The sequence below is a fragment of the Pempheris klunzingeri genome, chromosome 14 (genome assembly GCF_042242105.1).
Source record: "Pempheris klunzingeri isolate RE-2024b chromosome 14, fPemKlu1.hap1, whole genome shotgun sequence".
NCBI classification, from domain to species: Eukaryota; Metazoa; Chordata; class Actinopteri; order Acropomatiformes; family Pempheridae; genus Pempheris; species Pempheris klunzingeri.
The window spans coordinates 2,956,568-3,017,515 of NC_092025.1; the positions used below are offsets into that span (position 1 = coordinate 2,956,568).

The 60,948-nt window shown below is 41.7% G+C and overlaps 4 protein-coding genes across 6 annotated transcripts; 1 reads left to right on the forward strand and 3 right to left on the reverse strand.

The window, feature by feature from the left end:
- Positions 1-578: 578 nt before the first annotated feature.
- capns1a (calpain, small subunit 1 a) lies at positions 579-6,538 on the reverse strand. 3 transcript variants are annotated; one of them, XR_011585414.1, is made up of 12 exons: positions 6,473-6,538; positions 5,300-5,354; positions 5,175-5,211; positions 4,987-5,079; positions 4,779-4,836; positions 4,622-4,686; positions 4,011-4,079; positions 3,336-3,414; positions 2,729-2,845; positions 2,542-2,600; positions 1,323-2,418; positions 579-1,277 (listed from the first exon to the last, which is right to left on the reverse strand). XR_011585414.1 is itself a non-coding variant. In XM_070843721.1 (11 exons), exons 2-11 carry the CDS (start codon positions 5,344-5,346, stop codon positions 2,392-2,394), a joined length of 651 nt encoding a protein of 216 aa, XP_070699822.1. In that variant the 5' UTR covers positions 5,347-5,354; positions 6,473-6,538; the 3' UTR covers positions 579-2,391. The 3 variants fall into 3 exon arrangements, 2 of the variants coding, with proteins under 2 accessions (XP_070699822.1, XP_070699823.1); XM_070843721.1 differs by having other exon boundaries at positions 579-2,418; XM_070843722.1 differs by having other exon boundaries at positions 579-2,418; positions 3,336-3,410; positions 4,007-4,079.
- A 13,509-nt stretch (positions 6,539-20,047) lies between these two features.
- Positions 20,048-37,174, reverse strand: LOC139213325 (RNA-binding protein Nova-1-like). The gene is made up of 4 exons (XM_070844002.1): positions 37,000-37,174; positions 29,504-29,647; positions 21,521-21,687; positions 20,048-21,150 (listed from the first exon to the last, which is right to left on the reverse strand). The coding sequence occupies exons 1-4, from the start codon at positions 37,172-37,174 to the stop codon at positions 20,131-20,133; spliced, it is 1,506 nt and encodes a 501-aa protein (XP_070700103.1). The 3' UTR covers positions 20,048-20,130.
- A 1,430-nt stretch (positions 37,175-38,604) lies between these two features.
- Positions 38,605-47,625, reverse strand: kptn (kaptin (actin binding protein)). The gene is made up of 12 exons (XM_070843660.1): positions 47,160-47,625; positions 44,862-44,944; positions 44,669-44,753; positions 44,496-44,550; positions 44,009-44,087; positions 42,980-43,053; positions 42,038-42,144; positions 41,158-41,262; positions 40,965-41,028; positions 40,681-40,816; positions 40,044-40,217; positions 38,605-39,278 (listed from the first exon to the last, which is right to left on the reverse strand). Exons 1-12 carry the CDS (start codon positions 47,359-47,361, stop codon positions 39,120-39,122), a joined length of 1,323 nt encoding a protein of 440 aa, XP_070699761.1. The 5' UTR covers positions 47,362-47,625; the 3' UTR covers positions 38,605-39,119.
- Positions 47,626-57,868: 10,243 nt separating this feature from the next.
- crx (cone-rod homeobox) lies at positions 57,869-60,004 on the forward strand. The gene is made up of 3 exons (XM_070843740.1): positions 57,869-57,965; positions 58,972-59,123; positions 59,366-60,004. The coding sequence occupies exons 1-3, from the start codon at positions 57,869-57,871 to the stop codon at positions 60,002-60,004; spliced, it is 888 nt and encodes a 295-aa protein (XP_070699841.1).
- The last annotated feature ends 944 nt before the right edge of the window (positions 60,005-60,948 follow it).

Consider the following 60,948-nt stretch of genomic DNA (forward strand, 5'->3'; position numbering starts at 1 on the left):
ATAACAACAACCACGACTAATCTTGTAATTTCTCTAATTCTGTTGCTTTATTTCTTATATTTACCCCTTGTAAAAATGTGCTTTTATTTTGATAGAACACGCCTACTTTCTGGTACCCTAGGGCTGACTTGACTCAAAACACACACACACACACACAGTCATGGTCCTGTGTGGTCTGAGGTCTGATCCAATGGACTTGTGAAGCTCTCACGTCTTGACGAAGGGGACGTTGATATTTATCACTTCACTGCATTAACAGCTAGTATGCTGGTGGTGTTCAAGTCATTCAAAACAAAACATACTGGTTTTATTTCAATGGTTTCCTGTCAGTTATCTCACAGCCAGGTGACAGAGGCCTGGGGACTCCAGATTCCAGGAGATCTTTCCAGTCAAGCTTTGCTTTACAAGTACTATATACATACATACATATGCCCATTGTTTCCCATTTAAGTTAGGGAGGTTGTGAGTTAGTGGCATTGAAGCATTACTACTATAAAACCACCTTTTAAACACGACCTGGAGATGCATTCATTTGCAAATCTTGGCTGTGATCATCCACTCAAAACGGATAAAACGGATAAAATCACATGGCTTTTATTTGAAGTTGACAACAGCAATCGTTCCATTTCAAATGACTGTTTTGCCACTTTGTGTGGTCCAGAAGCAGTTCCCAGTTCAGCCTAAGTGAGAATCAGGTCACAGACTAACGACAAAGCTGCCTAGCCAGCAGCAACAACTGTTAATAGAGAATAATAGACACATTTAACATACCATTTTTATTTCAAATATGGCACACATTTATTACACCAAGCATAAAGATTGTGGCTTTAACTACTATGGTTTAAAAACCTGAAAATAATGGCATCTTTGCTATTGGCTGCGTGCATTAGTGGCATACACGTTATATATTTTCAAAGTTATATATTTTCAATGTGCTGGCATTACCTGGTTCAGACATATTGAATAAGTACACAGTGATGGGTAAAGTGATCAGTGAGCTGAGACAGAGAATGCTATAGCCAAGTTGCACAACCAATATGAAACATTAAATGGAAAAATATTAGCCTGCCAAAACAAAGGAGAGGAGATACAGAGCTGCATGTACACATTAACAAACTACCATTAATGTTTGGTCAGTTTGGTATTTTAGGTATCAATTATTTGTTTTGACCTTCTGGCTGCAGACCGACACCGACATTCCTGCCTGCTATGGTGACAGTAACAGTGCAACTCTGAGGTAAAATGATGGAGTGTACAAGGTGTTAAACCATGATCTTCTTACAATAGGCTGTGATGCAAGTTTACCATAACCTCTACCTTACTTTTCTTTAAGCTGTAACCAAAATGGTGAGCTGTCTCACATTGTTGTTTTCATAAAGAAGAATCTCCTGTCAGCGAACTTGGAGCTAGTTTCACAATGACTTCAGATAAATGTATAATTTTAAAAGGCTGTTTAGTTCATATCTATCTGCAAGTCTCTCCAAAGACATGGTCCAACCATGTGTTTACCCATTTACCCAAACTGGAGCTCTTCCTCAGGGCTTTGTGGGCATGTACAGACTCACTGAGGGCCATTTCTCCTGCACTCCTGTTAGTTTTGTTGCACCTGTTTGGGTGGGACACCTCACACCTTTATGACTCTTGTGACCTCGCCGCTGTTTTCAGTTAGTGTAAAGCTGGTTGGTCCTCGTCTCAGGCTGACGTAAGGTGGAGCTTTTCCAAATATTTGCAAGGTAAATAAACTCCATGCACTAAATAATATCAAAAAGGTATAAACATAGTCCTTCCCCAGCAGGTGCAACAAGCAGTCTATACACGCCCACTGGTCTGAGGAGGATATAACAAGGCAAAATAGGTGGAAACAACTGTGTGGTTGGCAATTCAAACCATAAAAAAAAAAAAAACATAACCAAGCAAGCTACAGCTTCACATTGCTAACCTCTGTTCACTACAACAGAAAGAAGATTTTTTAAAATGATGAAGGCAGAAGGCTTTCCTTGTCAGCAGGTGACACCAAGTAAGTCCGGGGTTAATATTAAAAGCAAATGACGTGAAAGCTGAACACTTGACACCACCTCAACATACTATACCAACTTTATGCACCTGAATCAGGTTGGCTACATACTTGTCCAGAGCATTCATCTTCTACCTTCAGCTATGGCTACCGTTGTGAGTGCAGGTTTGTGCTTTTCTGGAGTGGTGATACGGCATCGATGAAGGATGGTGGAACAGTGAACATTCTCAACACTTGCATTGCATTAACATTCAAAATAAACCTGCACGCACAAGGTAATTCCTGAATTACAGGACGCAGTAGGGATGGTTGAGAAAATATTTGATACCGTGCAGACAAAGTGGTTCCATGGCAAGAAGGAGAGACATCATCCAGACTCAGGAGTACATGGTCAACTGGAGCCACTGAAAAGACAAAGAATATGACTTTATATAAACAGTGAACTCTTCTTATCTGCTGAAGCAAACACTTCAGCCTGAATTCCAGTCACACCCCACTGATATTTACGATGACTGAGATCACTTTACCTCCTGAACATTGACTTTGATAGTCCCATTGTTGTCCTTGTCCAGGGTTTTGAAGGCACCTGTATCAGAACAGATATTAAGCCTACACCACCATCACTTAATGAGCCAATCATTGTTATCTCACAGATGAAGCTGCTCAACGATTACATTAATCAATTTATTTTTCAGAATGGTCTTTCAAACTTACGGCACATGGCATCCAGCCTCACAAGGCAGCCTATGTAGTTGTCAAAATCCATGTTCCCACTTTCATCGCTGTATCTGCGAATGATCATCTGGAACAGCTGTTCATTGAGGGGGAAGCCTGTGGAAGAGATGAACAGATGAAACCACTGTATACAACTATTAAACAGCATAAACACAAAGGGTACATCAACATAGGTTGAAGGCTGCACCGCTTAACACAAATATATACAACTAACTGGAATGATATTCAAATCATTAACTGTTTACACAGCAGCTTGAAGATGAGGCTTTCTGTAGAGTTCAGAAACAGCACTTAAATTTAACTGGCTGCCCATGACTATCAAGGTTCTGGATCAGTTTAATTCAAAGAGGGTTAACTAGTAGCAATGATGAGATGATAAAATGATGCCAGCAGAAGCTAGGACAAAACTAATCTCACACATTCCACATTTGACAGAATAATGAAAATGTATGTTTACATTACCAACTACCCAAATCAAATGCTCTCTATGTTAAACTATGCACAGCCAACAAAGTTCTTACTGCATCCATGACTACTTTTCAGTAGCTGTGAAACAACAATAGGGGAATTAAGAAAATAAGCTCACCAGCAGCTGTGAAAGCACCGGGCAACTCATCTGCACCAATGACACCAGAGCCATCTTTGTCATAGCTTTTGTACACTCCCTGAACAAGAAAAGTATTTAAAGCATTTCTGACACCTGAAAAGCTTCCTGATAACACAGCTTAGAAAGTAAAACAATAAAACAGTTGTTCTCTAACAACCTACTCAGCTATTAATCCATCTTAACAACCATGAGAAACTCCTTTAAAGACATTTATTTAAAAATAAATACAACTACAACTTATTTTTTTGCTTCATCAGTATTTTTCAATTTTTTGATATATTAGGCTTAATTCAACAAGCACCAAATATTTCTGTCACATTGCAGACACAGTAAGACATCACCAAGATCTATTTGACAGGAAATTAAAGAATCTGCTCCATGTGTGGCCAATCTAATAATGTGTGCTCGTCAGTAAACACAGTGTACAGGTTTATATCTGTGTAAAACATGGCAGCTAACTAAAAACAAAGAGTTTGGTGCAGTGGACATTCAAAGTCCCTCATGACGCCAAACGACAGCTGATAATACTTTAGGCTACAGTTTCATTTGGTGTTCACTTTCACTGGAGGTGATAAACACAGGCCACATGAATCCAACTGTGCAGCACAGATGCACACATGTAGGACAAATGAAACAGGGCCCTGCTGTACTTGCCTGCCATTTCTTTATGTTGTTCCAGAGGTGTTTGAATTCATGAAAGCCGAGTTTTCCTGTGCTGTCGCTCTGAAACGGCATTAAGGACAACAGACAGAATCTTCTTAGCAAACAGCTGTCGGCATCCTGCGTCCTGTGTTTGCCCGTGGCAGATTCTTACATGCCTTCATTCATGTGTAGGGTTCACAGTAGGGAATGAATATCACCTTTCTGTCTGACAAGTTCACACTTCAAATAGCAAAGGTCTCATAACTCCTATTTGGCTACCGTGACACTGTTTTCTAGTAAATTATGCAATTAATATTGATTACTAATAAAAAATAGTTTACTTCAAGCTTACACTACAGAGCTATGAACACTCATTCTTGGCAAAGTCTCAGAGCTCAGTTTGATCTAATTCTTGATAACTTAACTTAACCTCATCGTTCAGTGCTGCAGGACAAAAGGAATGTAGCCGCTTGGATCAATCATGAAAATCAGTTTTTTTGTTGTTGATGTATTTGTGCTGTTTTGTCTTTCTTTTTTTTTTTTTTACTGTGCAGTCACCATCAGCTTCATAATGTCACCTGAATTACACAACACATACAGCCAACCAATGACAGAAAGGATACATCCATGACTGCCACCATGCTCCTGCAAGACTCAATGCTGAAACCATCTGTCTTCAGGTCTCCACCTGAAACGCAGGATCACTCACCATGTTTTAAAGATACATAAGGGATGTGTAAGAGATAGATTCTGAATATGACACACACAAACATGTCTTACGCTTTGAAATGATTCTGTTTAGGATGTTCATCAGCTCCGTCGGGCTCACTTCCATGTCCTACATGACAAATATCCAACATTATAAACATCAAAACCAGCAGAAACCTGTCCAGACACGGTGGAACAAAACAGATGCTGGAGAAACAGTCAAAACACCCAGGAAACAACAGAAATTCAAAAGAGAGGTACAGGTAGACAGAGCACTCACATCTCCAGCGAGCTGCTGGAAGACCCTGCGGAACTGCTTCTCCTCCTCGCTCTCATGCTGCTCTGCATATACAGCTGGCCTTCGTGGGGGAGGCTGCAGCGGGACAGGATCACAGCTAACATTAGAATCCAGAGTTAGCAGAACAGTGACGGTCAGGTAGAGCTGGTAACGTAAAGACGGTTACTCACAGGATCAGAAGGCACAAACTGGGCCGGGTCGATGTTGCTACAAAAGATGGGATCAAAAAAGGAAGAGACGTTACATCACAAACCACCGTATTTGGCTTAGACAGGTACTTTGTGCAGATCCTCACCTGACGACATCAATGAGCCCCGACATAAACTTTTTGGCAAAAAACATCTTGTCAACTGTTAATAGAAAATAAAACATAAATTAGATGAGAGATTCACACCACAAGCACCACTTAAGCACATATTCTCAAAAACGCTCCTTAACTAAAGACCTCAGCCCTGTGGGGTCATGGTTTTCTCCATGTCCATCACCTATAGCAAGAATAATGCAAGTAGGAAATGACCTATGCTGCAAACTGAGTATAACAATTAACAAGTCCTTAATACCAACATGCTGCACCTTTTCCTCTCAAAATGAAATGTGTTTTCAGTTGCCTGATGCTGTGCAGAGATCTACAAACCAAGAATTCAGTTTCTACAGATAATATTGGAATAATAAACAATAAAATTAGACAGGAGTTGTTGGTATATAAACACAGACAATGCAACGTGAGTGTCAGCCATTACAAACATGTGGTTTACATGTCGTTCACTGTGCGGCCCCGTCATGTTTATGTTACGTTAACGAGTTTAGTGTGTCAGTAGCACTGGTTCAGCTCGTTATCTATCGTGCAATGCTATGTCCTGTTTTCTCATGGATTTCTCTGATTAGCTCTGATTAGCGGCACGTCCTCCAGCTCCTCTGGAAATGTTTCCTCGTAGGGGGAAAAATGCCGCACCCAGACTTCGAAACATAGATCAAATTTTAAAAGGTTATGTTAACGCATCATGCGTTTATAAGGACATCCTACTGGCTTTAAAAACGAACCCAGTGAGTAAGATGTGAGGCTTTTTGCACTTAAAGAATGGGTAGTTAATGTAACGTTACTCTAACACAGCATTACAGTATACGTAACATTATGCTCGAAGATTAGCATTGTGTCAGGATACTTTGTTATCGACATATAATCAATTGCGGCTGCATAATACTGTTAAAACCCTGTTTTAACTGCGAAACCTCTTTATTAAACAGTAGTTAAGGATTCAAAGTGGAACTTGCGGACGACAGCTTCAACAGCTAACTAACTTTAGCGTCAGCTAAGCTAACATTAAGCTAACTTACATGAGTAAGGCTAGAAACGTGTTCCGGCAAATTGAGCAAAACTCTAAATTATCGACTACGTACACCTATCTGCTCCTACACTAGTTCTTAAGGTAAAAGATGCTTTGGTCTAAAACTCGACGTTTATATTTACCGTCAGGTTACAGCACCGTGTGGAGTTGACAGCAGGATCTGTGGCTGAGTGGGAGTTACGTTCAGAAACCACAGCTGGCAGGAGGCTCCGTCAACACGCCCAGACTGACACTGCAGAGAGGAGCGGAGACACGAGAGCAGCTCTGTCTGCTGTTTCCGCCTTTGCTTCGGGTTTCAATAAAGACGATTCACGGTTTGATATGGTGCGACCACTGATGTATGCGAACATATACAGTCTTTTGACATGATACACTCAACTGTTCTGTGGGTAAAGAGCCTGCCTGGTGTCTGTTTGGGGCGTGCGCAGTTAACGTGCGCGGTCGACCATTCCAGAAATATTGTGTACATAAAGGGTTTAAATAGTTCATTTATGCATTTCATAATTGTTATAAATATAAACAGTTTGACTGGTCAAATGAAGCTGCAGCTGGAGACGGACGTTTCATGTAGCATCAAGGAATCCACGTAGTGTCTTAACGCGGCATTTCCGGCATCGACGATTTGTCTCTATGAATATATTATCTTTGTTGCATTTCTCCTTCCTTGTTTTAATTCCTGGATTTGTTAAAGTGTTTCAGCTGAGAATGATCAGAGCTGTAATTATTAATAAGACATAGCAATGAACAGATCGACAAAAGAAAACTTAATCGTGAACAGAATATCCAAAATTAAGTTTTTTTTAACAGTTTTGCCTCAAACATTCCAATCTGACTTGTGTTGTTGATTTGTAACAGAGGTCAGTCATCTTTTCACTCTGCCAAGCATTACTGAATGCTACAATAGAAAAGGACACTGATGTTCAATAAGCTGGAGACCCCCATGAGGCTCCCTCATTGATCCAGGTTGGTCCCTGGACCCTGTCTTGAGAACCCCTGGGCTGTAGTGACACCAAAGGCCCCACTGGAGCTTCAGCACTATGTTTTGCCTGCCATAAATGATCCAGCTTGACATTGCTACATCTATACATGAAATAATTTTTTGGAGAAGAATAGTTTCATGGCAGCTAAACAATTTCATAGGGGATGTGGAGCACTGTAAAAAGTCCCAACAGTCCCTCTGAAGATTTGCCAATGGACTTGGGGCATGTTTAAAAATGATAGCACATCACGTTGAATAATTAAACACAGCTTAATGAGAACGGAGAGAAAATTGTGTTTTCATTTATTTTGACAAAATCCTATTCTGTGATAATTGGATCATACAAGCAGTGATTACCCCATGCTTGTAATGGATTGTGCCAAACTGCTGAGGGACCTTTTTTGTTCTGTGATATTTATTCAAGGACAGCTGTTTTGTTTCTGCAGATGGAGAAGAACATGAAGTATGGCACAGATCCACCTGTCAAATGTTGCCTTTCGTCAGTTTAGGTCTATTGAAGTATTTAAGGGGGTTTAATGTGCTGACGGTTAACATAAAATCCCTTGTCTGAGTCTGACTGGGGGCCTTTGTTGCACATCATTTCCCCTCTCTGCGTTGTCAAAACACAATGTGTATGCGGTCGATCAGTTTGTAATCTTTACATTTATGAGATAGCAGAACCCTGGCAAGCTGTATTCTGTTTTTCAGCTTTACACACCATTTGACTAAAATTCCTGGCCAACTGGCATGAAAGTGGTTTAATATGAGTAATTTGAATATTGGCAAAAACATTAGATTAGGCTTTAATCATCTGCCTTTCCTGCTACATCTCTGCACTGGCCAGGGAGGTTAGCCACGCAATAACACCCCCACCCCCACCGCACACAGGATTAACTGGCACAACATGGGACACCAGCTGAAGGACAAGAACTGCTTGTTCACCATGCTGCGTCCAAAGTGGCACTTCAGGCATTAAAATGACTGTTGATGGTCCTTCGACGTGCAGCTTCTAATGGTATGTGTGTGTGCTGAATTACACCAGCAGGTGGAGTCAGAGAGCATCTGACAGAGCTGAGTTATAGCACACTTATATTCTGCACTCTGCACACAAATACTCAATGATCATGTGGTGATGTACAGATATGTTGATCTGGGGACAACAAGCTGAATGTATGAACCACTCGGTCTGCACTGCTACATTCTGATCAGGCCTCTGTCTGTCTACAATTTTTTGATGAGGAAATCTGGAGGTTGGCATATAAAATTGCCATTCTAAGCATGACAGTATTCTTTAGGGATTGTTTCACAAATCAGTTCACAAGAAGATCCGCCGCACATACCAGTCAGCAACAAACTAACCTGATAAATAGACACTGATCCGATACTTGTGCTTGTAACCTTCAGAATCTTCCTAAAATCTAATATTGTTAAAAGAAATGAACCTGGCACAATTCATCACTGTCTATTTCCCCCCCCAAAAAAGACACCAACGGCTTAAAAAATGCAGTTTTTATCCAGCCGAGTGTTGTGACTCTTTGACACTTTGACAGTCGAGTCTCTTGTTTCTTGACTTAAAGAAACTGCCTGGGTTTGTCTCAGTGCTGCTCTGATTTTATCGCAGCTACATCTCCTTTAAATCCCTTGTGGCCAGCGCTATCATGGTTGCCTTGACAGTGCAGACACTTCGCTTGCTCTCTCCTCAACTGATAAGTCTCAGAACCACTGCCCTCCATCTCACCACAGACCCACAGAAATGGGATTCATAAATACAATGACAACATGTCCAAGAACAATGCATTGAGTCATGGCTGCTGCTGCTTATAATCATTTACAATTTCAAAACATCTCTCTTGTCTCTGCCTCTCAAAACCACACGTGGAAGCTTTAACAGTCTATAAGCTTATCTCTTACTGCTCTCTCTAACTGCTCTCCTAAACTCAACTCTGCAACTATCCTCAAATTCAGCATTCTTCACCTGCTATACTGTAGGATTGATTTTCACAGCTGCTGGTTATTACGTTACTAAATTGTTTAAGTTCCACCATTACGTCACTGACACCTGCCTTGATTCTGTGGATGCACTGTATTTCCTGCAAACAAAACATCCCATATGTCAGTGACTCCCTATGCAGTGTACCAAGGGAGGCTTCGAATCGTCATATGGCATACAGCATACTGCACATGAATAATGTGACATGAAGGGTTAGACTTTTTGAATGCACATGTTTGATTGTATCTGGTGTGTAACCTGATATTCAGGATGTGATAATATATGATGTGCTGTGCAGAAACAGTGATATCTATCCTTCAGATCCCACTCCAGTTAAATTACTCCATCCATGAAATAGAGGTATCCATGGTTACATCAGGAACCATGTTAAAGGGTGCCTCAGTGTATCTCTACTCTCTAGCAGTCCCCACCTTTTTCCTCATTCATCATTTGAAAGAAATCACTGTGCCACCCCAAGGTTTCCGACAGCTGTGATTTGGTTTTGCAAATGAGATTTGCAGTGAATAATTTCAATAATATTGATGAAGATGGACTGGCTATTAAATATCTCTAAATTATGAATGCAAACCATATTACATCTGCAGCTACCTGCTTGACTTCAAGGGAGTGAACTGCAGAGCTCATATAGTTCAGTGCTACAGAGGCTGCAGATTGAAATATTGTATAAGAGCATCCCCAATATGACATATTTGCAGTCTTCAGAACAACCTGTTACCTTGACAACGCAATTTTATCATTCAAGCCCATTGCTACCTCCTCTCACAGCAGGAATGAAATGTGCCTTAAATGTATACTGCTGCAGGGGTTTACACCTCGGTTCAGTGTAGAAATGAGACATTGGATGGGTTGAGATGTGCAGAACATTTTGAATTACAGTTTCACTCCTTCGCTGCACAATGGACAATGTAAGATGATTTTTTGCCTTTATAATGTTAGGAAGGTGCTCTTGGTCTGAAGTGCTTAAAAAAAATAGCAGATTGGACGATAATGCATAGTAGAATGCAGGTTGTGTGGACGATGAGGTTGTAAAATAAGACAGATAAACACAAAAAGGCAGAGTTTTTTATAGATGCACTGAACTACCTAACAGATATTTTAAGTGCTGCAAATACGGCAGGAGCTAGAACGGATAATTTGTAGGGGATTAGAGAGAGAGTAGTAAATAAATGAATTCAAATTAGCAACATGCAATTCTCCAAATACCAGTGACCTCAATAATTGTCAGGCCATATTTGCAAGTTGGTTAGTCATTCTGATGATTGTTATGCAAACTACATGCAAGCTTTCCACAAGGCAGATCCATCTGCTGCTGTGTCTCTGTCACTGGATTCCGCAAACATCCAGACAGGAATTCACTGATTTTCCACAGGTACCTAAACCAAATTAGCAATACTCTTTTATCTCTAGAATGGGTTGGATACACAGACACGACTGAACGTTCATGTTTTTATAAATACAGGCTGTTATTCAGAGTCGCAGAATTACTGAGATCATGAGTGCAAGCACTGCTGTAAAATTTCCAAACGTTTTCTTTAGATGAAGCTTTTTCTCCAGCATACAATTTTCACACTATATTAACACCGTAGTAATCTGTTTTTTTGTACGTTAATTTATTCATCTGTTTCATTATAATTTCAGTTTTTTAAATTTCCATTTATTGGCTTTGGTTTCCTACATGTATTGATGGTCTGAGTGCTGTCTTTTCTCAGCCTTCTTCACACTGCAGCACTGCCAGGAAAAACCTTCTTGTGGGGAAATTCTGAATCTCTTAATTTCATCTTTTTGTCTTGTCTAAAGATGTCAGATTTAAACATACTAAGTCATATTAGGACTTGTCTTTAAAATAGAATATTATGTTTCAATTGTAGCATGCAAACTGTATCTAAGCTCAGTAAAACAAAGAGAAAACACTGTGGACATAACCTGAGTGTATCTACAGCTCTGCATATATGTGTGTGGTGTCACCTTCCTCACTGGTGCAGCTGAGCTCAGAAGATTAGGGATGTGTTTGCTGGATAATGAACAAGGCCAAACAGTGTAGGAGGCACGGCTGTGTGCTGGATGGCTCATGAACGTCAATGCATAAAAGTCACGGCAGTCTGACATGTTACAGAACTTTGAATTGTACCCAGTAACTTAACTGTAGTTCTGTGTACAGTAGAAGGGACTGGGACTGAACTCACAGCGTATGATGTGATGCGTATTGCTTTGATTCAGTGTTTTTAAATTGGGTTGTGCAGCAATAAACCAGGTCCACCTAGTACAAGTCTTATTCCAGTATACAGTGATTATATCATTAACATTCAATTGATAATTTATTGTTTGTATAATCCAGCTATGCATGATTTACACTGATATATTGCACCGTTATTGGCTCCCATTGAATACAAAATGTTAGTTGGTCATATTATGCACCTCTGACAACAGCTACAGTGAATTCAGTCTCATTTATTCAACTTAATTAAACAATAACGTCTAATCTAATAAGGTCTAATCAGTCCCAGAGTTGCTTTGCTCTGAACAGTGCAGTGCGTCAGCCTGCCGTAAGGAGCCGTGGCACTGCAAGGCTTTTATTCTGTTTGAAATGTCTTGTGATGGTCTGATGCTCGCTCGGAGGATTTTACACCATAAATGAGAGAAATACTGGAGGAACATGTGCTGCTGATGTCCAGACTGAAATATCTCAGCAGCTATCAGATGGATTGCCAGTCATGATATCCAGAGGATGAATTCTGCTGACACTGGTGACTTTTCTTCTAGCTAGGCACATTTAAAGCCCAAGGCAAGCTTCCCCTGCACAGCTGGATTCTAAAAACCTCTGTGGCTTTTCATCTAACACCATCATCAGCTCAAAAATTCACCGTGTCCGGTATGCTGGTTTGTGGCCAAACACCTGTTGAACTATTTAGCTCAGAGATTTGTGTTTAGCGGTAATATGCAAATGTTAGTATGACGAGACGCTCAACTAAGATGGTGAACATGTTCAACATTATACCTGCATGACATGAGCATGTTGGCATGGTGACATTACAGCCTCACACAGCTGCTAGCATTGCTGAAGACTTTAGTTAGGTTCTTCTCTGTTTTGGCAAAATTCTAAATAATCTAATATCAGCCGTTTACTCGCACAGGTGGTTTGTGTGACCCTGACATCTTCATCACTCTCCTGAGGGAGAACCTACCCTAACTAACCCTAACCTACATATTCACTCTGTCACTCTGTCTGTTTGGACAGTTTTGAGCAGGTATTCCTCGTGTAGCTCCACCTGTTTAATCAGACAGAATAACTGATATCTGTATGGGTCTGCTGGGTGTGAAAATAGTGGATTGTCCTGTAAAATCGTGTTCGCCTGAGTTCAAAGTGTGATCACAGAGAAGAAAAGCATTTGAAGCTATCTCTGTGATGAAACAAAATGCTCATGGGCTCTGACCAAAGTCACTGCCACTCCGAAGCATCAAAACAAGCTGTTCAAGCTCAACAACATAATGAGGTTCTAAATGTAGTATCCATTATCTGCCCTCAGTAAACAATCCCAAATATCAAATAAATTCATGTAAAATTTATGCTGCTTCTCACCACACAATTGTTGCACCTTCATCTGATTCCTCATTATAGGAGCTTTGTGTCCATGTAAACACAGCCATTGTTCACATTTAATATGGACTCAGACACGGCACTCCAGAAATCGATCTATTCATAGAACGTGTTGGGTGCAATTAAATAAACACTCAACCTTTCACTCAGGTAGAGAGACAAGGTGGAGAATAAAAGGAACAGAAGACAAGTGATGTTAAAATGAACATTTATAATGACTCTTTGTAGCCGTCGCAAAAATAATCTTTAAAAAACAATTCAATTATTAACACTGAAATGCTGACTTCACTGGTAGTCCACGAGTCATAAAACACAACTCACTGAATTTCTTTTACAAACACAGTACTACAGTTACATTAAATAGTCATTACCGTTAAATCTATTAATGAATAATGTTCAAATAAACTGAGAATAAAAACAATGACGCTTTTAAAATCCTCTCATTCCCTCACCAAAGTAGCTGTTGTCATTTTATCAACAGTGTATCATTTAGAAAATATACTGCTTCTGAGATGGTTCTCTGACAAAAGCAGAAAACAGACTGGCAGCATAACAATAATGGTACATGAGCTCAAACGTTGCACAATTAGGGTGATGTTTTTCAAGGGGAGTGGAAATGGGACGTAACCATTCCAGTGATCTAACATTTAGTCATGTAGGCAGGCTGCCTTTTGGCTCAGTATGGAATTATTTGGCACTCTGACAATATTTGCCATAAAAAGCTTTCACACTTTTTTTCTAAGATGGCACATGAAGACATTTTCCCCTCATTTCTGAATGTATTCAGAGGACTTTTTCATTTTAAAAGACATATAAATGCTGTCCTAGAAAGCCCTTTGGATAGTTAACACTGTGGACTTTCACAGATTCTCCTCGTCACAAATGAAAGACAGAACTATTGTCATTAATATCAAAGAGAAATGTACCCAATCAACAAAACATCAGTTTTCTTAGGTTGGAATATTTGATCTTATGCTGTCAGTCCATTTTTTCTGAGATGGAAAGAACAGAGGTTAAACCAAGTAAAAACCAAACCCCGGAAAGAAACTTTACAATGGCGTGAAAATGGTTGCAAGGTACTGGCATGCTTTCTTCAGTTTACGCTTAAGCAAGCGTTCAACCCTGCAGAATAGTCCAGATAACCAGAAAACAAAAAGAACAGTCTCACAGAGTTTGACAGTAAAATATCCAACACATACATGAGTTCTTGAGGATGGAGAAGGTCAACTAAGTTCATGGGAGGTTCAGAGGGTCAAAGACAAACATGGCCTCATATCTGGTTGGCAAAGAATCCTGTATTTTCTCAGACGAAAGGGCTCAGAAATACCTTAATCCGTTTAAAGGGCGGACACAGTAGCGGGTGCTCAGTGTGATGAAACAGAAACGGTGATATCGTGTAGGCTGAGAGAGTGAGAATCAAGGAGAAGAGGTTGTGAGAGAGGAGCAAGCAGCCTTAGCCAGCTTGTAGCATTTCAAACCAGTCCTAGCCTTCTCGTGAAAGGGCTCCGTGGGGGTGGATGAACGTCCGAGATACATTTGGAGTGAAAATAAAAACAAACATAACAACTTTTGGAATGATACTGTAATTTGTTTGGCATTCAGATGAGAAGCAGTAAATGCAGCAACAGGGGTTTGTGACACGAAATCATGGGAGAAATATCATTCATGTAACTCCACCACTCAAAGTCTAATAGGTTTCCTCTGTGATTTTCATCGTGTTGAGATGGCACGGGCAATCTTCATTTTGCTGGTGCCGATTATGTCTCTCAGATCTGACTGTTGTATCAGCCAGAGCTCGAGCTTGCATCCCTCAGTACCTTCAGCCCAGTGCTTCAATCCCCTTTCGCTAGAGAAATGAAAACCATTTTCTGATTTGTAATTTAAAGCAAAAACGGATGCAAAAGGTCGAATGTGTCCAGATCCCTCCTGGTTTCACATGGTGGTTAAAAACAAAGCACTCAGTGATTGACACAAACCTCTGCTGAAGGGAATGTGAAGGAGAAGCCTTCAAGTGAGGAAACAGGTGCTACTTTTCAATTTGTCTGAGACTCAGCCCTTTCCATCATTCATGAGACCCAACAGGATCAGGGAATAAATACATAAAAGTAACATCAGAGCAACAGCAAAAGAATGGCAAAAAATAAACCAAACAACCGAAAGCCAACATGGTTTGCTTCATTCCACACTCAGTATGACCCACTGATCAGTAAAGTGCATTTATGCAACACCAAACAAACAAGATAATGTTGACAGCGAATCGGAAGTTGTGTTAAACATATCTGGTTCATGACTGTGGCCGTGTGAGGCCTACCTGACTATAGCTGAAATCTGTTATTGACATAGATATTAACTCTACATGTAGTTGACATTCCTGCCCTGAATTTACATTAAAGACCAATAACATTCGACAGAAAAAAGAAAAAGAAAAAAAAAAAGAATAAATGGGTACATTCATAGATTAGATCTGGGCTTTTAAGCTGTGACGTAAAAAAAATTAAAAACATTATGGGAGAGGTTATATGAGGATCAACCTGTTTGTAAATGAAACACATGCCTGATATCCTGAAAAAAGCAAAACACAAGGAGCCAATGCACTGAATAACATTTTCACGTTTGCTTGTTTCACATTTTTAATACTCCTCACTGTACCTGAAAATCAAAATATCTTCTCTGATGATGTGTAGAGAGATGTAGTTGATTGATGAGAATTTGATCTGAAATGTGTGTGTGTGTGGGTGTGAGTGTGGGTCTGACTTGTGTGTATGTGTGTGTGTGTGTGTGTGTGGCTGTGTATATATGTGGGTGTCTTTTTTTTTTTTTTGGGCCAACATGACAATAATGAGCTCCCTCCCAACTCACGACATAAAAAACAACTTTTTTAACATGAGGCGAGTAAACTTAAGTGCTTTACATTTGACTGCATGCAGCGTTATGTCTTTGAATGTTGCGAGACACCTCGCAAATTTTTGTAATTTTTTTTCCTCCATAATTTACTTTGATACCATGCAATAGAAGACGTGCAAAAAGATAACACCTAACTCCACAAACACATTTTGATTGTTAATGGTATGTTATGAATGCTTATAACATGTTATGCTTAGTCCATGCTGGCCTATAGAGACATTTGTGAGACAGCAGTACTTAAGCCACAGGTCAAACAAACACACAAGGGATGCATGGAGTGTAAAACAACATGGATCCATAAAAATCACAATCTTTAACTCTTACTCTATGTACCTATGGGATAAAACAATGCACAAAAAGTTCTTTGTCCTTTGTTTTCTTAAGTAATGTATTTGATTATCTTTTCTTAACTTAAAAGACAGTGTTTGATTGGCACTTGATCAGCACTTCTAAACAAGTTATTGATATCTAACATTTGATCGCACATCTACAATTTCAGAAGCTGCGGAGGTCTAGTTTGGCACAGGTTGTACTATGGAGTCTATTATTACTTTTACTATCTTACCAATACTGTATAGTATTCTATACACCTCGTTTTATGCTCCAGCCTTTTAGAGCATGTTTCTAATCAACAGACCAGACATCTTTTCAACTAAAATATTTTGTATAGTTTACTTATCAAATAGCAGCATTTTCATAACTTACAAAAAGTACATGTAAACCTATTCATTCAAAATCTTAGTAATTTCAAAGGTTCATACAACAGACATAAAACACAAAACAGGACAACATGCTACTATATTGCTTCCAATATTCTTTACATTTTCTTACTGTCAAACTAAATCATCAATGACAGAAATATGGACACCACCGGTTGATGATGAGTCATCATAATGCACAAACAAATCGCGAAGCTAATCTTAATCAGGCTTAGTTGGCACTCTCATCATCCACACAAATATAACATAGTTCACATTGTATCGACAACGCTGGACTGCATTTGGACTACAAACTAGAATAGCTACAATAAAGTACATATAGATCATATGACATGACATATTGTATTCCACAGAAATGAATTCTAGTCTTTTTCAGATAAGAGGATATGCATAAAGGATGTCATTGTTTCGGCTTGAGGTCACAATCAAGTTCCCACCTTACTCTCACTATCTTATGCATTCTGTCCTTACTATGCTGTGTTTAGAGGCTGAAACTTGAGCTCAGTTTGTTCAGCCGACATATAAATATTTTTCCAACCAATATTTGCCATCTTTTGGAAGAAAAAAACAACACTTTCTCTCCCCTTAAAAGGCCATTGTTCACGGTCTAAACTTAAATCTTACTTGTTCTTCTTATAGAGGGAATTTGATACTTTGAGCTAACGTTGCTGGTTGGTCTTGTGGGTGTCACAGTTTTGGAGGCAGGTGTTTTCTGTGCATTTTAGCCTTGTGAACTCTACGGCCTGGGGAAATATTTTCATACCCTTATGACCTATAGTGCATAACTCCCACCAGCAGCACACCCGACACACCGCCCATGAGAAGACAAGACAGGAGGAAGGAGAAAGAGGGGGAGAGCACAGTGTAGGAAGAAGCACAGACAGGGACTAGGACACAGGAGGAATCTCAGAACGGTGAGAAACAGCAACATGCAGGGGAATAAAATGTTGAGAGAAAGAGGAAAGTTAATGAGGGGCAGAGAGAAATAGTATTTGGCACAATGTATAGATCAGAGAGCTTTGAAGGAGAGCTCTCTGCAGTCAAGCAGTCCAGTTGCATTGATAAAACATCCCCTTGTTTTGTGCTTGTATCTTATTATATGCTAAAATCTTGGGCAGTAAAAGGTCATCATATGCTATGATTTCAGTAGTGGCCAGATTGTAGTTATGGATGACTGTGAAGCCTTCCAGACACGAAGTGAAAGGAAAGATTTCAGCTAGGAAGAAAGGCTCACTGTTGCAATTGCCACGCATAATGTCCAGACACAAAGAGTTGTTTTCAAACACTTTCAAATCCATTTACGTTCAAACATGAGTTATGAAAATGAAAAGAGAAAAGGCTATTTATTAAATTTCCCCAAAAAACGGGAGTGGTTCTGATTCTCTTGGACACTACTCAGCACCAACCCTCACAGCTGTGTATTCAGGAAGCTGATCATAGAGCTTGGGTTGATGGGGACAATTGAAAGATGTCTTTCGAGCGGGGAAGTGGACGCAATAGGACTGGAGAATACAGTGCAGGAAAATGTGGCGGGAATAATTTGTGGGTTCGCTGATCAGAATTGGTACTGGTAAACAAAAACATCACCAGACGCTGGAGTATAAATGCTCTTGTGGAGATATCCCGTCTGTCAGTATTGGTAGGTCTTGTGTATGTGACATAGATGTGCACATTAAAATATACTCACATCCCAGCAGGGACAGACACGCTTTACATTGTGTTCTTAATGTCTCACAGTGCAGTCTTCAGAGACCCAGTGTACTCAGGATGAACACCATGGATAGCAGCACAGAAGGAAGCCAAGGTAATCTTCGAGTGCTTGGAAATGCTCTAGACAATTAGCCTCCCTGCATTAGACAAACAATTGCCCATAAAAGACAACGATGCCAAAACATTTCATGATGTTTATTACGTGCTCCACCCGAAGTTAGTGAGCGTTAACGTGTTTGGGAACGATAACAGGCTGCCTGGATGAACGGCAGAATTGTTTGTGATTTTGTTGTCTTGATGTAAATTGGGAAGGATGGCTCACAAAAAAGTGAGTCCAAAACTTCTTTTCAAGTGTAATTCTACTTCCCTTTCATTAGTGTATGTCTCTTGACTATTTGGTACCCTTAATGTAAAGGCAATAGTTTCTTTGTTCACAGATATTGGTTCATACAGCTTTTCCTATCAAAATGCTTTGTAGTGCTTTGTTCTCTTTGCGAACTGAACTGGTTAGACACTGATTCAAGGTAGTCTGAGCTTTAGGTTTATTCTTGGGAGATACAAATGTGTGACTAAGGCAAACATCTTGTCAGGTAAAATCTAGAGTAAGGCCAATTTTTGGAAGAAAAAAAAAAAAACGGACCTGCTTCGGAGCAAGGATGGACACAAAAAATTAAGACTGGATTGCTTTTCATCATGAAATGCTGAAATCAATCCTTTTTCATTAGGTGAGAGGCTGGGTCAGATCCAATGGGCTACTAATGGCTGGACGACATATCAGCTTTTTTTTTTACATCAAATAAGGAGGATAGTCGCCAGAGAGATTTCATGGTAAAGGAGATATAAACCTAATACTATAGCACCAAGAAAGGGTTAAACAACTTATTTCTGTGTGTTTGTAGCTGTGACTGAATATGCAAATATGTTTCTGTGTTTGTGGGTTTGTGGGAGCATGTAAAAATATATTTATACATTCCTGTGTGTCTCCTCTATCCTCTCACATTGATTATTTAACCCCTGAACTATACTTGCAGGTAGCAACAGTGAAGTTCAGACTGGGTTTGAGTTATACATTTCTTTCACTGCAACACAATATTTGATCCCTGTAAATAAAAAATAGCAATAGGCTAATATTGTTTTTACATTCAGATCAACCTGCATTCACAGGTTTAAATAATCTATTTGTGTTTGAATGAGACCATGTCAATAAATAAAGGATGGAAATATAAAATACCCAAATTTAGAAACTTCAATTATGGTATGAGCCAGAATTCAACATATGTCAACATAGATATGATTTCTTTTAAAGAAATTATAATCAGATTGCTTCCCCATAGACTGAGATGACCTCAGGTGCTTGTCGTAAAACCTCTCCCCTGTTCACAATGCCCTCTGCATTGTATACAAAGAGCAAGGTTTGTTAAACAGCTCTATCAGCTGACTGGAACTTCAACTGACACGCTCAACTCACCGGGAGCTGAGGTTTGCAACTGAAATTAAAACCAACAAAACCCAAACATAAAAAGGAAACAGCTATGAGGTTTTGGAGGAGGGTGAAACCCTGCGGCCTCACCCTTGAATCTGCAGCTTGGCAGTGGACCAGTTCAGCTTACTCTGATCACCATCGTCAAAAGGACTCGACACAAACTTTTAAAAAACATCAGGACTTCAGTCCTAAAAACACATTCACATATCACACACACTTATCTTGGTTGTCTCCCCCACCTCCTCCTTTGTGACTCTCTCATTTGATACTGAAATATTGAACAGATATTTGGACGTTTCTTTTTTCTATTCATCGTGACCGTTTCAATTCCCTTCTGTCTCTGTCTTCATCCTTTCCTTCTTTCCTCTTCTTTTTCCGTTTAGCCCACCTTTTGTGGGTTGGTAGCGCGCACGCCCTGCTCGTAAGTGATCCGCTGGCTGATCAGATACTGCGCTGCTTGCGTAGCGGCTGGGGACCCTGTTATGGTAACTTTACGGTTCCGAGTACCAGGAATGAACTCTCCCTTTTTTGAGATCTGGATGCGGGCTCCTGTTAGCTCCTGGTACTCTACCAGCGTTTTCCCTCCTTTCCCCAAAATGGCACCAACCAGATTCTCGGGCACAGCAATCTCAACCACGTCCTTGGCCCCATCCGCCAGCTTCTCTGTTGCCAACAGGGAGGAGGCCATCAGTGGGGATGAAGCATTTAGGTAACCATTGGAAGCCCCTGTAGCAGCTGCTAGAGAACCTAGGGAGAACCCCCCGAGGCCCGTAGCAGGGTGGCCAGCACTGCTGGAGGCATCGCTGGCGTAGGAGGCCAGTAGGTTAGCTGCAGCAGCAGCAGCCGGGTTAGCACTAGCTGCTACTGCAGCAAGGACCCCAGAAGCGGCTGCAGGGTTGAGGCCCAAGCCGAGGGTGTTAGTGTTGTAGCCGTAGCTGGCCAGCGTGTTGAGGGCTGAGGTGATGGCCAGCAGATCATTGCCAGAGAAGCTGGACATGGTGGCAGGGAAGGCGCCCATTCCCGTCAAGCCTGCCTGGCCCAGAAGGCTGGAGGCAGTGGCAGCTGCTGCGGCTGCGTTGGGCAGCACCTCGGCCGTGTTAGCGTAGGGGGAACCGGTGGGGTTGGAGTTGGCCACTGGGCCTGAGACGTTGGAATAGCTGATGTTGAGGCAGCTGCTGCTCTGAGGGTCCTCCTGGATCTTCTGTACTATGATTTCCACAGCCTTGCGGTTCTGTTCAGGCTCCCCACTGATGGTCACCACTCGCTCCTGCAGGTTGATGCCCTCTGGCTTCTGGGAGAGCTGGACCCAAGCACCTGACTGCTCCATCACTGCTTTCACTGTGGCTCCGCCCTTGCCAATGATCAGCCCAGCTGTGCTATTGGGCACAATCAATTTGGCCTGTGGAGAAATAAAAAGATTGAAGTAGCAATAAAAGGTAACAAGAGAGAAAGATTTAACAGCGTAAATGGTTGACAGAAAGAGGGATATCTCTCACTGAGTCAGAGTACTACACCAGCCCCCGCTTTACTCAGCGATTTGTTAATCCCAGGGGTTTAGGCTGCAGCTGCCACACGGCTCTTTCTAGCTATGAAAGACTGTGGGTAAAAATAACCACATACCCTCACATTTTCCTGACCCTACCAGACTGTGGGTCATGGCCCAGAGAACAAGACTGGTGACTAATAAACAAGGTATCCTGGAAGTGAGCTGTTCCTTCCCCATAGTGACCACACACCCTCCTGACCCTACTGGCTGTACAGTATCTCACCTGTTTGACGCGGTCGGGGTTGACGGTGGTCTGTGGCTGCAGTATGCTGACTGGTTCGGGCTTCTGGGCGCTCTGGGGCATTTCACGGACTTTCTCAGCAATGAAGTTGTGGACACCATTGAGGGCTTCGACTGTACCCTGTATCAGACAGACGCGTTCTGTTGTTCCTGTGATGAGAGAGGAGGAAGAGGACAAACAAAAGTGATCAGCTACTGTAGTGTGCTCTGAGTGGAGGATACTTGGCGAGCAGATTTGAGGAATTTGCTAGGGACTGGACTAAAATCTACATTCATATTAACATGTCTTGGCAATGAAAAATGTTCTTTGATATTTTACAAAGAGATCCAAATACTAAAGTATTCCTTGCTCCCACCGTTTACACAATCAACAGAGAAACAGCTGAAAGAAAGAACAGTGCTTGGTTAGCAAGCCACAGGGGGGGGGTGAAGGATTCCTCTTCAATGATGTAACTCTTTCAGTGCTGAAATACTGAGCCTCTCCTTGCCTTGCAGCTCTAATAGACTAAACACACACTTGTTCCTCCTCTAAGCTTCTTTCTACACCCACATTGACGACCCAACCGGCATTCCGTTGCTATGGTAAAGGGGCCGAGCCGTGGAAACAGGTGATGCAACAGCGAGTCCTTTATACTTGCTCGCACGATTTTTAAAACACTCTCCCTTTTGTATCAACCTTCCTGCCTTGCTCTCTTTAGCATTTACTCTTTGGGTGAAGTGAATATGAAATGTCTCCTGAATCTCTTAGATCTCTTAACAGGAGGGCATAAATCGGAATAAAGCAAATACTTTCATGAGAGGAAAGAGTCACATTTTCTCCCTTTATTGAGTGAAATGTGTAAATGGGAAAGACCAGCTGATAAGGTGATCCTGTGTCTGGAAAGTGCTGCTCTAGTTCAGTGTTGGCATTTCCACCTCTAATTCAACTGAATCTCAAATTACATGATAGGGGGACACGCATCTGCATCTGTTCCCCGAGCCATAACCAGCAGTAAGGAAATCCTAACATGAATCAAGGAAAATGAGTTAGACATATCTGAGAGGCTTTACGCCATAGACATGTCCGATAATGGATTTAAATAGTCAACAGGTCAGTTCATTCGTGTAAGGAAAAGCAGTAGGAAACGATACTTGGGCAAAATGGGGGAAATAGCAGCTGCAACTAATCTTATTTCCTTAGTAGTCCTTGACAACAGACATTCAGTGCAACATAATGCACAAAGACCATTAATTAAAACGGTTGCAGATACAGGTCGTGCACATTGTACCCTATTTCTGACTGTCAACTTATTTTTTACAAAAAGTGACCTGAATTAACCAAAATACAAATCCCACTGAAAGACAAACAGACAGGCTATAAATGAAATCTCTCCAAGCCTGGGACAGAGCACAGTTGGCCCTGCTCTGTGTTAGTGCACTGCACCTGCCTGTCATTCTTGAAGTGACAAAGTGACAGAATGAAGCTTGAGAATACAGGCACTTGACCTGTTGTAGATTTTTATGTCGGCACATACATTTATCATAGAATGTGATCAATAACATTTCAAAGTGATAACAAATACAATGCATTCTATTAACCACATGCATGCATTGGCTGCAGTGGATGTTTTCCAGTGTCACTTGTTTGAAAATTAATCAGACAAGATAAACAGTGTTATCTCCTATTAAGCCTATTCCCTGTTATGTCCAATTGTTTCTATTAATGGTGAGAATGCTGGAGGAAATGGTAAAAGGATATTAATTCTTGTGTGTGAAATGCTCTGTATATGCAGCCAGGATACAGGCACATCAAATAAAATATGAGGAGGCTGTGTGTGACCAAAAACTAATTACAGTGGAGGTAAACAAAAAAACTGGGACTTTCAGACAGTGATTTCACCTTAGTCTGACTTACTGGAATTTATTCAGACTGAGCACTCTCCTGCCCTACCCCGGCGCAACAACAAAAAAAAAAAAAAAAACTAGGCCATTTTGAGTGACGCAACATATCCTTAGAAGACATAGAGCTTTTGCTTCACTTTCCCAACATTCATCGCTTGGTGAGGAGGTCCCACTCATTTGCTTGGCACAGAAACCTCAAGTTAAACTTCTCTGCATCTATAAAGTTCTTCAAGGAATGACGGTGCTGCTTCCAGGTCAGTTTATCCAACGGCAGAGACCATGATATACAGTACGACTACAACTTTTGTCTCCGATGAGACACCATAAAGAGGACATGAAACTATCTGAATGTTACATTTTCATTCTCCACCCTTTTGCTTCCTAAATTGCTTGCATCAGCTCTCGCCTTTTGTGTCTATTTGAGGGTGACAGATTTCATAATAAAGGCTTTGAGTTGCAGTAAGAGTTAGCTGCTCGTCCTCTTGTTGGCAGGAGGGGAGAGAAATGTGTCAGTGCCCCAGAGAGCACACATAGCAGCCTTCAGCTTTCCCCGAGAGAGCCATGACTCTCAGGTCTTCTATCTTGATCCTGAAGAAGGAAAGTTTCAATATTTTTGTCTCACTACCTGAGTTTGTCTGTGTTTGCCTTAGCTTATCCAAAACTTTTGTCAAATATTATTCAGACTGTTAGCATGCCACATAAAAAGTATCACCTATAATTACTGTCATCGCATCGTCAGATTTTTTAAGTAATTATTCACACTGCGAATTGAGCTTGAATATGTGTGCTGGAAATCCAAGTGCTTTTGCCATCTTTGATAAAAGGCAGTAAACCCCGCTCATATATTCTCACAAACCTTTTCTAACATTTCACACAGAAATGAACCATTAAGCAACAGACTGGTTTGCATCATGTACTCGGTCCTGACAAGACACCTTTTGGAGTAACAAAAAGCATCATTTAGGACTGCAGCAATGTAGGATCTGATGCCTGTGTCACATTAAAATACACCAGGGGTTTTACTATCAGAAGATACTGACAAAGTCCTCCTGGGTGAGACTTTGATCAAAACTTAAAGACCACTGTTGTTTGAAGTTACACATAATCTTTATTATTTTAAGGGTGTTAAAGGATAAGGCTGGAGACACCCCATGAAAAGACCAAAACCAGCAATGTATTAGTTCACCTTTTTTATATTAGTTCCCACTAAATCTTTTAAAGTGGCTCGCAAATATATAGTTGTTTTTTTTTTTTTTAAAGATCCAGTAATTTCCCAGAACAGCAGGGCACTATAGTTTTTTTTGGCAAAGATGACTCAGATACGAGTGTAATTTGCATTTGATGGGGACTACTTTCAGTGGTGGAATGATACACATTGATACGTAGTGTATGTGGGATAACGCAGATAATGAAGAAATGCGTGTGAACTGTGTGGTTCATTGACGGGTTTTTAATAGTTCTTGGACAGCAATGGAGCTGTATGGTTACACAGGCACACACACACACACACACACACACACACACACACACACACACACACACACACACACACACACACACACACACACACACAATACTTGTTAGTGGGATACATTCGTTGTTGATAATAAGAAAAATGCATCATACTTCCATTTTAACAAATGTTCAACTACTAATAAAGGACTATGAAGTTAGACGAGCATGCATCAGAAATCCCTGTCAGAAAGGCAAATCGAATACATCAAATGTATCAAACAGTACGGAGAGGCTTGAAAGTTGAGATGAGAAGCAGAAATAATTATAATAAGATATAAAGAAGAAAACAGCTGGTAGTCAGGTGAAAATTAAACAACTAAATAATTTCAGCAATTTCGGCTCTGGTCCATAGTAACTCTAACTCTAACAAATGACATAATTTGCAGACTGAAGGTGCCAGATTTCTGATCAGTGGATGCCATGTGCCGTGATACTACATAAATGGAGAAGGTATACAAAGCTACTAAAATGACTACTAGTTGTGGAAAGTAGTGTGATGATGCCAAGGACATTTTGTGAAACAAATAAAGAAACTCACTAATGGTGAACCTCTCAAATGTGACGTTGACCTTCATGTTTCAAAGTCACAGTTATTCATGTGGTATTTGTCTTGTGTTTTTTTCCTGTTAGCAAAAATATAGTGAAGCACATTCATTTCTTTTTTATTCACTGCCAAAATGGTGCACTGTAAACATTAGCCACGGCGTATACCTGGTAGCATTAGGGTTGTATGGAACTGCAGCACAGATCTGCAGTGTTTAAAAGCAAATCAGGCAATTTGTTTAGTTGCAAACAACAAGCTATTGTGAACAATATGGTTTCATTTCCAGTGTACTGCTGGGATTATTCAATACTCTACTGACATCAACACTGACAAAGGAAGCCTTCTAAGAAAACAACTGGCAACATTTTATCTGTTTCATTAGTGGGAAGAGAGGAGACGCAGAAAATAGTTCATCTGTACCTACTGACTCCTCATAACTGTCTCTGTCTCAATTATTAAATCACTATGTTTGCAAATGGATTGCAATTTCATGACGTAGGCTATCATTTCAAGATTTATGGCAGCTAAAAGTGACAAGCTATTCCAGCAATTAGTTTGGGAAAAATGTGCATAATGGATATTCCAGCGCTTTAGTATTACATTTCCTTACAGTTTGGGAACTTGCAATAGACAGATCAAAAAAAGAATGGTCAAAAGCTGCAGAGGCTGAGATATCCAGACTTTTAATCCGTAATATAGGGTAAAATTCTAAAAATGCTGGGTCCTGTATTTCCTATTATGCAACTCAGTAGTGTCTTTCATTAGAACCCCCTTGACACCTAAATGCCCACCAATGCCCTTCAGTTTGTGATGCAGCTTTCAGTTGAAAAAAAAACAGCGTCTAAGCCCAAATTAAGTGAACCCTGATTACATAATCAACCGATCTCATAGGCTGGGTACTACTCCTTGTAACGTCAAGTAAACTAATGTGTAAAACTGATGAAGTGCCCCTTTAAATCAACTAACATTTGCCTATCACCACAAAACAGAGATCACTATAGTGTACAGTGTAGTGGAACAGCTCTTACTGGTGAACAACACCAGGAAGAGTTGCTGTTCACTGGCGGCAAAGTCATGGATCTGGAGAAAGAAAAGGCTGCAGTTTCCATTAGTTTGAAAACCCCGCCCATGATGTCATCCTAGATAGAAGTGATACTGTCCTATAGGGAGCATTAGTGAGCACATACTGCATATGGGGATACTGTTGAGAGGCAACAAAGTGTACATCTGCTGTAGTTTCTTTGTCTACTCCCCTCTGAAGGAAATGCCTCACTTTATAGTCTATGGAATAGTGGTGTTTTCCAGTATGAAGTCACATGTTGTGATTGATCTTCTAATGATCAGATAATGGAAAACATAATAATGTTTCTATGACATCACAACAGCCTCATCTGTTCGTGCCGTACGAAGTAACTCAATACATGTACTTGGCTGGAGGCCAGCTGCACAAAGCAAAGGGTTTGAAGTTTGTTTCTAAGTTTATGTTCAAATCGTGAACTCCCACGGCTCTCTCTGCAGCTGCTTAAATATGCGGATGTGTGTAAGTAGGTGTGAGTAGGTGTGTGTGTGTGTATGTGTTGAATGCACAGCGAGAGTGGGTGAATGCATGGCGTGCTGCATTTATGGGGGCTCGAGTAATCCGGCCATGCAAGAGTTCAGATGGGTTCAATCCAAATAATAGAAACAAAAACAGTAAGTGCCGATGTGCTGGGAGGCAAGCATGCAAACAACATTTTAAGAGAAGTATGATGTCATCTTATCTGGCCTGAACTCTCGAAACTACCAGGAACCAAATCTGAAGAAACAGTGAGGGGGAAGAGGGAAGAGGAAACTTGGCGTGTGTTGGAACAGCTTGAGTACAGCTGGGAGAGGGGTCACGTCCACAGAGAGAGATTGAAACAGGCTATTTCTGGGCCTGCCCCCCTGTCCCCTCGCTCACATACAATCATGCATCATCCACACCCTTCACTATCTCTGCTCATCCATCTCAGTCTGCCACTGCAGGGCCCAGTTGTACAGTTCCCATCAGGACCTTTGAATTCATGGTGTCATGTCTTACACTGACGGATGGGAGATGTGAAGTGGGTGGGAGTCTCAGACTGAGCCATCACAGAGAGGATTGCAGAAGAAAATGGCTGCATCAGTTGTTGTCCCTTGATTTCTCTAGTGTGCGATTGTGCTGTAGTAGTTGGAGAGTGCTCGGGCTGCCGCAGGATGCGAAAGGAGGGCGTGAACTGTGTGTAATGGCATTAGCATGCTATATTAGTTTAAACTGCAGCTGATTCAATGATGAAGGAAGGTAAAACAGATGTAGCTGATAAGTTTGACATGCCGAATTGCTTACCTCTAAAATTCAGCACAGGATATAATATCAACACCTATTTGTTTCTGTTACAAACTTCACCAAGTGGCTCACACTTAATAAAGCTTGAGTTTTTAAAAGGTTTAGCCTCTACTGACTTCTCAGAAAGCAGCACTCTCAGCTATTGTGCAGTGTACAGTAGCAGTCGTTTCATTTTACTTGTGTGGGCCAGAACTACCACCCAATCAAATCCTTGCCAGCACCCTCTCCCTGAACTCCTCTTCTCACTCATCACGATAATGAGTAGGGGGATGGGCAGAGCAGGTGGTGGCCTATGAACACGTCCACAATCCAAAGAGAGAAATAAGAATACATAACACTCCATTCATTTGTTCTTATACCAATAAAGTAGCTTGATTTCCTTGAACATAGTCGGCCTCGTGTGAGAAGTTCGAGCCGTGCCCCGTAAACACGTCTCCTTTCATCATGTCTAACAGAAACATGGTGGAAGAAATAGTACAAGAAAAATATTTGCTAGCACATCCGTCTTTTCCCTTCCTGCAGCGCTCAGTAATTCTTCGCCAGGCTTCAGTCAGTCTGAATATATCACCTGTAACTCCCAACAGGACAGGTCAAATTCAAACCATGCTGTGCTTTATTCGGCAGTATAATTTTGTGCTCTAAATAATCTCAAGACTCTTTTTCAGATGAAATTTCAGAGGTTACAGGACACATTCAATACTGAGGGTAGCCATTATGATGGAAAATTGAGTGGTGGGGAGCAGTCTTTCTCTGTCTTTGCTGTTTTATAGTGGTAGTTATTTCAGGCAAGCAGAGAACTAACTGTGAACCCTATAATTTAAAAACATCTGTAGTATTTCTTACATTCATATTTTGTGCTGCTCATGTTTCATAGATCATGTGCACTGGTACCTATTTCGTGTCGTCAGAGCTAATTATATGTTCTAAATATATGTACAGTAAAAAGTATATTACTACACAGGGATTATTTGCTCGCATCAGTTATCACAGAAAACATCTGGACCTAATAAGCAGCGAGACGTTCAGCACCTGTTAGTTTTCAGTAGGTTGAAGCCTCCTCTGAGGCATGAAGGACAAAAGCTCCTCTGCAACTCAGGTGTGTGTGAGTGTGTTTGGGGGATAAGATGGTTCAGCTTTGACCTCGATGGGATAAGGGTCACGGAGCTGCACGAGCATGCTTCTCCTGTAGCCATTTGTGAGTGAGACTTTCCAGCACAATTCATGCGTTTCAAGGTATGCTAAGCGTCAAATAATTTGTGCTCATTTTTTCAATAAAATGGCACCCCAAAGTCATTTTTCCAGAAAAGCAAGACAGTTCTTGTAATGCACTGACATGAAACTGTGCACACTGTGGGATAAAAACCCTGCAATGATTCGTGCAACCTGCCAGCCATGCAACTGAAATTTCCTGCAGACTTAAATGCTGCGTCTGACAGCTCTAACATCGACATGCATGTTCGGTCCCTCAAGGACATATGGACAATCAAGTTCAAAGTGTTTACGATTGGTGTTTGATTAAAATGGACTACAATTATTCATGGGAGGCCAAATGAAGAGGACATATCAACTGCTGTCTTGCACCAAAGCATCTCTCCTTCAGCGAGGTAATGAGTCAGGCGACTCCTCTCATATATATGAGCCTTTATGCTCATCCATTTTAATTACTGACTGTCCATTCTTACCTGGGTAGAAGTCTTTGGATTTGGACAGCTTAATGGTGGCACCCGTCTCTTTCTGCAGTTGTACGATGGTCTGGCCGCCCTTGCCAATTATAGAGCCGGCTGCATAGCTGGGGATCAGCACCTTCAGGAAGTACTCACCCTCCTCTGGGGGAGAGACACACAAAGTGGGAAAGGGTCAAATCTCGTAAAGTAGCTCTGCACATCATCATGTACACCATACTGGTACCTGACCCCCTGTAGCCCAACCTAGTGAAAATGCACAACGGTAGTGTATAGCTTTGACATATATGTGGAAAGGCAATAACACAATCTTGTGTCTGCATGCCTCCGATGATTTCTGGAAGGAGATTTTGCCATTTGAGGTCTTTGCAGAGTTCAGTACATTCACATTTTATCAGAGATTGGTGACATGTTCTGTGTCCTGTCCCAGATTTCTCGTAGAGTAAATGATGACCTCCTTTCCAGTTTGCAGAGGTCTAATTTTAACTGTTTTCAAGGAGTTATAGCAACCTCTGACTAAATACAAAGCCAGGTCCACTGTTACTAATCATTCTACACACATGGATAGAAAGGAATGTAGGATTTACAGTTCAAACTGACTGCGAAATATAGCCTACATGTTCTGAGAATGAAAGTTACACACAGAGGACTAAATGCAAGCTCATGAAGTCATTATCCATGCAGTTCATGAATGCCACTACAGAGTGATCCTTCTTAATTAACAGACGTGAGAAGAACATATGGGAACCAATCCCACAGATTTGTTCATAGGCTATACTGCCAAGATGGTTTAAAACCCACCATTTTGGAAGTGGCTTCTGTGGCTTAGAGGGGCTTGTGGCAGCCAGTGATTGACAGCACGTCAGTTTGGAGAACATGTTTCTCCCTTTCAATTGGGAAAGTTCCTTTTCATACACTGCTAATTAAGAATTAATCAGCACTAAAGTGGGCAAAGAGTCAGTCCAAGAAAACCCAGCTCACATTGAGTGTGCTAATCTAGTAAAAAGCAATCAGCCACATATTGAGCTTGGACCCGAACATAATTAAAGAGCCTGCCAACAACACTTCAAAAATATCATATTTATAGATGTGGAGCTGCAGTTATTCCTCACTGATTTCCAAATATTCTAACGATGACATCATGGTAAACGCTTGGTACAGGTGCGTTCTTAGCACTGATACAAATAATCTCCCCTGCATGCTGATTTCGATGCAATGACGTCATGTTCGATCCTTTTCAGCTGCCTCAAGGGTGACGTCACTCAAGCGGGCAGAGATGTAAAAAGGCACTGTCCATCTTTGTAGGACGAGATTCCACATACATTTTCAAGTGTATTGTGATAAAGATTTTCGATCGCTGAAGCCAAAAGCCACACAGTCCGTCACCGTGTCCCTGCATTCTATGTTTTGTGGAGGGTAGTGAATGTGGGGGTTTGACCGGCGTGGAGGAGAGGAAAGACGGATGGTGGACCGCCCTGCACTGAGACCAACCTGTTGCCTCAGTAATGCACTCATTAGATTCAGATGTGAATGAACATGGCACTGTGACATTAAGGAATTTCACAGCCTAGATGTTAGCCCTTCTTCTTATTGCATTAATATGCCCCTCATGTTCCATTCAGACACAAGCTTGTTTTCATGCATATCACCCATAACCAATGGCTCTGACAAATATAAAGACAATGACATGATTGTTTATGGAATTCACTAACGATTCAGATTCATTAGCCAGGATTGTGGAGACAATCTCAAATCCTAGTTTATATTATTCCCACATTTACCTGAAAGCACATGACATGATATGACAATTTACAGCATTGAAAGCAAGTAAATGTGTCATTTGCTGGTCAATGTGTCATTTTTCTGAGAACATCCTAAAAAAAGAAATAGGAGGTAAGCCCATTCATAGACATCACATATGCAGGTAGGTACATCTCTGGCCATTGTCTGATCTTTAAATTTTCATGCTATATTGCAGTCCGCTCTCCGCTTTTCTCACAGGGAATAACAATAAAATGACCTTGATGGAAAAATAAAGATCATGCATGTCTAACGCGGTTGCTGTAAAGCTTCTGAGCCATCACAAGGTATAACAAGATATCTGATATTGTAGCCACACACAGAATTTAATTTGAATGATGCTGATTGCAGAGTCCAAACATCCAAAGACCTGTTGTTGACAGACGAGCCAAAACCCACTGCGTAACTTTCTGCTCATCTTCAACCAGAGTAAACCCAGCAGGGGAGGAAGCCACTAAGATTCCCTCCATCGCCCTCACAGCCACGTTTGCTGTCATTAGTCAATAATTAATTCTGTCCTAGTGTCTGAGATCACAGTAACAGGTTTTAATGGCGTCATGTGGTAGAGTAAACATGGCAATCTGTTGCTGCAATCCGCCAGGGAACAGGAGCAGTGGGGCACATTGGGAAGCTGAGCCAGTGGGGTGGTAGTTCAAACCCCTGCTTCCAATACTGGAAGGATGGCTTGGAGGAGAGACATGGACGCTGAGCCAAATGTGTTTAGTTAAGTCACTCAAGGGGGGTGGGTCAGGAGGAAATGCCTTGTGACCGTCCTCCCTCCTTCTCACTACCCCTCCAAGTACCCATTCTGCATATCAATGGACTAACCTGCTGCCAACAGGCAGCAAGGACGATGGAACAAAAATGAGCAATAATGGACAAATGAGATTTAGGTGTATGAAATTACACATAGTCTAGCATGATGGATAAATTCAACAAGTCAGACAAAAAGAGTTCGAGGCTTACCCATTCTGAGATCTGCTGCTTCTCAAGTCCTCTGTCAGATCGCCATCAATGCCGGTGCACAATCTCTAAAGGGGATCTTAACATTAGCCTAGGCATAGGTGCAATGGTAGTGTTGAGGAATGCGGCCAGTCGACTTTTTCATCGAGGTCTAATTCATCAGTGGGTGCAGAAAAAGAGATTTCACCGCAGCATCCGAGCCATGCCTGCAGCTGGCCAGAGCCTCAATTGTCTGAGAAAATGCTAATGCAGGCTCTCAGTGTTTTCAGTGAAAGACGGCACGCATTGTTCAAGCCTGCATCGGTTTGAAGGGGGGGGGTCTTCCCTGCCGCATCACCCTTTTCACTGCTCTCATCCATATTCATCGAGTGGCCTGTCCGTCTGCAGCAGCACGCAGGACTGACACCTCGCTTGTCCAATGGGTAGCCTCCTCCCTCCAGCACGTCATGTCCCCACCCCCCGATGCCGGTCCCAAAAAATTGAATTTTCTCTCCTACTCCGCCTCTTTTGACGCAGCACTATAAAGTATGGCAGTCCATTCACTCACTTTTTTTAGTGGAAAGTGACAAAGGTGAAGTGGCTGGGGTAGCGGAATCGGCGGTGAATGGGGAAGCATGTAAAGTGACCTTCAACAGTGGCTGAAGAGGTGTATGGATAGCATAAGCAGATGATGAAGGAGGTGGAGGAGGAGTGATCTGAGACAGCGTGCCTTACGCCACCTACCCTCCTTTCCTCCTTTCCCCCACCCCCAATCCCTTAGACGGCCATGTTTGAGAGGGCGGAGGGGCTCATCAACCATTGCAAATGGCAGTGCCGCAGAATGGTGGAGGGGGGTGATGAAGCCAATCACTACACCTATAAATCTTACACCGAGAGGTATCTTAAGTGACTGAATGTGTGTCAAAGCTGAAATGTGCGTGCGTATATGTGTCTGCGAGTGGACACGAGGTGTCATCATTTAACTGTGCTTTCCAGGGAACCTTTAAAAAGGAAACTTATCTTTTACTCTTGCTGCTGATTAGTTTCATCCACAAATCAAACCTTAACATCGTGGCCCATTTGGGTTTGGAGTCAATGCCTTCCAGAAAATTCTACCAGTCTCATTCACTGAGAGATGCTCTAGTGTATAGATACAGCCTCCCTGTAGACTCCACTCCCTCTCACAGTCTATCTATCTCTCCTTTTCTCTCCGCTTTGCTCTGTCTTCATTTCTATCGCTCTCTCTCTCATTCTCTCTTTCACTGCCACCTGGCAAATTCACAGTCCGCTCACGTCACATCGCTCTGCAAGGGCACCTGTGTCCTTCCCACCAAAAATAAAAAAAAATACAGCTCACATTCCTGTGCCAACCTTTTCCATTAGCAACATTACGAGATCATACCTAATCCCCACGGCCACACAACCTTTTGGAAGGCACATGCTTGCCAGCAACATGGGCTCAGAGTATGGGTAATTAGAAAGAGAAATGAATGAAAGATGTTCATTTTGAGAAGAGAAGGGCAATGCTGATAAAAGAGGAGTAATTTCCCTCATTCGGTGTCCACGGCTCTTAATGCACAACGAGGGGCTCAGCTTTGAAAGAGCACGGGCTTTCTTCTCTTTGTTGCAACTGCCAGTCATGTTAATGATCAGTTCAGGAGAAATAACGTGATCAATATCAGACGTAGTCAAGGGGCTGGTGATTACAGGGGTGGCTAAGGATTGTCAGGCTGTCTACTACCATTGTCAAACAAGCTGTGAATTTGCAGCGTTACACATAACATGGAGATAGCATGAAATAGGACGTGGTGCTCAAACACATAAAGCACAGGGTTTGTGTTGCAGCCACTACAAATGGTCTTCTGTGTATTTCATGTGAACATATACTCCTGTTCCTGAGCTCAGCCTGTAGTACTGTGCACCAAATTAGCCTCACAGATGTGCTTCTTTTTTTTTTTTTTTAAATTGATATTTATTCAAATGTCAGCAAGATTGGCTGCTTCACCTCCGTAAATCTAATTCTGGAGAGCTACTGCATATGCTAACACCTTCAAGACAATGCTAAGCTAACTTGTACCATAGAAATGTTGTTTATTTTCGGATTAAAGGCCTTACATACATTTATAGCATAATAAAAGGCCTTCAGACTGTTACTACATGACACGAGGGAACGTAGGTGCTGGTTGACTCACCTGTTCAAGTCAGAGTACATATTAAATACACGTGTGAGTAATACTAATTTTAGTAATTGCATAAAGCAGTGGCTCATAAATTAGTTTCACCCCAGCCACCTCGGGCTTATTTAGTATACTACACTGAGATTTTATAGAGAAATAAGGCGCAGTTTTATTGGTTTTTTACACTTCCAGGTCAGCATGAAAGGATTTAAAATAAACCAAATGTCCCATTACAAATAATTAAAAAAACCAAACACAAATCTTCTTTTACAGGCCCTAGAAATCTGAACATTCATTTCAAATGTTAGGCAAAAAGTATATTACATATTATAATTTGCACTATGAATTGCATGCGTCCAACTCTTTCCTACATCTGGAACACTTTTGCCTCTGAGAAAACAAGGCAGCCTCTTCAGAGTTAGTCCATCACAGCTCCAGATTCTGGACATGTAGTATAATGGAGCTGTGATACAGAGATGCCTTAAAAGAACAAGGAGTCCAGCTGGTAAAATGGTGAGTAATACCATTATAGAAATGACAGCAGAGAAAAGTCAGAGCTGTCTATGCGAATGATGTATTTTTAGTATTTATTAAGATTTCTCCAAATGCAATTTCACACCGTCTAGCCATTAATATCACCTGGACACTGGACACAGGATCACGGTGAAGCCTCTGTGCTACAGCTAAATGGTGAAAACAGCAGGAACACTATGTGACTTCTCGGTCCTACAGTGGCTTTAGGGGTGCTAATGGAGGACATATGGGGGCTGAATCTGCACTAGAATACTGTCTGGTGGCACAAGGGTCCTTCTGTGCCTTGCTGAAATTACATTTCTGAGGTGCAGCAAAGACGCGCTCATGCTGTTACAAACAGGATATAATGCTGCTATCAGTGAGCGGCTGGGTGTCTGAGACAGAGACAGACAAAGCAAATTTCAGTAGCATATGGTGAAGAAACTGTCTGTTCTCCACGGACGTCTAATTAACATTAAGTTCTTGGATAAGTGGTCCCTATGAGGCGCAGACCATAGCAATCACAAGCTGAAATAAGACGTACAGTAGCTGGCGCACTGAATCAGCCGTCATCCTCACTGCTGCACTCCGACATCTTACTGACGGGTAATAATGCAAGTGTGCACACACCTCCTTGTTGGTTCTATATTGGCCACCTCTATTTCTCTGCCAGAGAAGAAATCAGGATCAATTTGCTAAAATGGCGCTGCAGTGGTTTTGCAGTCTTTGCCCCTCACCAAGTACTTCTCTCACTACCTGCTGGTTTTCTGCCATGTGCTTGTAACATTTGCAATCTGCAGCTATCCTTCAGCTTAAATTAGTTTACTGTCACGCTTTTTCCCCCAAAAACCTTCTGATCTGCCAACATCTACACCAGGAAGCCCTGCTTGTGGAGCACTTGCATGTTTTTAATTACCATTTTGATATTTCAGAATTGGACTTTTCATAGTTGAGACAGCCTAAAAGCTGGTATGGCAAACATCATGACAGGCTAACAAAATTACCAAACAGATGCTGATTTATTTTACCCCACCAGCTATAAATAACTTGACTTTGATAGGAATCTAGGCTACAAGTGGTGATTAGTGTGTACCATACTGGCTATACAGGGTTGCATGAGTTTCACTGGAAAGTTTTCCTGCTTAACTCACCTCAACATTTGGAATTTAGACACATTTGACTGTGCTCGTTTGAGACTCAGAATCAGCATGTCAGCCCTGAAGCAGAATCCCACTGAAATCTACAGTCATCACAGTACATCACAGCAGAGAGCCCATGAGCTCTGTTATTTCTTGTCAGTGTTCACAATTCAACACCGAACTCTCCAGGATCAAAGAGGGGTTCCCTTTTAGGTTGAACAGCCACTGTCCACATTGTATTGATGGTAATTTGGCCAGTATAAAGCTAAAGGCTACTGTTTCACTGGGAGACATGTTTGTAGGATCCAGGAATCACAGGGGCCCAGCAAGATGTTTGACTTCACTCATTCACAGAATGTCATAAGAATGTGCGATGATATATCTGTCATGCGTCCTCTCTTTCAGCTGTTTCTACTCCCATTATCCGTCCCAGGCCTCTTCACAATGTTTTGCTAAGGAAATATGCTGATTTATCTTTGGCCTCTGCACAAGAAAGCACCAGGGAATCCCTGTCTCAGACTACAACCACAACACCGCTGATAAACAGAAGATTCTTTGTGATATTGAAGCATCTACACATAAATCATCACTTCATAGACTTCCATAGCATAGCTCCAGATGTGGAGCTGAGAGGTGACTGGGTTTCTAACACAAGGCTGACCTGAGCAGAGGAGTCAGGCTCTCCCTGCTGGGATATGCAGTGTGAACTGAGAGCCACAGACACAGTGAGTCAGAGTGCCAACTGCACAGGTGCAGCATGTTCCAGCCTAAAATCTGCCTCTCTGCTGCATGTAGTTTCTCTGCATGCACTGGTGTGACAGTGGAGCCAGGCTTTAGCCGCTCAAAGGCTTCTGCAACAACAGCTTTGACTCCATGTGGGGGAGACACGGTGGATGAGCTGCTTCTTGTTGTGTGTGTCTCTTACCTCCGATGTTAGTGCGCTTGGTACAGCCGGCCTCCTCCGCCGGAGTTTCCAGCGGTCGTTTGCGGGAGTCCGGGCTGTCAGCCTCCATGAGGGGCTGCTGCAGGCCGTGGAGGTTTGGGTTTGAGTAAATCCCGTTATGGTCCACGGCTGCTCCACCGCCACCGGCCATCATCATCTTTCCCCTCCGGAGCTGTAGATAGATTTGCGCTATTCCCCCTTTCTCTCTGTGTGTCTCTCTCTCTCTCACACACACACACACACACACACTCACAGCACCCTCACCACCACATAGCCCGATAACCCACACCGCGGAATGAACGACAAGTTTTCGGGAGCTCGAAACGGTTTCAAAGGGATCAAAATGTCAGTCAACACCGGGATCTGGGTCTCCTCTTTCCGCCGCTCGTCCTGCGCGTCCCCCACAGAGCTAAATATAAAAAGCCCATTGAGTGAAATGCGCCCATTTAACGCGCCCGCCGTCGCTCCAACAGCATGCTCCTTATTGTTGACGCGCAAAGCGGCTCCGCGCCTTAAAATAAAGCAGCGCAGCAGCAGTCTGAGGCAGGATCAGCCATTAAAACAAGTGCAACAGCTTCGCAGGCGCAAGACGCTGCAAGACAGTCTTGTTTCTCTGTCAAGCCCTCAGTGTGATAAGTGCAGCTGTTGTTATTGTTGCCTTTGTAGTGCCAGAGGGGAGACGCGGAGTTGGGGAGCTCCTCAGAGGACCACAGTGCCACTGAACGGCCGAAAGAAGAGGCCAGCACGGCAAAGATGAATCCGAAGGTTCCTTTTGGTCTCACTGTCCCCGCACAAACACACGGGTGGATCTGACCTCTCTGTACTTCACAGAAACGGTCCTTACGTTGCTTTTCTAGTTTGATTTCTCTTTGACTTTTTCTGACCAGCGACAGGACCTTCATGGTTATGCAACACAAAGTACTGAGAAACAGCTCACATCATATTCAGTATTTAAATCTATTTCATTAGGTTAAAAAAAAAACCAAACATAAAATAAACACGTGCCAGTGGTTCATGTGTTCCCAGCACAGCTTCACTTATTTCTGGAGGTAACAGGTGTCTCTCTCCAGAGAACCATCAGCCTCAGACAGATGGATAAAAAAAAGGTTCACATTAGAAAGGAGTGGAATCATCCCACTCCTCTGGCATCTGTGCCTCTTGTTTAAGTCAATTCATAGTCTGGCACTGTGATGTCTCTATAGTATAAGAGGAGTATGTAAATAAACATGGACTCACTGTCTCAGATGAGTAACTGGACCCTGCCAGTGGTTCTTTCTTTCTTTTGTTGTTGTGTTCTAGCTGTTTAGGAAATGTTAACTCAGGCTATACATTTAACAGTATGTCTATCTATCAATTTGTTTTTAATTAAAATACTTTTTACAACTATGACTATTTCTGTTTGAACATGTATAGAGGTATTTACCTGTGCATATTTACTCATTGAGAAATTAAAGGCATTCAAACTGAATCACTGATCCATGTACACCCTGAAAACTTCAGTAAACAAAAGTGTTACGAAAAACCTTGATACGAAGTCAGATGAACTACACAAAGAACTGAACACAGTAAGATAAATAAACAGAAAGAGTGGGTCAGTGTGTTATTTATTACCTGCCTGTTCACCAGCTACAGGACGTCACCTCACAGCCTCACTTGGGCCTTTCAAACACTTTCTTTTTCCATCACTCTGCAAGCAGTCAAGTTGTGACAATAAAAGGAAAACATGAGAGAGACAAACAGTGGGAGATGAAGGAGAGACAGACAGGACAGAAGGAATGGATGAGATGATGTGGAGGCACAGTGTGAATATTGTTTTTAAAAAAAGGTCTTTTCCATCACAAGACGAAGTGCTGTGAGCTTCGAGTGCAGTCCAATTCCACCCTGTTTGTTTTTAAACTGTCATCAGCTCCACACTGGCCGTCACTGCCCGACTATCAAACTCATCGGCACAGACTGCTGAGGGCTGTACACTGAGTTCCTGTGAGCTTCACACACACAAACAAACCCATCTATGTGAAAATCCTTCACGTTCCACCGGCGATGCTTCAGTCTCACCACTGACTTCCACATGTAAAGCAAAAGCACCATTTATCCTCTTCATTTCATGGCGTCTTAGCTGTACACTCCTCTTCCTTAGCTGGATCGTCCTTCTCCTCTGTGTCTCCAGCTTTGGCCGAGTCCACCTCGGAGCCAGCTGTCAGCCCTGACACCCTCTGGGTGAGCCGCTCGAGGACCAAATCAGCAGTGCTGGTGAGTGTATGCTGGAAAGACAGGGAATCACATCGCATGAGATACAAAGCATGTAAGACAGGTCTGAGCTCTGCTCTAGAATTGGTACAGCAGATCATGCTAATCATTCCTCTTTGTTAGGGTTGCTGGCCTTCAGCTGCTCGGTGATGGAGGATGACGCTACATGGTGGTTCTATGGTATCACAGCGTATGTTTGGTTCTAATGTTCTCAGGGCCCCGTCGCTCTGGAATGATCTGCTGAAGGACATCATGCAAGCCATTTTTGTCCTCTTTAAAAAAAAACACACACTTTTTGAAATGCACTTTTCACTTTGCACTTTTTAATCAATTGTATTGTATGTCTAATAATCATTTCTAGTGTTTTTCTTATTTCAATATATTGTTGTACACATTATTTCAGTTTATTTTCACTGTTATGTTCATTTTATTATTCTCTGATCTATTACTATTATCATTATTATTAATATTATTATTATTGTTATGTGAAAACTGATTGTTTTTGACAATTACAGGCCACCACAGACGAAGTTTTATCAATTCAGGTGCAATTTTTGCTGAAGGCCAGTAGAGGTCAGTTATTAGTTGATCATTTCAATTCACTTTTCAGTGACAAATGGCATCTTTTCTCCCTCCCAGAGCAAGCTCTTGTGTTTACTTAGTAAGCAGATGAGCTGTCCATTGTGCTGATATGCAGATCAACAGTGTGATCAACAGCAGAGAGGCACTGAGGCTTTTATCGCTATCGTAGATTACTGTAACAGCTTTGTGCTGCACACCTGTAAGATATGAAGTCCCTTTAGTGTGAGGACAGCCAGCTCTCTCAGACCGTCTCCAGTCAGGTCTAAGTGGATGATGGACAGCAAAGGGCTCTTGAAGCTCCGCCTCCACTGTAGCTGAAACTGTCCATCTCGTCCGCTCTCTGCCAGCTGGAATTTATAACAAAGAAGTTCCTGCATGGCAGAAAGGCAGATACGCATCAGATGCCTGAAAAGTGACCACAAACATGTCCTACTATGTCACGCTGCATCAGATCCAATAGCTCTGGACCTACTGTATATCTATTTTACTTCAAGGGGAAGTCTGGTGAAGTTTTATAGTTTTCTTAGTGTCAACAAATCCCATGAAAAGACCAAAACCAACAATGAACCCAAAGCCTGATACACCACACTGTCCTGTTGCAACATATACTCAGTAGTGCACTACATGTGCATTCATCAGCAGCTGAAAGTAGTCCCCAACAAATCCACGACCTCCTCTTGTTACCAGCTGTTTTACAGAATTTCTGTTTTTTAAAAAGTCAAAGATTTTATTGATAGATTTTATTAAATGATTTCATTAATAAAACTACAAAATCACCAGCTTGGTCCTTTAAAGCACTATTCATGAAGTCCATTAATAAAGAGGAGCACTGACCTGCCCGTATGTTCCTAACAGCACCTCCTTCTGCCCGTCAAAATCCAGGTCAATGACAAGAGCACAAAGCACTGCATCCCACTGGTCACTCTCTGAGAGGCACACCGAGTGAGACAAGCCTCGCTCCTGGACATCTCTGAGCACACACACACACACACATGCGCACACACACACACACACACACACAGTTCTGAACTCAGCCCGGAGCCATTTTCTCAACCACAGAGATGAAGCTCAGTGAATAAAATTCAGTGAAAGTCTTTATGAAGTTATGTGACTCTGACCTGTAGACAACTGCCATCTCTATAGTGCTGGTTACCAGGAGGTTGTAGCCCTCGATTTTCACACCTGAAAAAGCAAAGACACAAACAATCAGTCAAGAAATCCTTGATTTGTACCAAACATATCCACAGTGATGGTCAGATATAAGTGGAAGTTATAAGATATAAGCTGATCAGTAACAGAGCAGTGACAAACCTTTCTCTCCGCTCGGCTGGCCAGGCTCAGTTTGGCAGCTCAGAGGGAACAGCAGCACTGTAGAGATTGGACTGTCAAACTGGAACTGCCAGCTCTGCAAAACCTCTGATAAAAACACCCAGTACCCTTCAAACACAGCTCGGTATCATCTCACAGTACATTCATGGCTATCGCATCTTGTAGTCATTTAATACAGAACCAAGATGGGAATCATATAAAAGATGTTTTTGAAAATCCCATCAGGGGGATTTAGGACCAGTTTTCATACTCAAATTAACAAAATAAGATCTGTGTTCCTACGTTCATTTCTCAACACTGTTCACTCTAGGATCACACTACGACTTACTGAATATGAATAATTCATCCAGCACAGATGCAATATTGTAAACTTAATGTATTCCCTGTTGACGAGTGGAGAGACGAGGCCAAACTGTAATCTTAATAAAATGAATGCAGCTGACCAGTAGTGTTACATGCATTATAATTCAGAGTTTACTCCTTCACATACTATTTACAAATAATTTTGGCACTATGTAGTGCTCTCAATTGAATGAAACCATCGCTCCTCCCAACTATCTAATGCATTGCATCATATTTCATAGATGCGAAATTTAGAGCTGTGTCAAAGGTGTAAATGATGAATTTAAAGATCAAATTAAATTGGCTCATTTCCATATAGCTGCTTCAGTTTTAGTATCCTGATATTGCGCAGCAGTAATACAACACTGGAATCTGGCCAAAGGGAGAGGAGGATGAAGGAAGGGGGGGGGCTTCACTGCATTTCACACTCACACTCTGGAGGGCAACTGTGTGAAAAGGAGTCATTAGACAGGTCATGTGACAGACTGTGACAGATGTGAACCTCTGTGAAAAGTGTTACCTGGTCCTGTCTGGTTGACCAGAGCCAGTCCAACACAGCCGTTCTGACAGCCATACGCTGAGAGTCGCCGGCCACCAGCTATACTCAACACATCCAGCCACAGCACACTGCATGGAGGGAGGGGACGCACAGCATTAGACACAGAGGGCTATGGATCACACATACATTTAGCTCAGCAGATGTGCTGACACACAGTATTTGCTTGCTGACTGGACAGTAGTGAAACACCACTTTTTGCCTTCAGTTTAAATGCCGTACTGATGCTGCTGATTTCCCACCTTTCTCCTCACTGTCTTTATTCTCTATGAATTGTCTCATTGCCTTGTTGTGAATACTGTTCACTTAGTCACTTTTCTGTTGCATTTTATATTGCTGCTGTTATGAGACTGCTTAAAGGTGCAGTGCGTAGGATTTAAGGGATCTAATGGCAGAAATGGGATACAGTATTCATAATTATGTGCTCAGTAGTGTAAACTAAGCATTGTGTTTTTGTCAACTTAAAATAAGCCCTCCAGAACAGAGAAACAGGGCCTTTCATATTTTTATGTTAAAGTAAACGGTAGCTTGACTTTGGTGACGTGAACGCACCGGTTAGAAGAATAAGAAGAAAGAACAGGAAAACCATTTTGTGTTGTGAGAACTTCAAGAATCCAAACGACAAATCGACTATCATTCTTCTTATTATTATTTAGAACAAGAAGAATGAATCCTTGCCAGCCACTGTAGCTTCTCCTACACATTTGGAAAGGGAGGTGTGAGCTGAGGGGTCTTGGGTTTGATGCAAACTGCACCTTTACCACTAGATGCCACTAAATCCTGCAGACTGCACCTTTAACACAAATAAAGAGAGACTTGCACGTTCCTGAAGGTCTCAGTCACCCAGTCACACCACACACAATCAAGCAGGCACAGAGCTAACGGAGCAAAGGGACTCAGACTGACTTGCTGGGAAGTTGCTGTAGTTCAGGGAAGAGTTTCTCCACCGGCTGTTCTTCAAACTGGTGAAGGGAGGCGTTCTGTTGGGAACAGGAGAGTCAGACTGAATGCTGCTCTGATGCTGCATGATCAATCAAAGCGAGCGACTCCTGCAGATGTGCAGAACTCATTACTGTCTTGTTTTATCTCTCTTATAAGACAAAAACCTTCCGGTAGCTTTTATCTTTTAAGCCACAGGTTTTCTATTTGACAGAACAATGAATCTTGTTGTCAACTGCTGTCTTCAAGGTCAGGGATGAATTTTGAAACTCAACTTTTAAGCCAACGTGGATGAGGAGTACTGAAAAGTGAACATCTATCTGGGAAAACTCCATTTACTGTAGGAGATCATGTGAAGTGATGGAAAGCTCCAGAACAGCTGCTAAACTCAGGTAAGATTGTTCTGACAAATTAACCCTTTAATGGTGCTTTGTACTTTATAAACTAACACACAACAAGAGAGCGCAAAACTATGTATTAGTCCTTTGATTTATCTAATGGTAAAATACAAAAAAGGATTAATTAATTAAAAGGATGTTTGGATTTTAATTTAATGTCTCCACAGAACAAAACACAGGACACTACAATTGATTTGAAAATTGAAAAGGATTGAAAATCAATGCTTTTGCTTTTTGAAGAGCACAAAGATTCATAAATACTGAATGTAGTTAAAGGGTTTACTAAAAATATACCATAATTATATGAGTCATGTATATGAACTTTTAAAAAGAGCAACTGTTAAATATGTCTACACATGAGAACATATACTCACATAAAGACACACATGGAGACATAAATACAGAGATAAAGAGGAGGAAAGAATTCAATCTACATTTTCAAGTCTTGATTAAAATTCTCTCTCTCTCTCTCTCTCACACACACACACACACACACACACACACACACACACACACACACACACACACACACACACACACACACACACACACACACACACACACACACACACACACACACACACAGGTTCGTCCTGACCTCTTTGTACAGGTGGATCCTCTGGTCATGACCACTGAGCAGAAATACCGTCTCTCTGCCTCCATCTTCACACTGCACTCTGACACAGAGAGAAAAGCCTGCTGACAGACTGACAATCTGATGCCATAAAGACAGTAAACCCCATTCAGGAGTACTTGTACTGTAAAGTCTGTTCAAAATGCGTAAGGCAAGGCACATTTATCTATATAGCACCATTCAGACACAAGGTAATTCAAAGGAGATAAAACACAATAAAAACAAGACACAGAAACATTAAATTGCATGTAAAAGATAATAAAAGCACAAGAAAATAAATAGTTAAAGCTTAAGTGAAGATGCATCTAATCAAATGTTCACATGTTTTGATCAGTAATCCTGAACAACAACCTGCGCCTGGCTTACAGGTTTGGCCTGCAGTGATAGTTGCCGTGGCAACAACATGAACTTGAGCTACCTTTGTGAAACAGCTCTGCAGCAGGAAACTTACTCTGTGTGGTAGAGCTGGAAGGGAGTGAACTGCAACTCCAGATTCAGGCAACTCTCTGTTCAGACACACACACACACACACACACACACACACACACACACACAGACGAACATCAGCACGGGAAACATCTGTCAGGGTGAGCACCGTACACATCTGGACACCACTTCACTCACGTGCAATAGACTCCAGGTTGAATTCTGAGCCGGGCTCATAGTCGCAGTAGATATTCAGGAACGGCGTGGCTTTGTCACCAGAGTCCTGCAGGAGTTCAGCCATCATTAACAATGCTTCCACACTTGTAGGATTTACAAACCTTATAGTGAAGCACACACATGCTGTGACTAGTGAACTTAAATATGAACGTACCTTTACGAATGTGATGCCCACCACCAGGCCTCTTTTGGGTGGAGACTTGTTGAAGGCATCGATTGATACGATTTCAGCATCAACTAGAAAAAGAGGACAGGATCAAATGTGCAGCCTCAATAATAACAGACATGTATGGAAGCCTACACAGCTGCAGCGCAAGTTTCAGGACTAAATGACCTACAAAACTATTTATTCATTACTGATTAGGCCTTAGCATGGTGGTGCTGTGGTTAGCACCGTTCTGTGCCTCACAGCAAGAAGGTTCCGGGTTCAAATCCCGGTTTGAACTCGGGGTCTTTCTGTGTGGAGTTTACATGTTCTCCCCATGCTAGCGTGGGTTCTCTCCAGGTACTCCGGCTTCCTCCCACAATCCACAGACATGCACATTAGGTTAATTGGTAACTCTAAATTGCCCGTAGGTGTGAGTGAGAGAGTGACAGAGAGTGGTTGTCTGTCTGTCTGTATGTGGCCCTGCGATTGGCTGGCGACCAGTTCAGGGTGTACCCCGCCTCTCGCCCGAGGTCAGCTGGGATAGGCTCCAGCTCCCCTGACAGATAAGCGGTATAGAAAATGGATGGATGGATGATTGGGCCTTGTTATGCTGGTTTTCTGAAGCAGAAAATACATTTTTTTATTGATTTTCTTTTTATCTTAATTGAATGCTATCTGTCAAACAGCTGATTAAAAACAGCTGGTTAAAAGACTGTTGAAGAATGCAGCAGGTAATTAAAACAGCTCAGTGCACCCCTCTACCGAGCATCAGTGAGCTCAGTGAGATGAGGTGCATGTGCAGCACCCACAGGATACTAACAGGCAATACCCTTCCCAGACGGCAGCATGCTCCCCCTGCTGCCGTCTGGACACAGATATAGAAGTCACCACTGTCGTACAGCCAGACTACAGGACAGCTTCTTTCCTCTGGCTACATTTCACCAAATATTATATTAGGGACAATAAATTAATTCTCTCTGTGAACCCCTGTGCTGTAAAAAAGATAATCTTGTATCTTTAACATTGATAATCACTGTGAAAGTAAAGGTGGATAAAGATCAAATCAACATGGTGTAATTATCATTCATTTATTAATGATCTTAATGCTATGAATGATGATGAATGTTTTAATATTCATAATCAAATTCATACACGTTTCCTATCCCAACACCTGAGTTCACTTATGCAAACATGATGCACACAGGACCTCTTTGTCTTTTTTAATTATGGTCGATGCAGTTGTGAAGATACTTTATCATCTCCAGTGTTTGATTCTGTACAGTCCATATTATCATATCAATATATTGTAATCCATATTCCATATTAAGTCCAGGCCTGGCCTCAAATCATTTACGAGGAGAAAATCTACTCGTGAAATGATGAGATTTACATTCAACAACCTCTCTCAGGACGAGTAAAGTTCTGTCTCGTGTTGTTCACTTTGCATCATTTCTGTTTTAGTGCACTGCAGTTCAGCACTAGAGGAGGACAGGGCTTCAGGACAGGATGCCTCTAGTCTTCACTGTGATTAGAATTGACTGTTGTATTTGTTGTAAATCATTTGTATTCCATTTTGTTTCTATGATCATTTATTCATTCATTATCAACTATTATTCTCATTTTTACACATGTAGGAATTTTGCTTTTGTGTTTGTTAGTGAGTTTGTGTTTACGTCTTTCATTTATATTTAGTATGTATGCCTTGTAAATATGAAGTGATGTGATCAGTGTTCACATCTTTTGAGTAAAAGGTAGAAACACCACAGTAAAAGTTCTGCTTTGAAAATGCTCCTTTGGCTAATTTATTCTAATATTTACAGCAAAATGTACTTAAAGTATCTTCAGTAAAAGCAGTCAGAGTAAAAAGTGTAATGCTGTGATGTACAATACAAGTGAACATATATTATTATTATCATTATTGATACATTACTGTGTAGGCCGCATGCTGCTTGATTTGAACTGTTCCGTATAATGTTGGGTCGTTTTATTGGCTCATCATGTTTCGGATGTGAAATGTGCATCAGCAAAGTAACTGGTAGCTGCTGCTGTCTGAGATATGCAGTACAGTTACAAGTGCAATATTTCAATCTGAAATGTGGAGTATAAAGTATAAAGTAGCCTCGAAATTAAACACTCAAGTGAAGTTAAAGTACCTCAGATGTGAACTTTACTAAGTATTTATGTACAGGTTCCATTGTACCACTACATGTGTGCTGTCGGACATTGATTGATGCTCTGAACAAACATGAAGCTCTCTCTCCTCTCCTGCTCTGATGAGGACTGCTGGGGGCCTCCGGTCACTACCTGGTATGTAGGTGAACTGAACCTCCTTGGCCACGGGTCGGATTTTCTGCTGCAGCTCCTGGTACCTGAAACACACCACCTTCCCTTTGAGAGTGGCCGCCAGCAGCTCCTGCTCCCCGGCCTGACACAGCCCGTAAATGTTGCTCTGCGACGGGAAGCGGCTGAAGCTGTCCTCCACGAAGGGGTAGGGCTCCCGAAGCATGCTGCCGGACGGAGCTGGACTCACTGAACTTAGCAGAAATGTCACCAATGAAGACTTGTCTCCCTGCTGTTTGGATGCTGTTCTCCATTCACGACAGCGACAAGAACAAATTGGAAAACATTTTGGGGATTTCGTTTCAAAACACAGCTACCAGCTGATGTAGGTCCAACGCTTGATTCAGTGATAACGAATTTTATTTGATTTTCAAGGAACAAATTCAAAGTCCTCCTTGTAGCTTGAGCATGAAGCGGCTCATGATGCAAAACATCCGGGTTCGGGAGTTGCTGCGTTCGCGTCCATCGGACATATAGCATTTAGTGCTTCAGAACGATCAATCGAAGAGGGAAATTAGGGTTTTGATGCCAAAAGTCCGTTTAGATTGAGAAATATATCTCTTATTTAATTAATTTGGTTGTCAGTTTCCTTCACTGTTGTTTTTTTTCAGTAGTATCGTCTGACTATTTCGCATGATTACACAGCCACATGACGCTCTGAAAGGCAGCATGTGCATGTTCTTCTTCGTGTTGAAGTTGATTCGACCATCACATGTACGATTCTGCCATCTACTGGTACTGTCTGTGACATCCCGACTCAAAGAGCTAACCTTGTCTTTATTAATGTTTTCTTTATAAATTCTCTTGTGATGAAAATCTCTGCACAATAAACATGTTCTCTTTACTTCATACTGTTAACCTGTGCACATTCTTTGGTGTTTTTCTTTTGCACATTCCTGCATAAACTGTTCAGATTTTTATTTTTATTTTAAAAACAGAGATGCATGAATGTTTTATTATATTTTTTCATACTGTATATCGTAAATTTTTCTATCTCTAGACTTCCAGTACTTGTGCGTACTTCTACTGTCTATTTTTCCACTTTGATTATGGTATGGCCAGCACGCCAAGGCAAATTCATTCTTTATATCTCTTCTTTAACCTTTATTTTAACTGGGACATACGTTGAGGCGGAGACCTAAAGTGTAAACGACACCAAGAAACACAAAAGGAAGTTTTTAAAAAAAAGATGGTAATAAAAAGTAAAAACAATAAAACCAAATTAGGAAAGTAATAGAATGTTAGGAGTAAATTTAGCAAATTAAAATAAGACCAGCTGAAGTGAAGTAAGATGACATTAGAAATTTAAATTGCTCTAAGGATAACAATTTGGAAAGCTGTATATAGAACAGGCTGCAGATGCACAGTGAGAAAAGCTGGCACCTGCAATGTCATTGAGTTCCTTATTCATACTTAACAGATACAACAAACCCTTCAGATACAAGAGTCAAACATGATAGCAGAGATAATTCTACATAACTACGGTGTGACAGATGTTAACATTATTGGTACATATTCAAATGCAAACACACTATTGACTGTAATTCAGAGTCACCAATTAACCTGCATGTTAAGTCACCCAGAGAAAACCCACACAAGCACGGGGAGAACATGACAACTCCACACAGAAAGATTCAAGGTTCAAACCACAAACACTTGGTGATGTTTGTCCAGCAGATGTCAGTGAAAACTCACTCATCACGTTGGGTCTGACTGTGGAGGAGAGCTGTGCTGTATGTTTCCCTTCTGCTGGTCAGCTTCACCCCTGAGAAGATGCATCTACGCCCAAAGCTGGAGAGGGTACGCAGCAGTCCCAGTGAGGAGCTGCTGACTTTATGATGATGAAAAGTCCTATAAATTAAACTTTAAAAAACAAAAACAAACTGTTAATCACTGTGGTGACTGCATGGAAAGCCGTTCCTCCTTTTTCCAAGAAGCAGCAACAATTCTCAAATATTATATCTCTAGTATTTTTTGTATAATTTTTACTCATCTGTTTGGCTTTTCTCTTACCCAGTTTTAAGTAATTAAATGAGTCAAATGGTGGCACAGAAGGTTTTGGCTCAAACGTGCTCTCCCAGGTAGCCTATTGCCAAGCCTGGAAGGAGAGTTGTCTGGGCTCAGCCTAAACTTGACCTAATGCCCGTCTTACCAGCACAACTTTTCCTCCTCTGCTGCAGAGAATCTGAGAAACATGCCCTCACAAGCTCATCCTCACCAAGATCATAACAATCCAATGGAAAGTCACTGGAAAAAAAGATTGCATAATAATGTCTGACAGCCGTAGAGGATCAACTCTGAATTGTATGAATTTGAGGTGGAAAGCATGTATGGGTGACTCTGACCCGGGCCAGTGTTCCCATCTGATCTCTAACATTAAGTGGAATTAACTGGTTGAAATAGCAAAAACAAACAACCAAAGTGTTGGGACACAAAAGCCAGACGTAGCTCTGAAAAACAGCATCAGTATCTCTTCTATCAAATGTATTAATTAGAAATGGAAGAGCTCAGCTGGAACTGTTATTTTCCATTAATTTGATTGGTTTCTACTTCTAAACTTAGACACCGTAAAATCACTTAAAGAAGTCTGACAATGAGACCTTCACTGTAGTATAGGTAGTATATTTCACTGCAGCATCAAGACGAGGACTGGGGTTCCCTTTTGTGTTTACATATGATGTGAATTCATTTTCCTACTGTCTTTTGAATAATAAGATAATGATGCAGCTTTATATTACTGTCTGCTGACATTCTCCCTGAGCAGATTTCAACTTTAACCTCCTTATACTCAGAAAACATCAAACCTGGTGAGTGAAAAAGTGAGTAGACACAGGCCCAATAAACATTGGATGCTGCGTCTTGTTACCAGCACAACATGTATACCTGTGATAAATGCCATTAAGGGGTTCTTATAGTGGTCACTTAATGCTTGAAACCCTCGGATATGTTATACTTTTATTATTGGAGTAGATGCACAATATAAAGGGTTATTTAAGGGTTATTGTATCGTCATCAAAACAAATACCTTATGGAAAATGTATCAGCAGCATATATTACTGTAATACGTGTAACAAGGTCATTGTCCACAATCAAGGAGTGTAGATAACTGATATTCCAATAGACAGTGAGTTAGATAAACTCAAAAAGCCTGGTCATCATCAAGCTTCCTCCCTACAATAATAACAGCAGCCTTTTTGCAGGATCAACGCTGCAGGTTTGATAATTCATTCATCAGTCCAGTGACCATCACCCTTGCATGCCCGACCATCCCAGTGTGTGTTACAATGTCCAGTGTGTGCTGCTGGGCTGAGGCAGACGGAGGTGAGGCCCTGCGAGCTGCTGCTCCATATTGTGACAGTTCAGAGGTGGCAGTGTGCTACACCCCCACTTCTCCTAATACCACCTGCTAATCCATCTGCAGGATTACTGTCCACTGTAATCACTCATCCTCCACACTGACACACCTCACCTCACACTGCAACTCCTGACTCATTACACACACACACGAACACACACGAACACACCTTGCATAAGAAGTTTATTGTCGCTGTAGTTTTTATATTGAATGTTAAACATGTGAACCAGGTTTACCTTCATTGTGCATTATCCAGTTATCAGTTATAAGCTTTATGCCTTCATGCAAACACTGGATTAAAAACTAGAAAACAAAAGTGAACGATAACAATAAGTACCAGAAACCAATAGTTCTATCCCAAATTAAAGCCAGATACAAAAGATAAATTCTTCATGAAAATACTAAGGGAGTTTGCCAGTGGTTGACAGTTACTCAGTATATTTACTCAATCAAGTACAGCACAATTTTAAAGTATTTTTTTTTAAGTAAGTTGTATTTTATTTAAATAAATAAATAGAATATTTAAATTCTATGCTACTTTATACCTCCACTGCTCTAAAAAAGGGAACATTGTAATTTTCATGTGCTACATTTATTAAAAGCTATTCTTCATCAGAAAGACAGCAGCCGCTACAGACGTAGAAAATCTTAATTTTAGCTCTAATAAATGTCAATAAGTCTCCACTGAATGCTCTGAAGTATGCTCAGCTTTCTGTAATTAATATCACAAACTAACAATTTAACACAATTAAGTATGTGACTTAAAGATATTTTAGCCACAACATGAAATTCAGGAGTCATAAAATGAGATGGCAGCCACTGAGACCTGCTAAGCTAGCTACCTTTATGCTATGCTAGCTGCCTTTATGCTAAGCTAGCTACCTTTATGCTATGCTAGCTGCCTTTATGCTAAGCTAGCTACATTTATGCTATGCTAGCTACCTTTATGCTATGCTAGCTGCCTTTAGCAGGGGTTTAGTTGTTTTTTTTCCTTCTCCATCAAAAACTGATTTAGCTGCCGACATATTTAAAATGTTGAATAACAAACTGAAAAATCAATATGTCAGTTGATCAGAATGGATATTTACCATTTACAAATAATGTATATTGGAAAATCAGTATCTATCCCAGGGGTGTCCAAACTTTTTTCACTGAGGGCCACATACAGAACCACCACCAGCACCAGCATCAGAGAGGGAAGCTTGAAATAGTCTGTGCTAGAGCCCTGGTGCTTGAATCAACAGACTTACCTCTACTTTCTTGTCCCTCAGCGGACACCGTAGATTCCTTTGCGTTCGCCTGTACCAGCTGGAGCTCCATCCGTTGTACCTCCACACAGCTCGTCCCATTTAAGTCCCATCATGCCAACTGCACCTGGCCCAGCTTCAAAAACATCCTCACCCGTCCTGGTGCTCTTTAGACTGCTAACATCAAGCAGCAGAAGTGATCTTCATTAGTTATTAGCTGTGCTCTCATCGCACACCGCGTCTCAAACTTTCTACACTCACTTACTCCCTTACGTTTCCTTAATTCTGCCATTTTGGGTCACCTGTAGCACATTTCTTCTTCTATTACTCATTTTATGGAGAAGCTGCCTCATTCAAGACAGTTACTCCCCCTAGTGGTGAGACTAAGAAGTACAACACAGTCCAGCGCAGGTTCCATGTGTGGGCCGTGTTCCAATACATTTTTAGAATTTCCTGCGGGCCAATGAAAATTGGAGCACGGGCCGCAGTTGGCCCGCGGGCCGTAGTTTGGACACCCCTGATCTAAACTTAGCTTTAATTTTAGGTAAGGCTTGCCGTGGCTATCTCACACAAGCTAGCGCTCATTACATAGGCTAGCTATAGGCTAGCATTCTCACTCCCTGTCCAGCTTGCTGTCAGTAGCCTGGTACACAACCAGAACACAGACTGCAGTTTGACCTGTTTTTAGGGCTGTTTTGTAGTTACTACAAATTTCAAAAGCTGTTTGGTGTACTGGTCACTTTTCAGATTCATTTTTACATGAAGAAATATGATGAGTTTAAAAAAAATGTTTTAAAAAATGCATAAAAACAACAAAGACAGACATATGAGGACATTGTAAAAAAAAACATACAGAAAATACACACAGAACTTATAGATACAGGTGAAAACACACATCTATACAAAAAAACAACCCTGGATTAACGTAACTTTGAATTCAGGGCAGACTAAATGAGAGCTGTACAATGGTTCAGTATTGTGTAAATTAAAAGTAGGACCTTGCAGTCAGCTCTTGCGTGCACAGGGAGCCAGTGTAATGAAGTGAAAACAGGGGAAACATGGTCAAATTTTCTTGTCCTGGCTCATATCTTAGCAGCCATATCTGGTACACTGGTATACATAGATGATTTAGTCAAACCTGAGAAGGGTATTACAATAGTCAAGCCTATTTAAAACATTTCAGCAACAGCCAGGCAAAGGATGGGACTAATCTTAAATATATATTATTATAAATATGTCTTAAATGGAAATATGCAGTCTTTGTGACATCACATGCTTTTCTGAAGACAGCTCTGGATCAAATGGGGCACAGATATATCTAGTACTAAGGCTTTGTGAAACTGTGGAACCAGCTATGTTTAGAGTGAAATCACTGAAATTGTTTCTGATCTTCTTAGGACCAAGGAACAGCATTTCACTTCTTTTCAGCATTTTAAAGGAGGAAGTTGGATGACATCCATTGCATCATTTCTAATAGGCGTTCTTGTAGCTTCGCCCGCTGATGTCAGTTGTCAGGCTTTATGGAAATGTAAAGCTGAGTATCATCTGCTCAGGTATCTGGTTGGGGACCCTTGTTGTTTTATTTAACTTTATATAAAGTAGTTCAAACTAGCTCCACCTCAACCTGCTAACAGCAAAATACTGCTTACACATGAATATCACAGTAATACCAGTAATGTGATGGCAGTTTGCTGTTCTGAAGGAGGGTATTCCACAGTTTTGGGGCATTAAAGGAAGAAAACTAGCCTCTGCGACTTTCTTGTTACGAACATCTAAAACAATGACAGTAGAAGACCTCAGAGGTCTAACTGGACCAAATAAAATCAGTCACTGATACGTGAAGTTGTGAGACCTAGTAAAAAGACAGATGAAGTTCAGGAGCCAGTGCAGTGTCAGGGCAGTGGAGCAATAAAAATCACCTTGAAACACATCTATTTGCTTCTATTTCTGCCTTCAACATCACTGAGTCCCAAAAACTAAATGATGGTTATCCAGGTTATGTTCACTTTTTTCCACATGGTTACATGTGCTGTATATTACACATTTCTGTATATATGTGCTTTTTTGCCTGTCTGCAGGTATGAATGGAGAGGAGTTTTAAGGGTATTTTGTGAATTGTTGTATTTTAGAATATTCAGAATATTTTGTTTATAATGTTCTGTGTGTAATTTACCATTTATACATTTCCATACATTTTGCTGACGTTGACCATTGTTGTGTGTTTTATGTGCAGCCCTTTGAGATACTGGATTGTAATAAACTTTCACTCACTTAAATGTAATCTATTATTTGTACTAGTAAAATCCTGGCTCACTGCATTAGCTGCAAGTCTCTTAAAGACTTCTGAGATGGTTCAACATAAAGAGAATAGCAGTAATTTAAGCAACTAGTCGAGGCATACGTCAGTATTACAGTATTGCTGTTAGTGCTGGCATGTTGTTGGCATGAAAACCTTGACAAGTAAAATGTAGTCCTGAGTCTGAAATCACTCTCACATCTGTAACTTGTGTCCCTGTTTGAAGAGACACTGAAACAAGTGCAGCTTCTGTACTGTCAATCCTGCATGTAGGTTATCTGTTTTCTTTAGCTGAAATTTGCTCATTCAAATATTGATGTTTGTGAGACAGGAGCGCTCAAAGAGCTCACACTGTCTGGTGAAACAGAGATATACAGATGTGTATCATCTGCATAGTTTCTGACATTACAATGACTGACAAAGTTGTTTAAAAAGGTGCAGGAGTCATGCATGCATGTCATCATGTTAATTGCTGTGATTCTATACAGGTGCTGCACCCTGAGTTACTGTATGATATATGCTTCAATAAAGGGGGCATATACTTATCAAACCAAGTTAACTGCAATTGTTTAATTTTAGTTAATGTTAAAAAAATATCTTCCTTCCCTTTGATATGGCTCAGTATGGTGTGCAGATTGGTAGGAAAAATGCATAGATTTAATGCATTTCAATTCCAGGCCATAGGTCAACATAATCTAAAGAACTGCTCACGGCTGTATAATCATTTCTGTCCACTGTGCTGCTGCTCACTGATACAGCTCACATGGCGACACTAAAATGTCTAAATGACATGACCTGCCTAAATAAAGTTTAAATAAGATATGGTGGGTAACATTTCAGATGTGAACCTGTTCAGCTGCAATGTCCTCCTTCAGACAGTCAGATTCATTGACACGGGACATGTTAAATCTGCAGGTCATATTGGGCATTACGGTGACTCAGCAGATTGAATGTGCACACTCACTGAGTCATGGGTCTGAGTCTCAGGATGGACACCTAGATGTCTGTCTGCCACGTGGACTGTCTCATAAACCAGAAGGGCATGAAAGTGACTTTGAAACCACAAAATAATTGAGTGCTGAATGTGGTGCTTGGTGGTGTAATAGACCTTCCTGTGTGTGTGTGTGTGAGTGTGAGTGTGTGTGAATGTGTGTATCCAGTCTGACAGTATGGAGGTCCAACTGGAATGAGTCTTAACTGGAGAGGAAGGGGGGCTGGTGGGATGGTTAGTGGCGGGCTGTGCTGAGCTGCTGGTGGCACCTGGTTTGCACAGAGGAGATTATTACAGTGTGTGTGTGTGCGTGTGTGTGTGTGTGTGTGTGTGTGTCTGTGTGTGTGTTCGTGTACATGTGTGTGTGTGCGCAGGGTGAGTGATTGGGGCTGACAGCAGCCTCTGTATTGCTGGCTGGCCTGCAGATTTAGCCGACCTGTTTTAGACACTCTAATCTGGATTAACTGCAGCAGTGTGTCAGTGGGGACGAGAACTGGAGCCTCCCCCACCCTCTGCCCCTTCACCCGCTTCTCCTCCATCCCTCTCGCTTCTCCTCCCCTTCTGTCTCCCCCATCGCCCACCTGACTCACATCTACCTGTTCTCTCTCTTATTTCTGTCTTCCTGAGTTTTCAGGCCTCAGTCAGCCTCCAGCATGTTGAACACAAACACTGTCCAGTCTTTAAGTAAAAACGCTTGCTTGCATCATCCTGAATGTGTCTCTGGGAGTCCAGCTTTAGGGGGAAGGGCAGTCGGGCAGGGATTATACCAGCTCAGTCCTCTTCCCTACTTCCCTATTTGCTGTTGCAGCTGCAGGACGGGCTGTTCTATTATTGGGTGAAGGTTGCTTCGCCATCATCAACATCATCTGGACAGTGTCTGAAAAACAAATATGTTCTTTTTTATCAGGTAAAATAATCAAAAAATGAACCACACTTAGCAGAGTCGATATTTTGGCAAGTGATTGCACCCCCTCATATTGATAATTCTACAACATTCCAATGCAACTATTATTTACAAATTAAACTCAAGTCAAATCCAAAAGTTTGTCAAAGGCCCTCAGAACATATAAACGTGCACAGCAATACGAGCACATACACATTCACAATACACGTGCACATGTATGTATCTCAAACTCACTCCTGTCAGTACTGGCAACACTGTAGTCCACCAAAACAGACAAGACAGATAACAAGAATCCCATGTTTTTCTTTATCCATGTCTATGTAAAAGGCATGTGTCTAAATGTAGGTTTCCATTTGGTGCCACAGCTGTCTCCTTGCTCTCAATCCTCTGTCCACGTTGCTCCCTCTCCTACCTCCCTCCACCTTCGATTCCTCCTGTCTCCGTGTTCTCTATCTTCGGCTCTTTTCTGGTCTTTCTTTTTTCCCTGTCTAAACACTGACCCGTCCATTTCCCCCTCTGTGCGGCTACAGTTCCCTCCAGCCTCCTTTCCTGCTCCACCACTGAATGGATTGCTCTGTCTTTCCTCCCTTTATCTGGAGATAAGATACTTACTTTTCAGATAAAGCATATTATGATAAATCAAATGAGCTTTGTCGGTTTTGTGCATCTGGGTGTTTGGGTGTGTGTGTATGTGTGTGTGTGTGTGTGCGATTGCAGCATGTGTGTATACAGCTGTTTTGGAGATAAATGTAATCTGTCAATTACGTGTGAATGTATGAACTGCAGCACATGCGCAGCAGGTTAATTGATCAACAGCAGGAAAAGGAAAGAAAGCTTTGAGGGAGGACGTGATGAGAAGTGAGAGGAAACTGGCATTTTCATTAGAATTGCTCTGTTTCAATTGTTTTTATGCAGAAGCATCATTTTCAAAGTTTAATAAACACGGTGTTACCACACTTCTTTTCCATATCAACAGACAGAACGTCAAGAGGACACACTTAGAAATAAATAAATGCTTATCACAATGAATCAATTTGTTAACTGAAACACACACTACCACTACTAATGATAATAATGATGATAATAACATCACTTGCATAACATCATATCTCATATTCTTGCTGTTTTTGTTTTATCCACTCAAAGAGCCACAAATGAAATGTGAAATATTGTAAAAATGATGGTTTGTGGAAGGTGTACAATATTTATTTTAAAAAGTGGAATACAGAAAAATACAGATTAAAATACGGATTCAAAATCATCCTTCAAAAGTAGTTATTGTCATGTGCTGTAGAGTTTACTTTTGGACAAATATTATTTAGGAACATTTGCACTATTTATACTTGGACCACCTTCTATCTATGTGTTGTAATGGTTATCAAGTATAAGAATAGTTTGTCTTCTTATGTAGCCTGTTGCTTTGGACTCTTCACCTTGTGTGCGTGTAGTGCGCGCGTGTGTGAGGTGGGAGGGGTTTGCTGGAGCCACTTGCTCCCTCTAATTAGCAGCGTGTGCCGGTAAAGAAACTCAGTGGAGCGACCTCTCCAAGGCGCAAAGGCATCCTGGGGCCACTTCACCTGTGTGATGACTTGACTGTGTGTGTGTGTGCGAGACAGCCGACTTGCAGAAGCAGTTCGGATGCTCAGTGCGCTGCAGTGTGCTCTGCTGCTAAGCTGACACTCACTAAAAGCTGAAACTGCAGGTAGAAAAAACACTTTGAGGTTTCTCTGGTGAACTCCGGCGCGTCCCGCTTTTTGCGCAGCGGGTTTGGATCCGACGCACCGACTTGTTGCCCCAGCTGAGCTCTAAGGGGCCCTCGGCTGTTGTGTTGCGTGTCCGACAGACAAGTCAGCGACAGGACTTAAAAGCCCGCTGTAAGGATGATGTCCTACATAAAGCAGCCCCATTACACCATGAACGGGTTAAATTTGCCTGGCCCCGGAATGGATGTGCTTCACACGACCGTCGCTTATCCATGTAAGTATAAACTATATTTTGAAACTTTTTCTGTTTTACGTAATTATCTCCGGCTGCTGCGCTGATTCAGAGTATTTATTCTACCCAAAATGACGCGTAAAGACGCGCAGGCTGTGCGTAACGCTGTGGTGACGGAAAATAAATTTGAAGATAAACAATTTGTTTCATATGATGTACTGATGAAAAGGCTGGGTAGTAATGCTTACATTTTAAAATGTACCATAACATCAGCATTTCAATATTCTGAGCCGAAGAAAGTTATTATCTAAGGGTAACTTTATTTGTGACGGATTGATGATTTAATAAAAAAGTTCATCTGTGAATTTCTACACGACTCTGCTGTCGTGGATAGACCCTGTTAGTACAGATGGATTTGTTAATGAGCAGATACATTTTGGAACTGAGGCGCAGATAATCTGTGAGTTCAGTGTCTGTCAGGAATCAGACAAGATTTGACATGGACTGTTTTTTGTAATGTTTCTCACTTTTTCCCCTCAAGGGAACTCAAATGTTCCCGTTCTCACGCTCAGATAAATATAGACTGACAGGAGATGGAGACACTATCTGTGCTAAATGCCAAATTGCTGTGAATACATCTATAATTCCTCACTATACTTGTTCTGAAACAAACACACCTAGGCATTTGGCTGCGTACCACGGAGGGCACACAGATACAACTACAAACTGCAAACTATAGTTAAATGTGTCTTTCTTCTCTGGGAGAAGTGAAATGCTTGAAAGAACCAGTCACTATTATTATAATTTGATATAAAGAGTAAATTACACTTTGTCTCCACATTGCTCACAAGCAGCCTGTACTGTGAGCTTTCTATTCATCTATTTGCTGGTATTTATTATGCACATAGCTGGGAACAACAACAAGCCTAACCAAATAATCACTCAAATGTTTGTCATGTTCCCTTTGTAAGAGACTCAGTTAGAATTCATGTCATCTCTCTGTTGCTGCCAGCACATTAATCCCTCTCTGTGTCTCTCCGGTTTGCAGCCACTCCCCGGAAGCAGCGCAGAGAGCGCACCACCTTCACCCGGACACAGCTGGACATTCTGGAGGCGCTGTTCTCAAAGACCCGCTACCCAGACATCTTCATGAGGGAGGAGGTAGCCCTCAAGATCAACCTGCCTGAGTCTCGTGTGCAGGTACTGAAGGAGTAGGCCACAGCCAAGATGGAGGCCACACTGTTCAGTGTTTGTGGGTTACTTATAGTGAGACTGGACATACTGACAACTTTAAATGCAACAAACTTCTTCATTTATGGTATAACCATGCAGCTATATAAGTCATGTGTTCTCACCATTATTTACAACTCAAGACATATATTTCCATGTCTGACAGCGGATTTCTGTACTGACATGTTGTATTTTCTTCTTTGTGTCTCCAGGTTTGGTTTAAAAACCGCCGTGCCAAGTGCCGCCAGCAGCAGCAGCAGAGCAGTGGCCAGTCCAAGCCCCGCCCTCCCAAAAAGAAGGCTTCTCCAGTGCAGGAACCCAGCGCCCCTGATCCTGTTCCTAACCCATCTGGCTCCTACAGCCCCTCCTCTGCCCAGTCAGGCCCCAGCCTGGCCCCGAGCTCCAGCACTGGAAACACTGCTGTGTCCATCTGGAGCCCGGCCATCTCGCCCCTGCCCGACCCCCTGGCCTCCTCCTCGGCCCCCTGCATGCAGCGGCCCTCACCTTACCCCATGAGCTACGGCCAGCCGTCGGCCTACAGTCAGGGCTACGCCAGCACCACCTCCTACTTCACCGGCCTAGACTGCAGCGCCTACCTGTCCCCCATGCACTCGCAGCTGTCAGGCACCGTGGGCGCCCTCAGCCCCATCACTGTGCCCTCAATGGGGGGCTCCCTAAGCCAGTCCCCGGCCTCGCTGTCCTCACAGGGCTACAGCACTGCCTCCTCCCTGGGCTTCACCTCTGTTGACTGCCTGGACTACAAGGACCAGCAGGCCTGGAAACTGGGCTTCACCACAATGGACTGCCTGGACCACAAGGACCAAAACTCCTGGAAGTTCCAGGTCCTCTAGAGAGAGAGAAAGGGTGGCATTTATGTGCGTCAACAAGCCGTGCGTCTCAACGAGTCCTATGTGAGATAGTGTGAAGCAGTTCAGCCAGGGGACTTGCTATCTTTGATTTTCAGTTTCTTGTTTGTAAGATTTTCTTTTATTTTCTAAAGGTGACCTCTGTAGAAATGCATTTTATTGACTGTGGAGATGAAAGGACCAGTGACTGTCATCAATGCTGCCTGACTGCAAATCATATCTGTTGTCTTCTTCATGCTACGTTAAATCTGAGAACAAAAGCCTTTTCAAAGAGTCTGTAGGCGTCGTACGTATGGAAACACACTGAGCCATCTTTTAAAAAGGCTGTCTGACTCAGACACATACACGCTACACGTGTTTCATTTTGTTTTAAACTTGTCATAGAGTGGAAGGAGAGCGGCTTTAACAGGAAGGAGCTTTGAGGTCCTATAGGTCGTTTCCTCCTTCAGGGTTTAATTGTTTCAAGCTATTTATTATTATTTTATGCTACATTTAAATATGTAATTTGGTCGCGTTTAGATATTTTTGAGCATTTGTGTTGCGTATTACAGTGTTAGCCTTTAGCGTTATCATCCGAATCTGTTTGATAGAAAAAGTAGATCTTCTGTTTTAGTTGTGTGACAAATTAAAGTGATCTATTCTTTACACTCCTGTGCTCTGATAGTCATTAAGATTCTGTGCTTTAAAATGAATTAGAGTTTGTGTTTGCAGGTTTGTAGCTCATTAGGGATCGGGCTGCTTCTGACAGTTAGTGGTCAGGATGAAGACTGGCCAGTGTGGATGTAAAGTGGCCATGTTGTGGTCAGGTCTGGACCCGTCATGTTTGTCATATGGCCTGCATGGCTCTCACTGGTCCATCTTGGTTATTTTAGCTTATCTGATTCTGGGAGTGTCCCAATCCTCTTAGCCTCCCTTCAGCAATGCCCTAA

Excerpts from the sequence above, each read along its gene's own strand:
- capns1a (XM_070843721.1), bottom strand. The coding sequence starts at position 5,346 with ATGTTTTTTGCCAAAAAGTTTATGTCGGGGCTCATTGATGTCGTCAG. Across the intron at positions 5,080-5,174 it reads AGTTTGTGCCTTCTGATCCT|CCTCCCCCACGAAGGCCAGC; the intron begins GTGAGTAACCGT and ends GTCCCGCTGCAG. Across the intron at positions 4,687-4,778 it reads AAACAGAATCATTTCAAAGC|GTGGAGACCTGAAGACAGAT; the intron begins GTAAGACATGTT and ends CCTGCGTTTCAG.
- LOC139213325 (XM_070844002.1), bottom strand. The coding sequence starts at position 37,174 with ATGATGATGGCCGGTGGCGGTGGAGCAGCCGTGGACCATAACGGGATT. Across the intron at positions 29,648-36,999 it reads CAAGCGCACTAACATCGGAG|AGGAGGGTGAGTACTTCCTG; the intron begins GTAAGAGACACA and ends TCTCTCCCCCAG. Across the intron at positions 21,151-21,520 it reads ACCCCGACCGCGTCAAACAG|GCCAAATTGATTGTGCCCAA; the intron begins GTGAGATACTGT and ends ATTTCTCCACAG.
- kptn (XM_070843660.1), bottom strand. The coding sequence starts at position 47,361 with ATGCTTCGGGAGCCCTACCCCTTCGTGGAGGACAGCTTCAGCCGCTTC. Across the intron at positions 43,054-44,008 it reads GGATCCACCTGTACAAAGAG|AACGCCTCCCTTCACCAGTT; the intron begins GTCAGGACGAAC and ends TGTTCCCAACAG. Across the intron at positions 39,279-40,043 it reads AGGGACTTCATATCTTACAG|CATACACTCACCAGCACTGC; the intron begins GTGTGCAGCACA and ends CTGTCTTTCCAG.
- crx (XM_070843740.1), top strand. The coding sequence starts at position 57,869 with ATGATGTCCTACATAAAGCAGCCCCATTACACCATGAACGGGTTAAAT. Across the intron at positions 57,966-58,971 it reads CACGACCGTCGCTTATCCAT|CCACTCCCCGGAAGCAGCGC; the intron begins GTAAGTATAAAC and ends TCCGGTTTGCAG. Across the intron at positions 59,124-59,365 it reads TGCCTGAGTCTCGTGTGCAG|GTTTGGTTTAAAAACCGCCG; the intron begins GTACTGAAGGAG and ends TTGTGTCTCCAG.